Source organism: Megalobrama amblycephala, linkage group LG2, assembly GCF_018812025.1.
Source record: "Megalobrama amblycephala isolate DHTTF-2021 linkage group LG2, ASM1881202v1, whole genome shotgun sequence".
In the NCBI taxonomy this organism is placed as follows: Eukaryota; Metazoa; Chordata; class Actinopteri; order Cypriniformes; family Xenocyprididae; genus Megalobrama; species Megalobrama amblycephala.
The window spans coordinates 8,150,519-8,207,904 of record NC_063045.1 but is presented as its reverse complement, the minus strand read 5'-3'; the positions used below and the strand labels follow the sequence as shown (position 1 = coordinate 8,207,904).

The 57,386-nt window shown below is 40.2% G+C and overlaps 12 gene segments (V, D, J or C); all 12 read right to left on the bottom strand.

Moving 5' to 3' along the window:
• Window positions 1-27,535: 27,535 nt before the first annotated feature.
• LOC125262816 lies at window positions 27,536-28,077 on the bottom strand. The segment is given in 2 exon segments: window positions 27,536-27,869; window positions 27,946-28,077. Coding segments are annotated over 2 exon segments (363 nt in total).
• A 1,007-nt stretch (window positions 28,078-29,084) lies between these two features.
• Window positions 29,085-29,742, bottom strand: LOC125262815. The segment is given in 2 exon segments: window positions 29,085-29,533; window positions 29,625-29,742. Coding segments are annotated over 2 exon segments (375 nt in total).
• Window positions 29,672-31,318, bottom strand: LOC125262624. The segment is given in 3 exon segments: window positions 29,672-29,675; window positions 30,841-31,147; window positions 31,245-31,318. Coding segments are annotated over 3 exon segments (351 nt in total).
• Window positions 31,319-32,995: 1,677 nt separating this feature from the next.
• On the bottom strand, window positions 32,996-33,782 carry LOC125262623. The segment is given in 2 exon segments: window positions 32,996-33,330; window positions 33,458-33,782. Coding segments are annotated over 2 exon segments (402 nt in total).
• A 490-nt stretch (window positions 33,783-34,272) lies between these two features.
• LOC125262814 lies at window positions 34,273-34,863 on the bottom strand. The segment is given in 2 exon segments: window positions 34,273-34,656; window positions 34,745-34,863. Coding segments are annotated over 2 exon segments (369 nt in total).
• A 403-nt stretch (window positions 34,864-35,266) lies between these two features.
• Window positions 35,267-35,852, bottom strand: LOC125262813. The segment is given in 2 exon segments: window positions 35,267-35,665; window positions 35,804-35,852. Coding segments are annotated over 2 exon segments (366 nt in total).
• A 272-nt stretch (window positions 35,853-36,124) lies between these two features.
• Window positions 36,125-36,862, bottom strand: LOC125263435. The segment is given in 2 exon segments: window positions 36,125-36,605; window positions 36,687-36,862. Coding segments are annotated over 2 exon segments (381 nt in total).
• A 5,175-nt stretch (window positions 36,863-42,037) lies between these two features.
• Window positions 42,038-42,695, bottom strand: LOC125263443. The segment is given in 2 exon segments: window positions 42,038-42,351; window positions 42,433-42,695. Coding segments are annotated over 2 exon segments (366 nt in total).
• A 3,269-nt stretch (window positions 42,696-45,964) lies between these two features.
• On the bottom strand, window positions 45,965-46,511 carry LOC125263437. The segment is given in 2 exon segments: window positions 45,965-46,311; window positions 46,390-46,511. Coding segments are annotated over 2 exon segments (375 nt in total).
• Window positions 46,512-48,399: 1,888 nt separating this feature from the next.
• On the bottom strand, window positions 48,400-48,946 carry LOC125263439. The segment is given in 2 exon segments: window positions 48,400-48,746; window positions 48,844-48,946. Coding segments are annotated over 2 exon segments (372 nt in total).
• A 2,676-nt stretch (window positions 48,947-51,622) lies between these two features.
• LOC125263432 lies at window positions 51,623-52,397 on the bottom strand. The segment is given in 2 exon segments: window positions 51,623-51,970; window positions 52,056-52,397. Coding segments are annotated over 2 exon segments (387 nt in total).
• Window positions 52,398-53,963: 1,566 nt separating this feature from the next.
• LOC125262622 lies at window positions 53,964-54,519 on the bottom strand. The segment is given in 2 exon segments: window positions 53,964-54,271; window positions 54,360-54,519. Coding segments are annotated over 2 exon segments (366 nt in total).
• Window positions 54,520-57,386: the final 2,867 nt, after the last annotated feature.

Genomic DNA, 57,386 nt, shown 5'->3' with positions numbered 1-57,386 from the left:
TTACCGTGGTTACGATGGCAGTTGGCAGCAAAAATATCAGCTCCTGATATCAGCATAATTTTGCCAGAGAATGTATGATTTTTATGACTCAAACTGTAATTAATTAACTGGATACTTAATTGTGAACAATAGAGGCAGAAGATTTTAAAGGTAAGACCTCTAAAAAGATTTATTTTTCTGTCATCACCTAAAACTGGATATAAACTCAACATATCAAGCTAACTGCTAGCCAAGCTAACATTCCGTGGCAGTTAATTCAGTTGAGAACAACATGGGCCTACCTAAAGCAGAGGCATTTTTCAAAAATGAAGAGGAGTTGGAGGTAATATATCCAACAGAAGTTAAATCTGCCAAAGATAAGAAAAAGATGAAAGAAATTATCCTGAGAGAGAACCCAGAGATACTGCTGTCTGACTACACTGGACCAGAAGACAACAGAGTCCGGTGTAACCTGCTCTTCTTCACTGAACACCCATCAGTCTGGCACACCATCCTCTGCTCTGCCATGACATGCAGAAGAAAAGGAGGCATCAGCAAAGGCAGACAACTCACTCTAGAAGGAGAAAATGACACAAAGCTGACTGGAACCTTTATCATAATGGTACAGTCATGGCCCAGGGACCAGAAACCAGCCTTAATGAATTCCAGAGGAACTTTAAAAACCTTAAACTGGAAGTTCAGAAGATTAAGAAAGACCCTGAAGTAAAGAGAAACACAGAGGATGGACTCTGCAACACAATAAGTACCAACATAAACCCCAGTTCAAGAACTCCTATAACAGACAGACACATCAGCACTCCTGCATCTCCCAAGATAAAGGCCTTGAAAGACAACATCGCTGAGCTGGAGCAGGACTTCTTCCTGTTTAAAGAGGAAACTACCAACAACCTCCACCAGCTCCTGAACCTGAACAGCCACCACAGCATTCAACAACTTCAACAGCTCTGCTCCGCTGTCAGACAACTGGAGGAGGACAATCAAGAGCTGCGCCAGGAGCTGAGGAGGGTGAGAGAGGAACTGGTTATAAGAGAACAACACAGCCACACCCTGGAGAGACTGCTGGAGGAGACCAGGAACCAGCTACACACAAAACAACATCAGCAGTGTGTCAGCACACAAACACACAGCACCTCCTCTCCTGAAAGAGTGCCTAACTCAACTCAACATCAGAAGAGAGTCAGCACACAACCTCAGAGCTCCTTCACTCCTGCAACTCGTCAGTCTCCTCAAGCCCCTCAGAGCCTCAAGAGGAAAGAGAACAGCAACACCACACAGAGTCACCCACCACGAACAACAACAACATCATCACCCATGAGCACCAGCAGAGAACAGAAGAGTAAAGACAACATCGTCATGCTCTGTGACTCCAACGGCCACCATCTTGACCCCAGACTACTGTTTCCGGGGAGATCTGTGAAAAAGTTCTGGTGTCCCACCTCACACTCTGCTTTAAGACTGCTGCAAGAGGGTGTTCTGGGTGTACCGTCACACATCATTCTTCACACCGGAACAAACGACCTCAGTGCTAGAAGGGTGGACGTCACTAAAGCCCTGTCCAACGTGGTGAAAACAGCCAGCAGGATCTACCCCAGAGCCAAGGTCATCATCTCAACCCTTCTACCTCGCAGAGACGTGCCACACAGGATCATCAGCACAATCAATGCAGAGATAGCTAGAGTCTGCACTCCAATGCCGAATGTCCACATAGTCAACCATCCGCACATCACCCACAAGCATCTGTACGACCATATCCACATCCATCAAGAGGGCATGAGACTGTTTGCAAAAACCATCAAGGCGTCAGCCCTGAAAAGCCCCCAGAAAACACATCCTAACCGCGAAGAGAGGGTCAGTCAGACAGACAGCTACGCCGCTGTAGTGGCCGGACGAGGTAGAACAGACACCAGTGACCTGGTCCAGATAAAACACATGCTAAAAATGATATGTGACAACCTGTTAGCTTAAGGAATCACAGTATGTCTGTAGTCAAGTATGATCATTATTTCTTAATGATTTCATTATTTCTTTTTATTCGTTTATTTTTAAATGTAACATTTGTAAAATTAATTCACTCACTATATTTCTATATACCTTTTATATTACTTTTTTTTAATTGATTAATCTATATTTTAAAACATGATTTGGTCATAAATTCATACATTGTTCTGGTAAATACAATATTTTTCAATGTCATCATTTAAAATAACATGTTATAATATTCAAGGGATGTTCTCTTCAGCTTTTGGAGAGAAAATGACTAACCCTGATTTTGTCAATACTGTATATAGTTCAGATATAATTATTTTACTTGAGACATGGAGTCGTTTAGACTCCAAAACCCGCACTCCTTTAAACTACAGAGAGCTACGAATACCCTCAATCAAAAAGCCTAATGTTAAAAATGGAAGAGATTCAGGAGGAATCATAGTTTGGTTCAAAGACCATCTGTGGCATTATATTCAACCTGTGAAAAAAGGGAAAACACATATTTGGATAAAACTTAAAAAAGAGCTTTTGTGTTTAGACGAGGACCTGTACCTGTGTGCCACATATATCCCCCCATATGAGTCACCTTATTATAATGATGACATCTTCTCAACCCTACAGTCAGAGATCATTTACTTTCAGTCTCTAGGATCAGTTCTGTTAATGGGGGATCTGAATGCTAGAACGGGGAAGGAAGTGGACTACATCAGCTCTGATGGAGACAAATATATAAACGGTCCACTTAATCATCAACAAAAACGATATACTAAAACACGTCAGAATTATGACAACACAATAAACAGACATGGAAAACAAGTCCTGCAACTCTGCAAAAGCCTGGGTCTTTATATAGCTAACGGCAGAACAAAGGGTGATTCTCTGGGTCGATTTACCTACTGCTCACATTTAGGCAGCAGCACGGTAGATTACGCCATCACAGATATAGACCAAAATAAAATCAATTATTTCACAGTGATGCCACAGCTACCGTTATCAGACCACAGTCACACGGTCCTCAGTCTGAACAGGTCAGTGAATCTTCTGCCATCTTCAGATCAGAAGGTTAAACTGTATCCACTCCCCCCCAAATTTATATGGAGTAAAGACAGTCCTGCCCAGTATGAAGCTGCGCTCCAAAGCACTAATGTTCAGAACATGATAGACTCATTTCTGTTGACTTCTTTTAGTGAAGAGAAGACGACAACCAATTTAGCAACTGAACAGTTAACAAAAATCTTCTCTACAGTGGCCAAAAAAGCCCTGAGAAAAAGAAAGAATTATAGAAGCAAAAAAGAAATGGCTAATGCTGGTTGGTTTGATAAAGAATGCCAAAAAGTAAGAAAAGAATTACGTTCATTATCAAACAAAAAACACAGAGACCCAGCAAACCAACTAATACGAGCCACATATCAAGAAACCCTTAAAATGTACAAGTCATTATTAATACAGAAAAAAGCTGATCACACGAAAATAAAACTAAACAAGATTGAGGAGGCAGTAGATCAAAATTGTTTTTGGGAATTATGGAACAATTTAGACAAATCCAAAAAAGCCAAACACCTTCCCATCTATGACCCTAAAATCTGGACCGAACATTTTGGAAATCTTTATTCACCAAACCAACCAACCCTTAGCCAAAAACATCTGACCTCCCAACTACATAACCTGGAACGCACTATAAAAGACCAGCTAAATAATTTAGACCAGCCCATAGCATTAAATGAACTGACAGACAAGATGAAATCCCTAAAAAACAAAAAATCCTGTGGCGTGGATGGAATATCTAATGAGATGCTGAAACACAGCAGCCCCAAACTGAAAGATGCCATTCTAAAATTGTTCAACCTGTTATTAAAATCAGGAAAATTTCCTGAAATATGGAAAGAAAATTTGATAACTCCAATTTTTAAACAAGGTGAGAAGTACGACCCAAATAATTACAGAGGCATCACAGTGAGCAGTAACCTCGGAAAACTATTCTGTTCCATTATTAATGACAGATTAGTTCAGTTCATTCAAGAACACAAAATTTTAAAGAATTGTCAAATTGGATTTATGCCCAATCAGAGAACATCAAATCACATTTACACACTTCACACACTAATTCAAAAATATGTTCATCAAAAAAAACAAGGAAAAATATTCGGCTGCTTCATTGATTTTAAAAAAGCCTTTGATTCTTTATGGCATGATGGGCTTTTTCTAAAACTTATCCAAAGTGGAATAGGAGGAAGGACATATGATATCATAAAGGACATTTACAACGGGAACAAATGCTGTGTCAAGATCAATGACAAACGAACTGATTATTTCAGTCAAAATAAAGGGGTCCGTCAAGGCTGCAGCCTCAGCCCGACTCTCTTTAATATATATATCAATGAGTTGGCATCAGCACTTGAGAAGTCCTCCTGTCCTGGTCTGACCCTCGAGGGCAGAGAAATCAAATGCCTCCTGTACGCCGACGACCTTCTGCTGCTGTCACCTCATGAAGAGGGACTGCATGAAAGCCTCTCAATTCTAGAGCAGTACAGTAGCGACTGGGCCTTACCAATTAACATGGACAAATCCAAAATCATGATCTTCCAAAAAAAACCTCGCCTTACTGACAAAAAATATAATTTTACAATCGGGGGAACACTTCTCAATCATGTCACATATTATAATTATTTGGGTCTCACAATCTCAGCTTCTGGACAATTTGAAATGGCAATGAAAGATCTGACCGATAAGGCACGCAGGGCTTATTACAATATAAGAAAATCATTGTTCAAATTCAACCCACCCATAAAACTGTGGATGAAAATTTTTGATGCCATCATCAAGCCCATTCTTTTGTACGGCTGTGAAATCTGGGGCCCCAAATTTAAATTAAACTATGAATCGTGGGACAAAAATCCTGTTGAAATTTTCCACCTCGAATTCTGCAAAAATATCCTGGGTCTCCACAGAAATGCCCCTAGTCTGGGTTGCAGGGCAGAACTGGGCAGATTCCCTCTCTTATCTGAAATCCAGAAGAGAGCAGCGAAGTTCTGGTTTCATCTGTCAGACTCACAAGCAGATGCCTACCATCACTGTGCTCTTTCATACAGGGCAGGACACCCAGAGAATGACCCCTTGCACTATTTAGTAGAAACACACCAACTAAATTCAAAAATTCAATTCAAACTCTCAAAAATTAAAGAAATAGGTCAAAGAACCCAGGAAAAATACACCCATGATTGGCAGATCAAAGCAGCACAAATAAACAAATTAAAATACTTTCACAAAATAAAGACAGAGTATCAATTGGCACCTTACTTAATAAAAATTAAAGAATATCGTCAGAGAAAGCTCCTGGCGAAGTATCGTCTGAGCGACCACAGCCTGTACATAGAGACGGGCCGACACAAACAGAGCTGGAGAGCCAAAGAACTCAGACTCTGTTCACACTGCTCCGATGGAGTCGTGGAAGATGAACTACATTTCCTTACACAGTGCAGCAAATATAATAATATTAGAGAAACATATTTCACCCAAATTGGTCAAATTCTACCTGAATTCCAACAAGCAAGCCACATTGAGAAACTTTGTTATATTTTAGGAGAGAAAGAGAAGTGTGTCCACCTAGCAGCAGAGTATGTGTCCTCCTGTCATATTATGAGGGACAAAGAATAAACCCTCTCCTTTCATTTTTTTTTTTTCTTTTTCTTTTCAATCTCATTACTGCTCTCTGTATTTATTTACCATGTTTTTTTTTTGTTTTTTTGTTTTTTAACCACTTGTTAAATTATATGATAACATATACGATATAGCCATGCATGTATATATATTTCTTTTTTCTCTTCTTCCTTTTATTTTATTTAATTATCAATCTATACCTGTATAACCTATTACATGTTTATTGCTTTGGCAACATTGTATCATAACACAGTCATGCCAATAAAGCCCAATTGAATTGAATTGAATTGAATTGAATTGAGAGAGAGAGAGAGAGAGAGAGAGAGAGAAAGAGAGAGAGAGAGAGAGAAAGAGAGAAAGAGAGAAAGAGAGAGAGACTTTTGACTTTAGAATGTCCTTTATTTATACATTACAAAATAGCTTTTTTTTTTTTTTTTTTTTTTTCTTTTTTATGGGAAAAAACCACATAAGTTTATACATTCCCAAGCTATAAAAACATGAATAAATAAATAAATAAACAATAAAAGACCTTAAACACTCAATTACAAACCTTCTCAAAAAATGTTAATTTTAAATCCTTCAAAACCATCAGGTTCACATAAAAACCCATCAACTCCCCAAAAATGATAAAAAAACATCACATTATTAGTAAGTTTGTAAAAAGCATATTCCAACGTTAGTCTTTTTTTAATAAAACAATTAACCATGAAAACAGGATCTGTTTCACCCCCCTTTGCTTCCACTTTATTTTTCCTTGTAACCCAAATTGCAAGCTTGATTAAACCATACAAAAAATTTAAAATAATCACTTTCATCCTTTTATCAACGGAGTACTTTGGGCCATAAATGAACAGATTAAAACTAAAACAACCCACCAGTCTTATACTCCAACATTTTGCCAATCCTAAAATATTTTTTAAACGAGAACATTGCATAAAAACATGTAAAACACTCTCAGACTCACCACAGAAAGGACATCCCTCCCCAACTAAAGGATCTAACCGTGCTATGTGTCTGTTCGTAGCTAATATCCCATATACAATTCTCCATTGAAGATCTCCTATTCTCTTCTCAATGGGTCTTTTGTACAGGGACCTCCAGCTTCCTCTCGGGGAAGAGTCTGACTCCAACACTGAAGTCCATTTTGTTCCTTTGAAGTCTTTAAAAATTTTATAGTTGCAGTTTTTAACACACACTCTGTAAAGGGTTTTCCTGGTTAACGTTCTAAAACAACTCAACTCGGGGATTTTCATATTCACTGTGTTTCCAGGGGTTTCCTCCCAATCCTCATCCTTTAGGGAGATTTTAAAATCAGGGAAACCATACGCCTCTTTACAGGTTTTTGGAGCAGTAACATTTAAAAAGTCTCTTGCGGCTCTTGGGAGTGCCAACTCTAGTTCGTTAAACAACCGTTGGGTGGTCCTTACGGATCTGAAGCCCACCATATCAGCCAGTTCCTTTGCCTCCATCCATTCACATCCTCTTCTAAGATCGGATACCTTTGATAACCCAGCACTAATCAGTGCGACTCTAATGGCATCAGAGGACAAACAAACAGTGTGTAAAAGATCATTAAAAAATAAGGGCTCTTTCAGGATCCAGGCATCAGGACTCCCCCATTCTCTGGAAAAATTAAAAGTCTGCCACAGCTCCAATATATTACTATAAAAGGGTGTAAGTCCTCCGAGTGAAGTTCCATTAAAATTCATTAAAAACAGTTGTCTGTCCAAGCCCATTCTTCTGGTCTTGAGAAGCAGGGCACACGCAACGTCCATCCACACGTGAGGCTGATGATAGAGGAGGCGCTGGACCGCCATCAATCGAAAGGTTGCCAGCCTCGCCTTTATGTCGATGAGTCCCTGTCCACCTTCATGCACCGGCAGGTAGAGCATCGCTGGCTTTAGCCAATGTTGTCCAGACCAGAAGAAGTCCACCAGCATCTTTTGAATCTCTCTGATTAAAACCATCGGTGGGTCGAGGACCATGAACTTATGCCAGAGTGTTGAGGCGATCAAATTGTTGGCGATCAGAACTCTTCCCCTATACGAAAGCTGGGGTAGCAACCATTTCCATTTAGACAACTTAGCGCGGACCCTATCTACTAATCCCTCCCAATTTTTCTTTTCAAAGTCATCATTACCTAAAAATACCCCTAAATATTTAAAACCTATTTTATTCCATTTAACATTTTTTGGAAGTTTAGGTAAGTTAAAAATATCATTACTTTTGGATCCAAACCATAAGGCTTCTGTTTTTTCCCAGTTAAGTTTGGCAGAAGAAAGTTTGCCATACATTTCTAAGCTTTCTTCTAAACATTGCACATCTTCTGTATTTTTAATTACAACAGCAACATCATCAGCATAAGCAGAGAGAACAAAAGCTTCTTTTCTTAAACCTCCTGATATAACTATGCCCTTTAATTTTTTCCTTATCATGCAAAGTAAAGGTTCTATTGCTAAACTGTAAAGCTGTCCTGACATCGGACATCCCTGTCTAATGCCTTTCTCCATTTTTACAGGAACGCTTAACCCTCCTCCAACTTTTATCAAACATGAAGCGTCATGGTATAACACCTTTATCCAAGATAAAAACTTTTCACCAAAACCATAGCATTTTAGAACATAAAAGAGATAGTGGTGATCTACACGATCAAAAGCTTTCTCTTGATCAAGAGAAACAATCCCAAAGTCCACATTGTACAGTTTTGTATACCTTAAAATATCTCTCATTAAAAACAGGTTATCATAAATAGATTTCTTGGGAATACAATAAGCTTGGTCTTCAAAAATTAACTTGTCTAACACTTTTTTAAGTCTGTTAACAAAGCACTTAGACAGTATTTTGTAATCTGTAGTGAGTACAGACACAGGCCTCCAATTTTTTAACATAAGCAAATCTCCTTTTTTGGGGATTAGAGAGAGAACGGCCCGCTGACAACTTTTAGGGAGCATATTCAGATTAAAACTTTCCTTTAAAACACAAACCAAATCTTGCCCAATAACTTCCCAAAAGGACTTATAAAACTCTGCCGGCAGACCATCAATGCCTGGAGCTTTCCCTTTATTAAGCTGATGAACTGCTTCCGTCACTTCTCCGAAACACAGGTCACTTTCAAGAGTTTGTGCAGTTTGTTCATCCAATACTGGCAGACCATTAAAAAAGTCACTTGATGGATAGAAGTCAGTCTCTTCTTTTGCATATAAATTAGTGTAAAAGTCCACAGCAAGCCTTCTCATCTCCTGAGGATCTGAGGTAACTGTCCCGTTTGCTTTTCGAATGCCATGCATAACATTGGATTGGGAGTATTTTTTCTCCAAGTTAAAGAAGAAGGTTGTTGGAGCATCCATATCCTGCACTGATATAAACCGTGCTCTGACCAAAGCTGCTTTAACCCTCTCCTGAAATATATCTCTTAATTCCTGTTTTTTTGTCTTTAAGCGTTCTTGTAAACAAGGATCATTTTGGTTCATCAGGCTATTTTGAATTTCACATATCTCTTTTTCTAAAACATATACAGTATATTTAAGCTCGTTTCTTGTATGTGATAAAAATTGCTGACTAAAAAGTTTAATCTGAGCTTTCCCCACTTCCCACCACTGCAGGAGATTGTTAAAATCACTTTTTTGAGTTACCCAATAACTCCAAAATTGTTTAAAATTTTCGCAGAAGTCGTGATCTAAAAGAAGTTTGGTGTCAAACCTCCAAAAATAAAAACGAGGGGTTGTATGTGACAATAACACATGTAAAGTGATCATATGGTGGTCTGAGATAACGTTTGGGATTATTTGTGTGTCCACTTGCTCTATTATACATAGTTTTCTTCATATAAAATCTATCGAGACGAGCAGCACTAATTCTATTGTTAGTAACTCTAATCCAGGTGTACTGTTTCACTCCTTCATTCTTTCCTCTCCAAATATCAAAGAGTTCTGATTGTTTTATAACATTTTTTAGGGATAGAGCAGATGATGGATGAGGTTCTTCACCATTCCTGTCAGTGATAAAATCTACAGTACAGTTCCAATCCCCACCCATAATTAAAAAATCATCTTGATCTAAATCATAAAGAACTTTCTTAAGTTTCTGAAACAGTTGAATTCGATCACTTCCTACTGTGGGAGCATAAATATTAATAAAAACAAAAACCTTACTGTTTATTTCTACTTTTAAAACAAGGAGCCTTCCTTTTTCTACTTCCCGTTTTGATAAAATATTGATCTTTGTTTTCACTGAGAAAAGTATTGCCACCCCTGCACTTACATTAGTGCCATGGCTTAAAACACACTCACCATCCCACCTCAAACCCCAATCTGTTTCATTTGCTTCATCACTGTGTGTTTCTTGAAGAAACATCACATTAATCTCTTTAGGTCCAATACACTCTTTTAACAAAGCTAATTTATTTCCATCCCTGGCCCCATTTATGTTCAAAGATCCTACTCTCAGGATATCCATAGAAATAAAAGAGGGAAGGAGATCAAATAAAATCAGAAAAGTAAAGAGAAACCCGAAAGAGTTGTAGACACCCATGTGATCCTTATTTTAATTTACTTCTCTTATTTCGAACTTTCTTTGAACTTTGCCTAATTGCCGTTATGTGTTTCTTTAACCTAAATCTCTTTTGTTGGGACAGAACTTCATTGCTGCACTCACTGCGAATTTTTATCACTGAATCAACAAACTTGTTTAAATCAGGGAAAAACTCTACAAGTTCAACACTTTTGCCTTTGGTTTCATCCAAGAAGTTGTTAATCTGTTCAACAGTATACAACTCTCCTTCATAAGCCTTATCCATATCCACATCAAAACAGGATTCATCATCTCTAATGCTTCCTTCAGTGACTTCAGACTGTCCATCCACCTCATCATCACTACTCTCCACACACCTCTTACTCAAAGCCTCTTCAGCTTTAGCACCATCAGTAACTCTGCTGAACACTTACAGCACTGACACTAGGCATTTGACTATCATTAACAACATTAACCGCTTCACTTACCTCAGTGTTAATCACTTTGGCCGTCTCTGCCTGTACACTGCCTTCCGTCGCTACAATTTGTTGCTCATCTGTCCGCGGGCCCTGGTTCCCTTTCGATACTCCACTCGTACTGCGTATGGGGAAAGGTCTCCCTTTTTCCCCGCTGCTGAAGCCTTTTTCAATAACGCAGTGTAACTGCACCGTCATTGGTTCACTCATAGACAAGTTGTTGAACCAATGACGGCGCGGCATAGCTGCGCGGCCTATGGCGACAAAGCGCGCGAATATTCCCGCCGAAATGGGCGGGGTTAAGGGCTATATAAGCAGGCGTTTCGCCATAGGATTTCAGTGTTTTCTCCTTCAGCGACGACCTCATCATCTCCTCGCTGATCTCCGCCTGAAGCCGAGAAGCTCGCCGCCTTCCTGACTGCTCTCGCCGCCGTCTGAAGAGGCTCCCGCAGCGGACTCGCCTGGACTCGCCGGACTGAGGACAGCGCCGGCGCCCTCTCCGACTGCAGCGTCAGCGCCGTCGCCGAGTCGCCGCCTCCCGCTTCCCGCTCCCGGCCGCTTCCTGTGTGTCCCCTGCCGCCATCCGGCGCGCCGTCTTGAGAGCTTCACCGCGGCTTAACGCCGCTCTAAAAGAGCGTATTTCAGCGGTTTTCACCGCTTCTAGAGCTTCCGCGGCCCTCGCCGCTCTAAAAGAGCCACCCAAGTGCCGTTTTCACGGCAACGGCGTCTTCTCAGATGCCCCGCCACTCGTGTGGCACGTGCAGGGCCCCCCTGCACGACGGTGATGGTCACAGCGAGTGCGTCGCTTGCCTGGGCAAGCCCCATGCAGACGGCGCGCTCGCTGGGGACTCATGCCCGCACTGCGAGTGCATGAGTCTCAGTTCCCTGCGCTCGCGGGTCGCCTTCTTCACAGGAGGGTGATCTCGCCGCTCGCGCCCTCCCGTCTCCTTCCTCCCGCGAGCCGGCTAGGAAGAGACAGCGGGGCAGAGCGACTCAGCGCCAGGAGATAGGCGAGCTCACGCCGGCCCAGCTCCCGCGTGCCTCGCCCTCTCCTCCGAGGGAACCCTCTCCCGTCCTGTTCTCTCGGCCTGAGCAGCGTCCCTCTGCGGAAGCGAGTGACCTCGTCTCATTCGGTGGAACAGACGACGAGCAGGACGACTCCATGTCTCTTGCGGCTTCCGAAGCAGAAGTGTGGGCTGGCGAATCGGACGATCCCGCCCCCCCGCCTCCCTTGGAGCCCATTGAACATGGCCAGGGCATGGATGCCGAGCTCTTCCGCATCCTATCCAGAGCCGTAGAAGAGCTGGACCTCGACTGGGCCCCACCTGAGGAGCCGTCGCGCAGTCGCCTCGACGAGTGGTTCCTGCCTGGCCGCCGCCAAGCCCCTCGCCAGCGAGCAGCGCCCTTTTTTCCCGAGGTCCACGAGGAGCTGACGAAGTCGTGGCGCGCCCCGTACTCCGCCCGCCTTCATACCACGCACCGCTCCGCCCTCACTGCCGTCGACGGCGCCGAGGAAAAGGGATACGAGCACCTGCCACCCCTTGACGAAGCAGTGGCTGCTCACCTCTGCCCTCCCGCGGCTGTGGGATGGAAAACTAAGAGGTCACTCCCTTCCAAGCCCTGCCGGACTACTTCCACCTTAGCTGGTCGAGCTTACACTTCGGCAGGACAGGCCGCTTCTGCGCTACACTCCATGGCCATATTCCAAGTCTTCCAGGCCAAACTCCTCCGCTCTCTGGACGAGTCTGGGATTGACGCGCCGGCTTTCAAGGACCTTCGCAGCGCCACTGACCTTGCCCTGCGAGCCACGAAGGCTACGGCTCAGGCCATCGGCCGTTCCATGGCCAGCCTGGTAGTGTTGGAGCGCCACCTGTGGCTTAACTTGACGGAGATCAAGGACAATGACAAGACGGCCTTCTTAGACGCCCCGGTCTCTCCCTCTGGTCTCTTCGGCCCTGCAGTGGATGGCTTCACTGAGCGCTTCACAGCGGCACAGAAATCGTCTCAGGCCATGAGACATTTCCTGCCCAAAGCGCTCCAGCTCTGCTTCCAGCCGCCCCAGGACTGCGTCCGGCTCAGCAGCACAAGCCCGCTCCACCTGCAGCACCGAAACAGTCAGCGCCACCTAAGGAGCAACGCCAGCGCTCGCGCTCTGCCAAGCGCCATCCCTTCCCGAGACGCCAGGGACCCCGGCCCAGGATTGTGCTGGACCCGGTGCCTCCGAAGTCATCCTGATCTGCCAGGAAGGAAGAGGATGGGGAATCGTCCCGTCGCGACCGGACCACCCCAAAAGCTCCCACGAACATTTTCCCCTCCGCCTCGTTTAAATCCGGGCGTGGGAAACATGTTTCAAGTGACAGCTGGGCCCACAACTGTTGCGCCCACTCCAAACGCCGTTTTCACGGCGAACAAATTTTTATATCATCTAAAAAGAGAGCAAATTTCCTCTTCCGCTACTCTCGGTGTACAACCCCCTCAGCGGCGGTCTGTCACACGATATCATTCAACCCCTTGCCACTCGGGCCGAGGCTTGGCAGGCCATCCCCGATGTGTCAGAATTGGGTCATGGGGATCGTAACTCAGGGTTACTCGCTCCAGTTTGCACGCCGGCCCCCTCGCTTCGGCGGGGTGCTTCAAACTTTGGTCAATCCGGACGACGCCCATGTCCTCCGAGCCGAAGTCATGACGTTGCTAAGAAAAGGGGCTGTGGAAATAGTTCCCCCCGCGGAAAGCGAGTCAGGCTTCTACAGCCGCTATTTTCTGGTCCCCAAGAAAGATGGTGGTCTCAGACCCATCCTGGATCTCAGACTTTTGAATCATTCCCTCATGAGACGGAAGTTCAAAATGCTGACGCTGAAACAGATCCTCGCGCACATCTGCCCCGAGGACTGGTTCTGCTCGCTGGACCTGAAGGATGCGTATTTTCACATCCAGATAGCCCCTCGTCACAGACGATTCTTGAGATTCGCATACGAGGGAGTGGCATACCAATATACGGTCCTGCCCTTCGGGCTGTCTCTGGCTCCTCGCACTTTCACCAAGTGCATGGACGCGGCACTTTCCCCTCTCAGACAGGCGGGAATCCGAGTCCTGAATTATCTCGACGACTGGCTCATTCTAGCCCGTTCGCGAGTCGAGCTTGGAACACCACAGATCCGTGCTCCTCAGCCATTTACAATGCCTGGGTCTCAGGGTCAACGCAACCAAGAGCTTGCTGTGCCCCACTCAACGAATATCGTTTCTGGGAGCAGTTTTCGACTCAGTCCATATGACGGCAGTAGTCTCGCCAGAGCGCGCTCTGACGATTCAGCAGCTCACAGCCTCAGTCAAGAACAGAGCCTGCCTCCCTCTGAAGTTTTTTCAGAGGCTGCTAGGGCTAATGGCTTCCGCCTCTCCGGTACTACAGCTCGGCCTTCTTCGGATGCGGCCTCTTCAGTACTGGTTGAAGTTCCGGGTTCCTCCCAGCGCTTGGCGGCACGGCCGCCTTCGCCTCAAGGTCAATCAGGCCTGTCTTCTAGCCCTGAAACCTTGGACGAACCCTGTATGGTTCAAGCGCGGAGTGCCCTTACAGGCGGTCTCACGAAGGACGGTGCTAGCAACAGACGCCTCCAACTCGGGTTGGGGCGCTGTGTGCGACGGCAGACCGGCCTTCGGCTCATGGAGCCAAGAGGAAAGCCATCTGCACATCAACTGTCTAGAGATGCTAGCAGTGATGAAGGCCCTTCAGTTCTTTCAGGCTCATTTGACAGGGCGTCACGTTCTAGTCCAATCGGACAGTATGACAGTGGTGTCATATTTAAACCGCCAGGGCGGTCTCTCGTCCAGCCGCTTATGCGCTCTGGCGAAACGTCTACTGGAATGGGCTCTTCCGAAGGCTTCAGTCGCTCAGAGCGACTCATGTTCCCTGGCAGGAACAATCTGGGTGCAGACATGCTGTCACGGAGCAACGTCCCCTCCGACGAGTGGACGCTCCATCCCCAGGTTGTCCTCAGGATTTGGGAGCTCTTCGGGAAGGCAAAGATAGACCTCTTCGCCTCAGAAGACAACTCTCATTGCCCAACATTTTTCTCGAAGGAGGTCGACGCTCTGGCCCATTCATGGCCCAGCACGCTCCTTTACGCTTTTCCTCCGATCGCCCTGATCCCTCAGGTCATCAGGCGCATCAGAGAAGACCAGCACAGAGTCCTTCTAGTGGCCCCGCTCTGGAGGAACCAGATTTGGTCCTCGGAGCTGTTCAAGCTCTCTCTGAGAGCCCCGTGGCCGATCCCCCTGAGACGGGACCTCCTCTCTCAGGCGAACAGGGCAATCTGGCACCCACAGCCGGAGCTCTGGGCTCTGCACCTCTGGTCCCTCGATGGGAGCCTACTAACCTCCCCAGGGACGTCCTAAATACCATTTCTCAGGCTAGAGCGCCGTCCACGAGACGCCTCTACGACCAGAAATGGTCGGTCTTTGCTGACTGGTGTTCGTCACGCAACATAGACCCAATGGAGAGTGACGTATCTTCTATACTGTCTTTCCTCCAAGAACGCTTGGAAATGGGGCGCACCCCTTCCACGCTCAAGGTTTACGTAGCAGCCATTGCAGCGTTCCATGCTCCTATTGCTGGCCAATCAGTGGGACGAAACGGACTTGTCATCCGTTTCCTGAGGGGCGCTAGGCGATTGAATCCTCCTCGCCCCCTCACCGTTCCCTCCTGGGACCTGTCTTTGGTCCTCAGGGCCTTAAAAGGAGCCCCATTTGAACCAATGGGCTCAGTCCGACCTCAGGCCATTGACGCTAAAAACTGCCTTGCTGTTAGCACTGGCCTCGGTTAAGCGTGTTGGCGATTTGCAGGCCCTCTCTGTGAGCCCTGCATGCCTCGAATTCGGGCCTGGAGACTCTAAGGTCGTTCTGAAACCCAGGCATGGCTACGTCCCTAAAGTGCTCTCAACTCCGTTTAGAGCTCAGGTCATCTCGCTCTCTGCTCTGCCCCCTTCGACGGAAGAGCAAGGGCTGGAGTTACTCTGCCCTGTCAGGGCATTGAGGACCTACATAGAGCGATCGCAGTCTTTCAGACAGTCAGATCAGCTCTTTGTCTGTTTTGGAGGCCGCACCAAAGGGATCTCCGGTCTCAAAACAGCGCATTTCTCGTTGGATAGTGGACGCTATTACGCTGTGCTACTCCTCACTGGGAGCCAAATGCCCCATAGGAGTCAGAGCCCACTCCACTAGAGGGATGGCCTCCTCATGGGCTTGGTCCAACGGAGTTTCCATCCAAGACATCTGTAAGGCGGCCGGCTGGTCTTCGCCGTCCACCTTTGTCAGGTTTTACCATCTCGATGTCCCGACCTTACAGGCTCGAGTCCTTTCAGTGTGATTAGCGGCCTCAGATGAGCTCCGCCTTCACGCTATCATGGAAATAAATTTCCTCTAAGTGTAACGCAAGGGTTCGGTAAGGGCTTGCCCTCTCGCTTGTCTTTTTGGCCCCCTCTCAGGTGTCCAAACTTCAAGCTATATCGTTCCCAGCCGTGGCACGGCGTGGTTGAATTCGTTCCCCATACGCAGTACGAGTGGAGTATCGAAAGGGAACGTACTCGGTTACTAACGTAACCTCGGTTCCCTGAGATACGGAACGAGTACTGCGATACTTGCCGTGCCACGAGGCTGCGGCTTCAGGGTCGTCGCTTCAGTCGAATGACACTGAAATCCTATGGCGAAACGCCTGGCTTATATAGCCCTTAACCCCGCCCATTTCGGCGGGAATATTCGCGCGCTTTGTCGCCATAGGCCGCGCAGCTATGCCGCGCCGTCATTGGTTCAACAACTTGTCTATGAGTGAACCAATGACGGTGCAGTTACACTGCGTTATTGAAAAAGGCTTCAGCAGCGGGGAAAAAGGGAGACCTTTCCCCATACGCAGTACTCGTTCCGTATCTCAGGGAACCGAGGTTACGTTAGTAACCGAGTACGTTCTCCTCGGCGCGTTGTTTATGTGGACAGACGAAGCGTTTGTGGCCGATATCTCCGCACTCAAACAGCGTAAACTGTCTGTGCTCGCGTACAGCATGTATGAACTGTCTCCGTGAGACACACGGAAAGAGACATCGAGTGTTTTGTCCGGCAAAGTTAGAAACATATACAGTTGTCTCCTAAAAGACAACACGTGTTTTAGCGATGCGTTCTTGCATCCGAGCGGAATCATTTTCACCCCTCCAGCAATTTTCCCGAATCTAGACAACTCCTTTACAATTGAATCACTAGAAATAAAAGGCGGTACATTTGAAACCGTGACTTTTGTAGCCGGGGCAGATAAGGGTGTGACGGCCACGTACGTTTCCTTAACCCAAATTCCGTTTTCAATCATAGTTTTTACTAAGTGTTCGTTTTTTAGAAACACTACAACAGCTTTATTCATCCTAGAGGCCGAGTTTATGTTTTCGTGGCCGATTTGGTCCGCGATGGCGAGGAGAACATCTTCTATGGTTGCGCCTGATTCCGGCGCACACCTGAACCCATTCCTGAGAGAGAGAGGCGACGCTCCCCGCTCCGGGGCAGACGTCATTACAGCCTCACGCTCCCCACTCACTCAATCACACTGACTAACACTAAAACAAAAGGGAAAAAAAGAAAAAGAAAAATAATGCCCAAAGAATTGGGGGGAAAAAGGAAAAGAAAAAGACAAACAACGGTTAAATCAGAAAAAATCTTGAAAAACCGTGCGCTCCCCCACATGCAACCCAAACGCCACACTCTCGCTACCCAGCATGCAACACACCTGAGAGAGAGAGAGAAAGAAAGAAAGAAAGAAAGAAAGAAAGAAAGAAAAAGAAAGAGAGAAAGAAAGAGAGAAAGAAAGAGAGAAAGAAAAACAACAACACGACAGGCTGCACACAATCCCTGTCTGTGTTGCGGCGGCCGTTCCCCTGCGTGCTTCAGCACTTTTAAAAGAGTAAAGTCCCTGAAAGAGCTTACACAAGTAGATTCCCGTCTTTTTAAAGATGACATCCTACTTGTGTTTCTGGATGCGGTCGTTCCTGTCCTCAGTGACGGCCACGATCACTGTTTCACATGTCTGGGCGCGTGTTGAAACGATGTTCGTGGGTGTTTCATGTTTTCATATGAGAACATGATCACGTCGACACGCCGGTCGTGACTCTTCTTTCTCCGGGAAGCTTGAGTCCCCTCTGTTGTTGGCCAGCTGCCGCTTGTGTGTAAGCACAGCCGCGGGTCTGCCCGACACTCTGGGAGACCGTGGAGATCTGCGAGAGCAAACCTCTCGCTCCTCTGCGTGTCGTGTGCCGTCGAGCTGCCGGGCTGCAGCGCGGGTTGTCACGGCAACCCAGCGCTCGCTCGGCGCTCTAGATGCGTGGTTCCCTTGCATAATCTCCATTGTAGCGCCCTCTCTGGTGCACCAGAAGAGGTCTACTTTGCTGATATGGCTTGGGTGACATGAGGTTGAGGGGTTCCTTCGGGGAACCAACCCCCTAGGGCCCCTCCCTCTCTAGCGCATTGCAAGCTGTGCAGTTTCTGGATTGGATTGCTGGTCCTTCTCATAGGGGAACCTAGCATTTCATTCAGAGCTCCAGCTGAGGGACAAACGTCGATTGCAGCATCGGAGAGAGTGCTGTTATGCTCTGGAGATGAGGGTGACGCTGCCCACTGTAATGGTGTGTGCTTATGCTGACTCAGATTTGGAGTTTACAGCCATGCTTTCCTGGGTCTTCCAGATGTGCATGGAAAACTTGGCAGTATGGGGGTATGTTGGTGCCATAAATATGGAATGCCAAAAGTGCCAAAATCTGCATAAGTTTTTCCTCTCTCACTACCCTCTTGGATGGAGTGGCTGTACACAGACCACACCCACCCTGCATATGAGGCCAAGGCACTCTTTTTGCATGAGGGTAGTTCTGTGCTGGGGTTGAGCTGCGCTTGTTGACTAACCGTGATCAAAGTCACGGCGCAGGCCCTCAGCCAGACGATGTCCACCTCAGTGGTCCAGAAGTGCCCCCTGGCTTACCTTGTGAGGTGCGAGAGGTTGTCAAGCTAAATGCTTTCTCAATGCTCCCATCTTACAAGGTGGTCTTTTCGGTGACACTGTCGAGGACTGAGCCCAGCGGTTCTCAGTTAGTAGCGGATCAGGGAGCTTCCCATGACAAACCTTTGAGTTCCTCTTGGGCCGCCCCTCAGTCTGCTCGTCGCCAAGGGTGTCGTCCCCTGCAAGAAACTCCGGCCCAGAGGGCTCTGCTGTGTCCATTGCGGGGAGATGACGCCTCCCGTCTCTGCAGCTGTTTAAGTGGTTGGTGAGAATCACCCCTGAGACGGGCGACCCAGAGATGGGTGGGGCTGCTCTTCCACCCCTGGAGGAGGGCCGGTTGGTAAATCCTTTTATTGGGTTTGTTTCTGTTCCGCCACTGACCCAAGAGGCAGCGGTACCCAAAATTTAAAAGAGCAGTTCCTCCATTTCCAGGTCTGAAGAGGGTTGGAGAGCAGTGGGAGGAGAAAAACCTCACCACTCTCATCCCCCCTCTTCTGTCGCCAGCGGACAGCAGCGAGCAGCGGGCAGCCAAAGCCTCGACTGCTCCCTCTGTCCATCCGTGGAACCAGGTAAGTGTTGCCTAGCACACTGTGACGCCGCTTCGGGCCGCCTCACAAAGAGAGCCCCCCGAGCCGCGTCCCTGTGTTCCACCTCGCTGCCCCGCTGCGGGTACGCCGGTGGTCCCGCTTGTACGGTCTCTGCGAGCCTGGTTAGCGCTCCCTGGTCCGTCTCGCTGGCTCATTCGGACCATCAGGCTCGGCTATGCGATTCAGTTCGCCCGGCATCCCCCCCAAGTTCAGGGACGTCCTCTTCACTACAGTGAAAGATGTCGTTGCCCCTGTCTTGCATGCGGAGATCGCAGTCCTACTAGCGGAGGACGCGATAGAGCCGGCCCCTCCAGCCGATATGAGGTCAGGGTTCTACAGTCCCTACTTCATTGTACCCAAAAAGAGCGGTGGGTTACGACCGATCTTGGACCTGCGAGTTTTGAATCGGAGCCTGTACAAGCTACCGTTCAAAATGCTTACGCAGAAGCGCATTTTTGAGTGCATCCGTCCCCGAGATTGGTTTGCAGCGATCGACCTGAAGGACGCGTACTTCCATGTCTCGTTTCTTCTGCGACACAGGCCATTCACACCTTGCGTTCGAAGGTCGAGCATATCAGTACAGAGTCCTACCCTTCAGGCTGGCCCTGTCTCCCCAGGTCTTTACGAAAGTCGTAGAGGGAGCCCTTGTTCCCATGAGAGAACAGGGTGTTCGCATTCTCAACTACCTCGACGACTGGCTCATTCTAGCACAGTCCCGGGGTCAGTTGTGCGAACACAAGGATTTGGTGCTCAGACACCTCAGCCAGTTGGGTCTTCAGGTCAACTGGGAAAAGAGCAAACTCTCCCCTGTGCAGAGGATCTCTTTTCTCGGTATGGAGCTGGATTCGGTCGAACAGATAGCACGCCTCACAGAGGAACGTGCTCAGTCGGTGTTGAAGTGCCTGAATACGTTCAATGGCAGGACAGCGGTCCCACTGAAATTCTTTCAGAGGCTCCTGGGGCATATGGCGGCCGCGGCGGCAGTAACCCCGCTCGGTCTGCTTCATATGAGACTGCTTCAACACTGGCTTCACGGCCGAGTCCCGAGATGGGCGTGGCAATGCGGCACGTTCCGGGTGCCAATCACTCAGGAGTGCCGCCAAGCCTTCAGTCCGTGGTCGGACCCTTTGTTTCTCCGGGCAGGAGTGCCCCTAGAACAAGTGTCCCGGCATGCTGTGGTATTCACAGATGCTTCTGCCACCGGCTGGGGTGCCATGTACAACGGGCATGCAGTGTCAGGGGTTTGGACGGGACCCCATCTGCATTGGCACAGAAACTGCCTCGAGTTGCTAGCAGTACGTCTTGCTCTGAGCCGCCTCAAAGGGCTGCTACGGGGCAAGCATGTACTGGTCCGTACGGACAACACTGCGACCGTTGCGTACATCAACCGTCAAGGTGGTCTACGCTCCCGTCGCATGTCGCAACTTGCCTGCCATCTCCTCCTCTGGAGTCAGAAGCGTCTGAGGTCGCTTCGTGCCATTCTTGTCCCTGGTGTGCTCAGCCATGTGGCCGACGAGCTATCACGAGCTGAGCTGCCAGGAGAGTGGCGACTCCACCCCCAGGTGGTCTAGCTGATCTGGAGAGAGTTCGGAGAGGCTCAGGTAGACCTGTTTGCCTCACCGGAAACCTCCCACTGCCAGTTGTTTACCCCCTGTCCGAGGGAACACTCGGGACAGACGCACTGGCACTCAGCTGGCCCCGGGGCCTTCGCAAATATGCGTTTCCCCCAGTGAGCCTACTTGCACAGACCCTGTGCAAAGTCAGGGAGGACGAGGAGCAGGTCCTCTTAGTTGCGCCCTATTGGCCCAACCAGACCTGGTTCCCAGAACTTTCACTCCTTGCGACAGCCCTCCCTGGCCCATTCCTCTGAGGAAGGACCTTCTCAGAGACGGGGCACTCTTTGGCACCCGCGTCCAGACCTCTGGAAACTCCATGTCTGGTCCCTGGACGGGACGCGGAGGTTCTAGGTGACTTACCCCCTGAGGTACTTAACACCATCACTTCGGCACGTGCACTGTCTATGAGACGTGCTTACGCCTGTCCGACGTACGTCGAACGTGACCGACTGAATGGGAACGTCTCGGTTACAAAGGTAACCCTCGTTCCCTGAAGGAGGGAACGGAGATGTACGTCCCGTCGCCACAGTCGCTGTACCCCGCTGATGCTGCCGCCTATCCGGTTCGGCTCCTCAGCGAAAACCTGAAGATGCAACGCACCTGCTGCTCATTATATACCCGCGCTGCGAGGCGAGCAGCTGATGCATATGATTGCATGCCAATGTGCATTGGCTCGTTTTAGTTACACTCGAAGTAGATTGGCCTCTCTAGCGAGATTCCTATTCGTCGGTCTGTCCGACGTACGTCTCCGTTCCCTCCTTCAGGGAACGAGGGTTACCTTTGTAACCGAGACGTTATTATATCTGTTAGTTAGTGCCTTTTGTTCCATACAAAGGAAGTCAATGCATACAATGTTGATTTGGTTAGAATCACATCTGCTATTCCAGCTTAGATAGCATCACAAGTATTTAGAAATAAAATGACTGAAAGCAATTCACTGAATGAGTCATACTCTGTCTAATTGTTAATAGAAGGAAAAAAACTACAAATTTTAATTTTAATTAAACTCACTCACATTGATATCACTTATATGTGGGCTTTAGATGAAAACTAAAAAGTATCAACCTATATCTGTGGAATAAAGATAAATTACATCAATGTAGAGCATCTATCAGTCTATTGAATGCTAAAAGCATTCAATTTGGCTAGAAAATAGCAAAATGTCAAAATTACTTGTTGAGGTTAAATCACTACATTGATGCTATGTTTATTAAATTATAATTTTATTGGGCATGTTTGATTATTGTTGAGCTGAATTTGTGTTTATATACAGTTGAATTGGAGAGTGAACATGGAGAGTAAAATGTGAAGAGGTGTTTTTACCACATTTTCTTCAAGTGATTTAAAGTATCTAAATTTCTTGGCTCAGTTTTGATAAAATTGTTGTCATAAGTTACACACTCCGAGAGTCTGTCCATATTGTCTATATAGATTGTGGCTGTAGTCAGTTAGAAATAGATTTCCAAGAGATTAGACTAAACCAAAGGGGAAAAAACCCACTATATTGTAAGGCGAGAGTTTAGAGCAGTGGTTCTCAGACCTGTCCTGGAGAACCACCAGCTCTTCACATTTTGTATGTTTCCCTCATCTATCACACCTGATTCAACTCATGAGCTCATTAGTAGAGACTGTAAGACCTGAAATGGGTGTGTCAGATATAGGGATACATAGGAAATGTGCAGGGCTGTTGGTAGGCGACTCCAAGACAGGTTTGAGAACCACTGGTCTAGAGGTTCAACATTTGTTTAGAAAGGGGACAAAGGTTCAAACCTCAACCCTACATACTGTATTGTCAAATAGCAAAATTGTTATTACCTTGTATTTCTTTTGTATGAAGCATGTTTGACATTTTGTTCCACAGGATGTGAGTAGATGATGACAGAATTCGCTGTTTAAAGCAAATGATCGGAGCAACTTGACTGGATTTATTAGACAGTGTTTTAAACCTTTGAAAACATTCTACCCTTTAATTACTGACCCACATGCTAGTGGGTCAGTGCTTGGCATGGTAAAGGGTATGACAATGTTGTATGTTTGGTCTTGGTGGAATAGATCTGCTACGATTTTATTTGATTATTGCTGCTGCTGTTGCAGAGCAAGTACAGGACTTGCTACTGCCAATACATACAAGACACGCTACTGTGAGCAAGTAAGAGATGCTGCTTCTGTACAATAGCGTATACATGAATTACCCATAGCTGATCTATACAGGTGGAGCTGGGGAAGGTGGAGGGTTTCTGGAAGCGCGCTGGAACTGTTATTGCAAATGCTTCTCATGTATTTGAAGATTGAGCATGCAAGCTCATTGGCTACTAATACAGGAAGCAATCACCTGTGTCCTAAGATAATTATGTAATTACAAGCAGGTTGACTTAAGGACCTAGTAGCCTGCACATCTAGAGTTTCATTACAGAACTTTGTATTTGTTTTCTCGTGATCATGACTTAATATTTTCTCATGATCTCGAGATAACAAAAGTTGTTTTCTCCTTATCACGACTTAATCTCTGCTCTAAGTTACACAAATGTGCCAACAGGTGGAAGTATAGCACCAAATATAACTTATGGGGTGCAGTACAGTATATCCACCTTACTGTGCTATTTTATATTGACCCAGATTGTATGAGTTTCGGACAGAGAGAGTGCAGACCTTACTTCTTCGTGATCACTTTATTTTGAGCAGTATTGTGTGCGTTAAGCAATTAACTTAACTAATGTTAAATGCTTGAATATAATTATTTTGCTTGAAAGTGTAACTCATTGTTACATTCTGACAGCTAGATGCATGACTCATGAAGCGTTCGGTGTGAAACTTATTGCTTATTAAAACTAATTTTGATGTCGCTGTATAGTATTTTGTTTGCACCTTATCAATAAGACGCCATTTAAATCATTGCAGTTTCAGTGTTAGTTACCTCACTGTGTCACTCAATGTATATTGAAAAGAAATATGATTTATAAATCTATGTAAAGATGTGTGTTACAGTACAGAGGGGTCAGAGACACAGATACGGTTAATGGTGTTTGAGACAACCAGAGCAGTAAGCAGATGACGTTGCCAGACAGGACGGATAATATCAAGATACTATATTATACTTGACTTGATCTTCACACCAGATACGATGAATGCAGGAATACGTGTAGCAGTGGAACTTCCCAGACAGAGTATATATCAAGACAGAGTTAATTGACTTGAAGTCACCAGATTTGAAGTAGACGAGGAGGTTTGGAGCAGATACAATTTCAATTCAATTTCAAATGAGCTTTATTAGCATGACTGTGAATCACAGTGTTGCCAAAGCATTAACATATTCTACATAAATAATAAAATAAACAAACAAACAAAACATATATTTATACATCATGTTACATGCAGCAATGCAAACAAATCCATCTTAGTAAATTAATAAATTAAGCAGGTCTCTAGAGAGTTATCCATCTCTAATTTTGTGAATGGCTAACACAAATTTTGCAGCTAGTGCAGCTGTTTTATCATCTTCACCAAGTATGAAGGGGATTTTCTCAGTATCACTCAGTTCAATGAATGATGGAATTAGTGTTCCAAGTATGGAAAGAAATGTTTCTCTTGCATTGCGATATTTAGGACAGATGAGTATGAAGTGTTTCTCATCCTCTATTTGCTGTAGATCACAGTGTCTACAGATCCTCTGTTCTCTCGCTGTCCATGTTTGTCTATGTCTTCCTCTCTCTATTTCTAGATCATGGTCACTTAATCTGTATTTGGAGAGGATTTGTCTTTCTTTAAATTGTTTGATTAATAAATAATTTGCCAATTTAGTGGTTCTATTTAGGGTCGAGTAACATTGGAGTTTATTTTGGATCTCAAAATGTGCTTTTAGTGATTCATCATAAGTATCTTTTAGATTTTTGTCAATTTCTTTAATAATAGTTTTGGGGTTGTAGCTGTGGTCCACTGGGAATTGAGTTTCATGGACAAGTTGAAGAGCGAGTGTGTTTAGAGGATGAGATTCTGCTGAGGTTTCATTGGCGAGGAGGGCTTTATATTGGACTGAATCAGGATCAGACTGATGGAGGTGATGCCAGAACTGAACACATCTCTTCTGGATCTCAATGTTCAGTGGGTACAAACCTAATTCAGCCCTACAGGCGTCGTTGGATGTGCTTCTGTGAACCCCTAAAATGTTTTTGCTAATTTCCAATTGTAGTTTTTCTACTGAAGTTTTATCCCAATTTCTAAAATTTTGTACTGGTCCCCAAATTTCACATCCATATAAAAGAATTGGTTTTATTATTGAATTATATAATTTTATCCAAGTTTTAATGGGTAATTTTAAGTGACCTCATCGTGACTTTATAGCATAAAAAGCCCTCCGAGCCTTTTCGCTCAGTGTTTTGACAGCCAGACCAAAGCTTCCCGAAGCGCTGATGTCGATGCCCAGATAACTGTAGCTGGTGCTATGCTGTAGGACCTGGCCTTTATAAGTGAACTGGTGTTTGTTTGCCTGAGATCTGGCCTTTTTCTGAAACACCATTACTCTGGTTTTGTCCAGATTGACTGTCAGGGCCCACTCATGACAGTACTGTTCCAGCAGGGACAGGCTTTGCTGGAGACCCTCAGGTGTGCGGGACAGCAGGACCAGATCATCTGCGTACAGCAGACATCTGACCTCTGTGTGGTGTAGAGTGAGGCCGGGGACAGTAGAACGTTCTAGCATTGATGCCAGATCATTTATGTAGATGTTGAATAGAGTCGGACTCAGACTGCATCCCTGCCTCACTCCACGTCCCTGCTGGAAAAACGCTGTTCTGTGGTTATTGATTTTCACCGCACATTTACTGTTGGTGTACAGGGATTGTATAGTGTCAAAAGTTTTCCCACCAATGCCAATTTGTAGGAGTTTGTACAGTAAACCGTCATGCCAAATTGAGTCGAATGCTTTTTTAAAATCTACAAAACATGCAAATATTTTTCTTTGTTTGTCCTTGATGTTTTTGTTAATTAGTGTGTGAAGAGAATAGATGTGGTCGGATGTGCGTTGTTTTGGTAAAAATCCAATTTGTGCTTTATTTAAAATGTTGTGTGTGGAGATGTGTGTGACAATCCGGCTGTTTATGATGCTGCAGAACAGTTACACTCACGGAGGACTGGAGAACACGGAGGATCTAGGAAACACAATAGAGACAGGTATGTAGTCCATAAAGTAAGCATTCAGGTTAACGAGACCGGACAATGACTGAGTGAATGTGAGCGTCTTTAGTAGTGTCGCTGATTGGGCTGGTGATGAGTGTCAGGTGCGTGTGATTAATACTCTGGTGAAGGAGTGCGCTGTGATTGGCTGGGTGCAGAGCCTGGCGTGTCTGTGACAATGTGTAGCGGCCTATCATTTAATTCAGTAGTTCACGAGTTAGTTTCCTCATAAAATCTTTAAGCTAATAAGGTTAAGCGTATTTGGCTTGCTGTCTGTTGTGGAGGGCCTTGAGGAAGCAGCTTCAACTCGAGCTTGGATATACCCCCCAGGGACTACTAGTGCCTGGAAGAGGAGTACGATAGATGAGATGCCTAATTTATGTGGTGGAGTTGGGGAGGTGGAGGGATATTGAAACAACTGATGCCAGAGCAGGGTGAGTAGCTGTTTATATGCTCTGGATGTAATTGAAAGATAAGGTTTCCCTCATCTTGAGATTATGTTTGAGTTTCACTAATTGAAAGATTAGATGGGTTCACTCCTCCCAAAATTACGTTGTGAACTTCACTTTGTAACCTATTGTATTTTCTACTTTTCTTTGTAGGAAACCACAAACATACTATACATAAACTCAAACAGCATCCCAAGATTGTTTTATCTTATATCAACTGGATTAATTTTTTTTTTTTTTTTTTTTTTTTTTTTTTAATCTGGAATATTGCACCTCTTTTTAAATGGAAGAGCTAGGAGGAGGAAGACGGTTTAACGCACATGATATCACAGCCTATTCTACATGCCGAATAAAAATAACAAACAAATGATGTAATATAATTTTATTTCAAACAAAAATAAAATGGGTTTAATCCAAGCAGCACTAAAAGATTTTAGAATAGTTATAGAATAATCTAGCATCCTTCTGAATGCACTCCGCCTGCGCTTGAGATGTTGAATGCTTTGTTGATTATTTAAACGTTAATTACACAAATATAATGTTTAGCGTACATGGATTGAACAGTGATTGATTAGCTTATATTTATTTATTTATTGTAGACTTAAGTATTAAGTGAAGTAAACATTTTGCTGAAATATCCACATGATATAAGAGTGCATAATTTATCTGTCAATCTGGTGCCCGTGAAAGTTGTTCAGTACTATAGCAACAGTAGACTCTGGTGCAGTGTGTTTCAGAATCAGTCACTGTAAAAATAACTTTTATGTCGAGATGACGAGAAAATTAAGTTTTGATCTTGAGAAAACAACTTTTATCTCGAGATCACGAGAAAACAATATAGAGAGAGAAAAAAAAAAAAAAAAGCCATGGCCGGACTGTTTTGGGCTTCCGTAAGTCAGTATGATTCACAATAAAGAATCATTTTAATAGCAGCATGTTTTTTTTTTTTTTTTTAATTGTATTTAAATGTATGCATATTCAAAACATTTTAGATCGGCCTTATCACTTATATCACTTTATATCATCTTCCCCTTGAGCTCAACCATGTCCACCTCATGATGAGTTTTTGAACAGCTGTCTGTATTAGTGTTTCCACAGTGTCTGTCTTGCACAGTAATACACCGCAGTGTCTTCAGTCTTCAGATGATTCATGTGCAGATAGAAATTAGAGCTGTCCTTAGATGCTGTGAACCTGCCCTGAACTGACTGAGCTGAGCTCTTATAAGAATCTGAATGATAATAAATAATCCATTCAAGTCCTTTTCCAGGTGCCTGACGGATCCAGTGCATGTAAGCGCTACTAAGAGTGAATCCACTGCAGGCACAGGTCAGTTTGTGGGAACCACCTGGAGTCACAACTACTGACTGTTCAGACTGTGTGAGCACAACCTGAGAGTCAATACCTGTGGATAAACATAAAATGTACAAATAATCAGAATTATGTATTTACACTAAAAAAAATTGTCCTAATATACTTACAAGACACTGCGGCCAGCAACAGCAAGAGATATGAAGTGAACATGATTTATGTCAAGGCTGAACTGGTGATGAGTCCTCCACTCAACAGTGTAGTTGTTTAAATATGGAACGGACATCAGATCATTTGCATTGAAACCCTGAATTAGCAAAACTAGATCTTGAGGCCATTGAGGTTAATTTCAGGGACAATAGTTCCACATATTAATACGGATATAATATTGTCCTTCTGCGACACAAATAAATGTGAGTATTTTTCAAAGAAGCCATGAGTATATAACCTCATCTGAGTTCCAACAGATGTGACGTTGTGTTACATTCATGTGAAAGTCGTAGCAAAGTTGTAGAGCTTCAGTGTGCTGTAGTTGAATGCATACAGGCAAACACAGATCAGCCCTTTTCCACCACTGGGTCATTGTTCTCACATTTAGTGGCACAAATAGTGGATCAGACTTCTAATTCTGTTGCTTTTATATGAAAATAAATATGATGAACAAGACACCCAAAGTATCCTGACTCAGACTCAGTCAGTGACAGCAACAGACTGAAAAATGAACAGTTTTAACATTTACATTTACAACAGTACACATGAATAAGTCTGATTGTCAACAGGTTTTCAAAAGCTCTTCTTACATTCTGTGAGAGCAAACATGAAGATAAAACCCAGTTTAGACACAATATCCATTGCCATGTCATGAAAAGAGGAACCTGATGCAGGAAAGTCACAAACAAGTTTATATAGCTTTTCCAAAAGCTTATTTATTTATTTATTTATTCGTGATTTTTACACTGTTTAGTCTGAAAACCTGTTCAAAAGATCTTCATTTAAAGATATTAAGAATGTGAATGTAACATGTAATTTATCAGTTGTTAAAAATCACACATCAGAATGCCTTAGAACTGCATTTTAATTAGTTATTTCTAGTATGAATTCAAAATTTTGTTCTCAAAATATATATCCTTACATTTTTGTGAAAAGAAAAGATTCTATATGAGAGATTTTCAGATTGTATTATTTAGTTTACACCAGTTACTAAAACACTCAGAGCGAAACAACAAAAACAAGACAAACACGATGACTTTGTCTGCATGAATTCAATATGCCTATAATGTTTGTTGTTCATTAAGAAAGACCTCCATTAAGAAGATGTTACAGATTTAAAACCATATTTTAATAAAGTAAAAATCATTGAAGTAGTTTGTTGAATTTGAGGGAAAAGTGCTCTTGGGCCATCAGAGATCACATGAATAGTTTTTGTTCAGCCCTGCAGTCTTTTGTGTAACTGTGACTCTCTTGCACAGTAATAAACAGCTGTGTCTTCAGTCTTCAGGCTTTTCACCTCTAAATACAGCATGTTTTTGCTGGTGTCTTTGGTGATTGAGAACTGGCCTTGAAGAGACTGAGCAAAAATAGTGCTAGTGCCAGTGTCAATACGGCCGATCCACTCCAGTCCTCTCCCTGGTTTCTGACGGATCCAGTGCATGTAGTTGCTGCTCATTGAGAATCCAGACACACTGCAGGACAGAGTGACTGATTCTCCTAGTCTTTTCACCACAGAATCTGAGGAGGTCAAAGACTGACCGCTAACACCTGAAAAACAGAGAAAATTAATGTTAGATGATTTACAGTAATAGAACAGTGAGATGACGGTAATAATTCAGAACAACTGGAAGTTTCTTACGTAAAATAATCATCAGCAGAACAACATACTGTAGCATTTCCATTGTCTCAACTGCCAGTAAACAACAAGTTACACAGAACAAAAAGTGTACACAGCAGCTGATTTAGATGGTTAGTCGTTGAACAGTTTATAAAACAATCCTCTGGGAGTGAGGGTGATCCGCCCTACAGAATAGTTTGCATATTAAGAGATTTTTTTGAGGGTTTAGCGTAGTCAGAGCCATATGTGGACAGAGCTCCGAAATACAGCGTAACAGCGCTGAGGGTGATAAAAAAAATACAACATAGAAAATTGTTTAGAACTGTAAGATTATGTTGTGCCCTTTAATCATAATTTGTTGTTATATTACAAGAAACAAAGTTGAAATACAGATGACAACAGATAACACTGTATAAAATACCACTTTGCAGTGTGCTTATGTTCACGCTTGAGCTTGAAGTATTTTGAGTCACATATGAAAAATCTTCATATAAACATATTAGACCATCCATATTCCCCCAAATGTTAACAATTTAACTGAGTTGTCTTGCAAAAAAATATTATATTAAAGAATGTTGCTGATTTGTTTAGGGTTTATGATTTCTCAGCACGCATATCTTAATGGCATTTTGCTTTAGTGACTTTTTATTCATTTTTATAGCTGTTGTTTATTTTATTTATTTATTTATTGTATGACTGCATTGTCTTAAAATTTCAGACTGCACATCTGAAGATACAGCTGATTCTGGCTATTATCTCTTGAGGTCTTAAATTTGTGCAGAATGGGAGAAGTGGAGGTATTTTTGTGGCTTTTTGTCTAGAAAATAATTACATGCCACCAGCTCAAATATAAAGAAAAAGAGGAACTCTCGGTACTACTGATTCTCTTCAGCTTCATTGGCCACTTTCCTATGTTTTGTAAGTTTTGTTACAATAGGATGCATGTTTTAAATATATGTTTCCAAATATAATGCATAATCTGAGTTAAAGAAGGAACACATTAATTGCAATACTTGCAATATACTTTAGGAAAATTAAACTTCATTGACATGCTCCTTCGTCAACTCATCAGATTATGCATATTGCATATTTTTAAAACATGCATCCTATTGTAACAAAACTTACAAAATATAGGAAAGTGGCCAATGAAGCTGAAGAGAATCTAAGAGAGCAACTCTTTAATTCCCAGGGATATAAATGTTCTGTTTTTGATTGGCGCTGCAGTCTTTTGTCTAACTGTGACTCTCTTGCATAGTAATAAACAGCTGTGTCTTCAGTCTTCAGGCTTTTTATCTCCAAGTACACCATGTTTTTGCTGGTGTCTTTTGTGATTGAGAACTGGCCTTGTAGAGACTGAGCAAAAATAGTTCCAGTGCCACTGTCAATTCGGCCGATCCACTCCAGTCCTCTCCCTGGTTTCTGACGGATCCAGTGCAGCCAGCTAAGGGAGAGTCCAGAAACCACACAAGATAGTGTGACTGATTCTCCAGGTTTCTTTACTTCAGAGCCAGAAGAGGTCAGTGATTGACCATGTGCATCTGGAACTAAGACAAAATGTTCACAGAATTAAAACAGCATTGGTTTTAAATATTCATATTTAGAAAGTTGCTTAATGAGATCGATAAGCAGATTTAAACTTACATGAAACCAGTACAAATATAATAATATAACTCAGATTCATCTTCCTCTAAGACCAATGCAGTTCCATGAAAAAAATATGTTTCTGGTGTGTGAAGAAGTGTGAAAAATCAAAGCATTTATTGAACAGAGAACAGACGATGTTTCAGACTTCATTTGATTAAGGGAGGGTCTTAAAACTAAACAAAATCTGCTGCACTGCCCTCACTGTTAATCAGTGATGACCCTGTTTTACAGATGAAGATGGGAAAAACTTTGTGTGTATATATGTATATATATAATAATGAATAAGTTATATAATAAGTTATATAATAACTTATTCAAGTCTTAAACAATACAAAATATGGCTGTATCAACATGACTACATTTTTTTTTCTAGTCCACATTTACTTAGCGTAATTTATACAGCCTTTCAATCGCTTATGCATTATTATTTTGTTGATATGTAAAAGACATTTTGGTAACACTTTATTTTCAGGCTATGGGATAATTTTCATTTTTGGGTGAACTATCCCTTTAATTATTACTTGAATTATCACTCACTCAGTCATTTAACCATGTATTATTGTCTTTAAAAGGCTTTTGTCTTTCAAACACATTAAAATGTACAAATTCACATCATTTCATATTAACATGCAATGCAGGGATTCCCCAACTTTTTTTGTCAGCGGAACCTCCTGAGATTTTAAGTTAATAATTATAAAATTAAGCTCACAGTTCTCTGATGTCAGTGAATGGTCACATGACATGGAGGTAAACAATTTTTTTAAATCTTTTTTTTAGTAAGTGTTTTATTTTGATTGCTTTTTAATTTAAAATTCTTTATTTTAAATGTTATTTTATTTATTTATTTTTTTTTTTAGCTTTTAATTAAACTCACAAACACCAGTTTGGGAAACCCTGACTTAATGTTTAACACACTTCATGCTGTTGATAATGAATAGAATATATTTTCTTTTTCTTTGTATTTTTATACCAATATGGTACAAGATTATTCTATGTAAATCAATGTGATAAATGAGTTTAGTCAAAAGTAATCTAAAAGTAGTCAGATTACATTACCTTAAATGTGTAATGTAATGGATTATGTTACTAACTACAATTTTTGTAATGTAATTTGGAATCAGTAACTGATTACAATTTGAAGAAGAAGAGAAGAGTCCGTGGCAAAGGAGAGAGGAGCGACCAATACTGGCCTTTAACCTAAAGGCAGGAACACACCAACGGTCGGCCGTCGGGGCAGTTTTTCTTCGTCGGCCGACTAAGTTTTCTCAGTGTGTTCTGCACCATTGGCTGAAGTTGGTCCTCGTCTGCCTTTTTTCGGCCGATTCGACATGTTAAATCGGCGTTGGAGCTCATCGGTCCGTCGGGCCATTGGATCATTCTGATTGGCTGTTCAGAAACTGCCACCTGCTGGTTCGGAAAGGCATTTCATCTCACGCAGGCAGAACTGACGTGCTACTTGGCCGTCGGCTGTTTAGCGTCGGTTTGGTGTATCAGGGCAACTTTGGACACAGATGCTGCCAACGTGAGCAAACCCCGCAGTCTGCTTTCGTTGCCACTAGTTCGTCGGCATCGGCTTGGTGTGTTCTGGCCTTAAAATGACATGTATATTAAAGGGGTAGTTTGCCCAAAAATAAAAGTTCATTATTTGCTCACACCTGTTTCATTCCAGACCTGTATGACTTTCTTTATTCTGCAGGACACAAAATTGAAGGATTGGTTCACTTTAATGATCTGCAGATCTGTTTTTGTCACTTTCTCACATTGAGCTGAGTCACTGTGTCTGTCTTTGCACAGTAATACACAGCTGTGTCTTCAGTCTGCAGGCTGCTGATGTCTAAGTACAGCTCATTCCGGTCCGTGTCTCTGGAAATCGTGAAGCGACTCTTGAAGGAATTTCCAGAGTCTATCGATCCACTGCCCCATATGATCCCGATCCACTCCATGGCTTTTCCAGGAGGCTGCCTGATCCAAGCTGTGCCATAGTCTTTGAGGGCATATCCAGAGATCTGACAGGACAACTTCACCGATTGACCAGGAGCTTTAATCTGTGCAGGAGACGAGGTCAGAGAGATGCCAGAAACATCTGAAAAAGACAAAAACATACTGTGAGAGTCAGTCTCAATTCATCTGTTTCTATATAAATATTAGAATAATTACAGTCAGCAACAGAAAGATTCACTTTTCTGAAGTGACTGAATGAATCCACTCACATGGTAAAAAAGCACATAAAATAAGTAGAATTTGACTCATGATTGATTTCAGAGTCAGACAGGACATCCACACAGCTTTTGTCCTAGTGTTAGTGACTGATCCTGTACTCGAGGAAACTGACACTCTTATTCTCTCATGTGGATGGTGAACATTTGCATATTATTAACTGAGTTAAATCAGGTTAAATCAGGATACTGTTGTGAAGCTTCAGGTTCTGTGACCTAAAATGCTTTCATAAAGTGTTTGCATCTTTAGCATTGGATCACTTTCAGGAATTCACAAAGAGATCAGAGAGTTAAGAACAGCATTATGCAGACAATAACAATACACTCTTGATATAGTTTACATCCATCTAGTTTTATGATTTATGGCTTAAATTATTTGTTTGGATTAAAACTGGACAAAATAAACTAAAGGGATGGTTTTTATTTTGGGGTGAACTGTCATTTTAAGTGTCATATTTCAAGTATGTATGTATCAAGTATGTATGTACTCTGTATGTATGTATCTCTTCTCTAGCTTGCTTACTAATCTCAAATAAACCTGCCATGGTATATTAAAATATTGTTGAATCCTTGACGAATTGCTTTGTTCCTCTCTTATAAGTCACTTTGGATAAAAGCGTCTGCTAATAAATGAAAATGTGTAAATGCAACACATGAGTGATAATATAATCATGAATGAAATGTTTTATTTACATATATAAAGGGTGTTGTTGATAGTAGTTCAAGACATACATAAGAAAAATATTTTTCTACAGAATTGTTTTGAACTAACAATTTTACTATAATTGCTCAGATGATGCTCTGGTAGATTATATATATAAATAAATACAGACACGTCTGTTTGTTGTTTTCAGATTTTGTGCAGTACTGTAGTTGTATTTGTCACTGTGGCTCTCTTGCACAATAATATACAGCAGTGTCTTCATTCTTCATATTATTCATCTGCAGATACATCTGTTTCTTGCTGTTGTCTCTGGAGATGGTGAACCGTCCCTGAACAGACTGAGAGTAGTATATAGAGCCACTGCCAGATGAGATGTATGCCAGCCACTCCAGACCTCCTCCTGCTGCCTGTCTGATCCAAGACAACTCCGGGTCACCGCTAAATCCAGAGGCTGTACAGGTAAGTCTGTGAGATCCTCCAGGTTTAATGACTGCTGACTCAGACTCAGTCAGTGTCTGACACCAACAGACTGAAAAATGAACAGTTCAACATTAACATTTACAACAGTACACATGAATAAGTCTGACTGTCAACAGGTTTTCAAAAGCTCTTCTTACATTCTGTGAGAGCAAACATGACGATAAAACCCAGTTTAGACACAATATCCATTGCCATGTTATGAAAAGAGGAACCTGATGCAGGAAAGTCACAAAGTTTTGTGTCTGTAGATGAATAGAGTGGGGGCTTTTAAAAGGGACAAGAAGTAGGTTTGCATAGACTGCCCTCTAAAGGCACATTTACATTTTCTGTGTCCTTAATAACCTCCATGTCTGCCTTTCAGTGTATTGTTTGTTACTTTTCATATACTAGCTCAGACTTGTAGTAGATAATTACAGAGCAAAGTTAAGTGGATACATTTTAGTTGATCCAAATCCTTATCCAATCCCATAATCAAGAAAACTTTAGACATTCCAGAAAAACATACAATATAAGGAAAAAAAAATATATATATTTTTTTTAAAGTGTTTTTGGTGTGAACACTGATCATAGAGATGAGATGAGTGAATACATGAGTTTTACACATGCTTTAAAGTTGACATTCATTAATGAGGGATGGATTGTTTTTTTCAGTTACCTATGTGAATTATTTTTCAATCACGTGTGGCACAAACAGTTTCTCTAAAGCACATAAGTTTATGTACAGCTCAGCAGCCTCTTGTGTTACTGTGTTTTTCGGGCACAGTAATAAACAGCAGTGTCCTCAGCCTGTAGATTTGTCATGTGCAGATACACCTGCATTTTACTGTTGTCTCTGGAGATGGTGAATCGTCCTTCAACAGTTTTAGAGTAATATTTGCTACTGCCACTTGGAGCAGAAATAAATGAGATCCACTCGAGCCCTTTCCCTTCAGCCTGTCTTATCCATGCAATACGTGCATTATCAACTTCTATCCGAGAGAAAGTACAGGTCACTTTATGTTTGTTTCCAGGTTTAAGGACGACTGACTCAGACTCAGTCAGTGTCTGTCCTTTGCACACTGTTAAAATAAAAGATATTATCATGAGACACTTGAGTTTTAGCAATAAAGTGAAAAATAGACATGACTTGACAGCAAAGAGATGAAAATGAATAAAATATAAATACACTGAATTGTTTAAAAATAAATCTTACTTACTGTCCATAGAGACGAGTATGCTTATGAAACAAGTAATTCTGAGGACCATTTCTGCAGTAGTTTTTGTTAAAAATCTCAATGACAAAACACTGAAAAGGAGACAAATATGAAGAGTTTATAAGGCAGAAAGTACATTTTAATTTGCATAGCCCATCCTCCAGCAGATTTCATCAATAAAAGGAGGGTCATTGAGTCTGAATCAAACAACAGCTTATTATTTTCAGATTAATTTATCAGGTGCTTATGTACAGTACACTCACTTCAGGTTATGAATCTCACTCAATGATCATTCCTCCCAACTCTGAATCTATTATCTTTTTGACCTTCCTTATTACCAGCCCAGAAATTCATACTTTCATTTGGGACGTTGTTTATACAGAAGTATTAAAATGTTTTCTAAACAAGTAATGTGTTGAATTGTGGGGAAATTTGCAGTAATTGCTTCAGTGATTTCATGCATGAATAGTTTTTGTTCAGCCCTGCAGTCTTTTGTGTAACTGTGACTCTCTTGCACAGTAATAAACAGCCGTGTCTTCAGTCTTCAGGCTTTTCACCTCTAAATACAGCATGTTTTTGCTGGTGTCTGTGGTGATGGAAAACTGTCCCTGTAGAGACTGAGCATAATATACAGTTGAGCCAGATATACTCCCAATCCACTCCAGTCCTCTCCCTGGTTTCTGACGGATCCAAGCCATCCAGTAGCCGCTCATTGAGAATCCAGACGCACTGCAGGACAGAGTGACTGATTCTCCTGGTCTTTTCACCACAGAATCTGAGGAGGTCAAAGACTGACCACTAACAGCTGAAAAACAGAGAAAAAATATGTTAGATTTAGAAAAAAATAATTGACAACAATAATCTGGAGAAGTGAAATAATTCTCACTTGAAATAATCATCAGGAGAACTCCATAAAGTAACATTTCCATTATCACCATAAACTGTCAAATGAAGAGAATAAGAAGATATTTATCTACACTCCAGCAGAACATAAACACTGACTGAGGATTCAGTTTATAACACAGTCCTGTGAGTGTCTGAGTGACTCTGATCCTCCCTACTGAATCATTTGCATATATAGAGGTTCACAGATGTAAGGATTTTTAATCTAGTTGTGTTTTAATTTGAATATTTGTTTAGTAGGCCTGTTCACTTACTCTTTAATCATTCATTATTGAGCCGATGTCACACGGATTCTCAAAACAGCTGGTCACAGATCTCATGAACACAAAATCACCAGTCTGATCATAATCAGAGGATGCAGGGGGAACTAATACCTTTGGCTGCAACTGCTTTCTCACAACAAAGTCACGTTCATACAAACTGCTAAGTCATTGATAGACAGAAATCAAAAGGTCTCAGATGAAGTGTTTGCTGCTCCGTTCATCTATGAGCCTTCAGTTTGACTCATTCTGCACATTAATGTGCTGTAACACCAGATTCAACTTAATAAACTGAAATAATTTCAGAAGAACAAAGAATGAATCAAATATAACATTTTATTTGCAAGGAACTGTAACAATGCTTCATGAGAATTACATAATTAAACAACAATAAGAAGCCAATAATGATAAATACATAACATCAATTGCCCAGGTGAAAAGGAAATGGAGCGCAGCGTTAGTTCAGTCAGGCGTAGTGCTGCGAATAGCTGATGCGGTCAGCTTTCAAATCGCTCCAATCACTACCATTCTCCTATTAGACATGGGACATATATACAGGTATGTGGCATTACTGCTTGGTAAGTATATGCTCAAACTGCTCACAACCCTCCCTCCCTCCCCATTATAAGCATGATCATATTACTGTGCACCTTCTGGTTGTCGTCTTCTTTTGTTTCAGATCACTAAGGCTTTCAAGTCCTGGCTGGCATGGACCTCTCAGCTGAGAGACACTCATCCTCATAACCAAGCTAGAGTATAGACGTCCCACTGCCACATCTACATGATTACCACTGTTTGCTTTTGAAGACATTACTAAGTGTCTTAATTGTCTATGTATTTCCAAGCTGATGGTTCCGGGGGGTTAATGTTAAAGCTCTTGTATGTTCAATTAATTTTGGAGCAAGAACCCCCATAAGGAACCATACCGCCAAAGATAAGTTGTGTTTCAATAAACTCAAGTAATTTGCCAAAGTGATCCTGTCTGAAATATATTTAAATTGTGCTTTTTTGGACACACTTAAAGGTTGGGTATATATTTTTCCACCTACACTGTTTGGAAGTTAGTCGGGCCGATACCAACAAACCAATCAGCATTAGGGCGCGTATGACGGTCAGTGAGACAGAATGAGCAAGAGGGAGATTTGGAAATGAAAAAAAAAAAATGCAGAAGAGAAATGAAGAGAGACAATACAAAAAAGCTCAAAAGAATATCACTGGAGTGAAGGTTTATGACTGGGTAAGCGCTTTAGGACCTGCGTTAGAAAAGTTTTCCAGCGCTGGAGAGAGCTAAGTGGGAAGGCCTGAAAACAGACACAGAGGCTGCTTTAAATCCGCTTTTCATGTGAGTAAAACTGGGTTTGAGTGTCATGATTGTCTGGAGCTGCTGTGCTGTTGGCGATTAACAACAAACTCGTTTGTATTTACTCTTGTGTGCTGTATGTTCATTTTTTGTGCTTCCTTGTCATTCGTTCATCAACTGCGCATTCATCAACTGCAACTTTTTTGTGAAGCATTTTGTTGTGCATCAGTTGTGATAAACAGACATCCAATCTTGCGTTGCGTGTGTAACAGTGAGATATCAATAGATAGTGAGAGATTTGCAGTTAAACTACTGCACACTGACGACCGCTAGAGAATGCTGTGTTTAGCGTCATTGGTAGTGCACTTGCCTCACATGAAGCAGAGGGGCCAGGGTTCGAAACTGACTTGGAGCAGGGTACTTAGAGTTGTAGAGTAGTTTTGGAGGTGGAGCAACGAAGAGAGTTGTGGGTTTGTTTGGGTTGATTTCAAATATCAACAATGTCCAACAGCATTGTTGAAAAAATGGATACCCCACCTTTAATTTATTAAAATGATATACTAAATGCCTATTAAATGTATTATTTTGAAACAACTTTAAGTATAAGTGAATTTCAAGATGTACTTAAATACAAATACATTGAAATTGTGTTAAAATGGACCCACTTTAAGTACATTAGTGCAATTTAAGTGTATTTCTTTAAATACATTTAAAATGTACACTTAATACTTCTTGAATTACAGTTAGAGTGTATTTGAAGCAGCATTTTAATGTGCTTCATGTACATTTCCAATACAATTTCAGATCATTACAAATGCATTGGCATTACACTACTTAGTTTATTATAAAGCTGTTTTTTTCAGTATATATATATATATATTTAGAATTTATTTTAAGTAATAATAATTTATTAGAAAAATTCAATTCAGTTTGTCTTTTATAGCAACTGATCTGAAAAACAACAAAAAAAAAGGCAGGCAAATGATGATTAATGATTTGTTTTCCTTTTAAGAATGAACCTGGTGGGTAATATAATCAAAACCCTTCACAGCCCTTAGCAGTTTTATATGTATGCTCTTATAAGCATCCCCTTTTATAATTTAATCTTTGTACTTATCTGTAATTAGAAATGTATATTAGAAAACAAACAGAAAGGCAAAATTATCAAGCTTGAACAAATATAAACACAAATCAATGAACACTACTATAGTTGACTGGTCAGCTCAAACAAAGTAAGTTTGTTCATAACGTTTTTTTTTTTTTAAAGATCATTTACCGCATTACAATGAAGCCAAATTGTTCAGGAAATCAGAAATAAATACATAACTTAAATTTGCAAATAAAAAGAATGTTAAATGTAATGTTGTACATGTTATAATGACATTTTTTTTCTAGCATTCGATCTCAAACTGATTCATTTAAAGAAGTTATTACTCCACCACCTGCGTGACTTCATTCACCAACGTGGTTGAATGACAGGTTTGCGACAATAGGTTTTGGGAAACAGTCATGACTAGCTAGTCGATTTGTTCAACAATGCATCGTACTATGGTAGTTCAGCAGTGAGTTACACCGTTGTTCCGGAAACGCACCCCAGGTTTCGCCACGTGTGTTACACATTGTTTAAATTTAAACAAGTAAATATATAGGGATTTTTTTAAGCATCTTTGGAAAATTGATGTATGATGCATTCAAAATAATATGATATTGAAATCCTTGTGGGAATTTCAGAAGTACCCTATTACAATTAACATATCATGTAATGGCCTTTTAAGTAGCATAACCTTTTACAAGTACAAACAAGTAAATCTGAACAACATATTAATTTTAAGTATGCTTAGTATGCTTATGACAATGCTTAATAATACTTGACAAATGTTTATAATACATTATAAGTTGGTACATTGTAAATGTTAAAAAAAAATGTTTTACAAAATATCTTTCTTTTGAAAATATTAAAATTCTAAATATATAAATATTTCTTGAAAGTGTAATTAAGCATATATTTATTACCATAGAACTTCTAGTATATTTTTTAGAAATATATTTTTTATTTCTTTATTTATTTTTTAGCAATGAATGAACAACAGCTTCTCAATGATGAAAGTCTGGCTGTGGCAGCTGGTGTCTGGAGGACCAGTGGCCATTCGAGGGCCTGTCTAAAGGTCATTGAGGAGAACAGAAGTGAGACATGCTGGTATTTTAGGTGTGACTGACAGTGATGGGATTGCAGTAGTCATTGTGTTGTTGCTGAGCACTGACAGAGCAGGTGGCTTTGCATATGAATATTTTCAGCAGGGCAGTGAGTTTTTATTCACCAGTTTAAAAGTTTTCATTGGTTAAAGCAAGAACACTTTTGGTCCTGAAGTTATAAAGACAATGATGGTATCACATTAGAAATTAAAAGTTTAATGAATAAAAATAATAAAAATTAGAACTAGAACTAGAATTAGAACTAAGGCCGGTTTCACACCGCAAGTGTGAGCGTGAACTGCGGCTGCAGAGACGCACGAGAATTCACACTGGAAGTGTTTGTACAGTGTCACAGCAGTGGCTGTGAGCATTTCAAGATGGTCCCAATTTATATTAAGTGGCCTTAACTACTATGTACTTACATTTAAATTAATCATTTGATACAATGCACTTATTGTGTACATACATGCTTTTACATTGTACTTATATATTTTTTAAATACCTGCATGTAATTACATCTGTAATTAATTTCTGTTATTACATTTATAATTACACTGTTGACCCATCCCTTACACTTTACCCCTATCCTAAACCTACCCATACCATCAAAGCTTTTCCTAACCTTACCCGTATCCCACTTCAATAGCAGAAAAAGAGTTTTGCAACTCAATACGAACACAATAAGTACATTGTACTTATTTTTTGATGTAAGTACATAGTAGTTAAGGCCACTTAATATAAAGTGGGACCAAGACGACTATACATTTGTTTTTATAAGTTGGTCATTTATAAACTTGATAGTCTTTAAAGTTTGTTAACATGCAAGGTGTACAACACTCTCGTATAAACTTAAAATAAATAAATAAATAAAAGCCTTGTGTTATTCATTGCTGCACACGAATGCGGTAAGCTTTGTGTTTTACATCATCTGACGCGTGCACATGTTTACAACACAGCAAACTCTGCAAAAAAAGCCAACAAACTCGGGTTTGATTTGGGTATGCTAGATCCTAGCTGTCTGTGCAATAACTAAAATAATGTTTATGTATCATATTTTCTGGCCAGTTTTTTTTTTATAATACACCATACTTTAACCCAAACTGAATAATTAAAAACAATTTTAAATGAGTAAATCTTCTATAAATATTTTTTAATATTAATTTTATTTCCTGACATACTCCAATTCTTGTTAAAACACAGACATGCTTATTCTGTGCATTTTGAGCACTTTTTGTGTGAAATCATATTTATTTTGTCCATTAAAGGTGTACTTTCACTTTAATTGAGCGTTAGCAGCACTATATATATATATATATATATATATATATATATATATATATATATATATATATATATATATATATATATATATATATATATGAAAATCTATGGTCACTCCTTTGAATGGTCATGAGTAAGAAGAGTTGATTCCATATACAAACTAGGAGGTATTAGAAAAGTTATGGGAAATGAGTATAATACTTCATTATCATGATAACAAGAGCAATATGATTCATAGTCCATTGGCTGGTCTTTTCTCATTAGTTCTCAGTTATTGTAAAGCTTCTTCAACAGATGGAGTCACTGTGACTCTCGAGCACAGTAATAAACAGCAGTGTCCTCTTCTCTCAGACTCTTGGCTTCAAGATACTGTGTACTTTGAGACACATCCTCACTCAGTGTGAAGTGGTTTTCCATTGTATCTGCATAATCAACACTACCAGTGTTTACTCTCCCAATCCACTCCAGAGCTTTCCCTGGCTTCTGTCTGATCCAGTGCATGTAGTAGTCTGTCATCGTAAAACCAGATATTTTACAGGAGATCTTAACTGTTTCTCCAGGTCTCTTCATCACAGCAGGAGACTGATCTAATCGGATTTCATCACCACTGATACCTGTGGAATAAAAGACATAAATCAATGAAGAGCTTGTATTAATTAAAGTTCTGTTTGACTGAAAAAAAATGTCAAAATTACCTTTTTGAGATACAATCACCATACAGATGAAATGCCAAATATTCATGTTCATGTTATGAAAGGAGGAACCTGCTGCAACAGTCAAAACAGATGTATGGAGATAAACAGATTTGGACTTTTTTTTAAAGGGAACTAGGAGAAGTAGGTTTGCATAGACTGCCCTCTAAAGGTACATTTACATTTTCTGTGCCCTTATTAACCTCTGTAACCATGTCTGCCTCTCTGACTTTCAGGCTATTGTTTTTTATTTCTTATTTTCTTGCTCAGAGGGGCTGGTTACCAATTAAGTTTAGATATTTTAAGTAATCCAATTTTTTATTCAAATCCAAATCCTGCAAAATATACACAGTTGTCATGTGCAGATACATCTGCATTTTACTGTTGTCTCTGGAGATGGTGAATCATCCTTCAACAGTTTTAGAGTAATATCTGTCACTGCCGCTTAAAGCAGAAACATATGAGATCCACTCACGCCCTTTCCCTTCAGCCTGTCTTTGTAATGGGTAGTATTCATAGTATTCATCACACAGACTGCATTAATATTCAGGCATGAAAACGGGTCAGGGGTGAAAAAGGTGAGAAGGATATTACCCCTCTAGGGTGGTCCGGGGGCATGCTCCCCCAGAAGAAAAATTTAAATATTCCATATTTTAAAGCATCAATCTGATGCATTTTGAAATGCTTTTTTTGCCAACCTGGGCAGAGCTGGAGAAACTTAACTTCAGCCATGAGTCAAAAATTATTATGGCCTCCTTACTAAGTATTATGAAGGGGGATCGAGCGGGAATCTTTATTGGTGTCGATTTTCAGTCTCTTTTTAATGATAGGCTTTACACATCTGTCAATCATCCCCACTTGCTATTTGGGGGAAGAACCTAGCGCTATGATTGGTCGAACTCTTCTTCTTTTGGTGTTGCTTGATTTGAGAACTGCGCGTGCACAGAGGCGTCACCAGGTTTTTGCGTAGTTTAGAGTGACAAATCGTACCAGTGTAGCGATTTCGTACAGTTATTAATTAATTTATGAGTTAGATATATGAATATAATAAAATCTGATTTCGAGATGGAGTACTTTCTTCACAGTATCATTAAACAAATAGAACAATGCATTTGACAGCCATGTGATATACATACAGTAGGTGAATGAGATGTGGAAATAGCTTTAAAATGAATCTAAACTTGACATATAAGAAAAGCATGTAGAAGAAGTTATGGTTTACAGACAAAATTCCATCATTAAAATGAACACTAGCACAAATACAGTCATTTAAACTAAGTCTAAACACTAGGAAGCATACATGCACTTGATAGACGTGACGGGTACACTTTGGCACATGTCATATTTTAAGAGGAGCTGCACATACAATCTCTAAGCATGTTTGTGTGTTTTTGTGTGTCTGTGTGTGTGTGTGGAATTTGTCTGGTCAGTCTCTGGGCCCACAAAAGGGGGGTGATCCTTTTGAAGTCTCCAGAGCTAGGAAGTTGGAGTTTTCTGTTTAACCTCACGGGTCCACAAAAATGCCAAAAGTCACAGTCGGCCGGTCACAGTTTATTGACCAAGAACGGATCCATCCAGACGTTACACCTTTGAAGTCAAAATGCGTATCCGCTACGCAAATTGTGTACAGGTTGGCAGGTCTGCTTATTGATAGAACGGTGGACCACTTTACCTTCTGCCTTGTCAGTCCCCTCACCTCAAAATCTACCTCCTCAAAAACGGTAGCTTTAACTAATATTTTTCCACCGTAGCTTTAGCTAGCTGGCTAACGTTGCGTTCTGTCCTGCTGTGTTCAATGACTCAATTCATCAAGCTGTAGCTAACGTTAGCTAAGTCTATGTCAACAGAGCTCCTGGTTAACTTAACTTAGATATACCAGAAAATATTAAAATTATTGAAACCATCACTCTCCAAATTCAGTCAGGTAAATCGCCGAGGCCAGGCGTGCTTTCAGCTTCTGATGGTGGTCTGCACTGGTGATGCAAGGCCCTTCGCGTTAATATTTCCAAGCACTCGTGCTCCCTTCTGGCACGCACACCTGTTCGCAATTCACTGAATCGCAGTTCGCAGTTCACTGAATCTCGTGCTCCCTTCTGGCACGCGCACCTGTTCGCAATATGAACCCCCCCCCCCCCAAACATTTTTCTCATCGAATCTATACGATTCACGTAGGTCACCTATTTTGGTTTCAAAACGGCGAATTTCGCAGAAAGGTGAGGGATTTTCATGTATGAATATTGAGAGTTAATACGGTCATAGTTCTGTTCAATATACAAAGTAATTTTAGTTTAACATTATTAATTGTTTTAAAGTAATTTTAGTTTATTAATTGTTTTATTTTGTCATGTTTATAATAGAGCCGTTAGACTGAGTTTAGAGTAGATCCGTTAATCTGAGATCGTTTACTCATGTCACGCTCTCTCACACGGTATCGTGAGAGTTTCTTCATGCGGGCAAACGTTATCAGGTGAGATCACGAGAGTTGGCTCATACGAGTAAATGCCATCACTGAGAAAACATAATTTCTTGTGATTATTCTCGGTTTATTCTCAGGTAATGGATCATTAAAGTTATTAAAATGCATTTAGAAAACAAGTATGAATGTTAAGAACGTGTATGTAATAGTACAAAAAGAGTAAAAGTTTTACTGAGTGTGCTAGTGCGTGTTTATGCGCGGAGCACATGGTAGTCGGCCTACTAATGTAGTTTTCGCCATGTGGAAAAGCTAAAAGACGTTTATATATTTTGTATTATGTTTCATACTGTTTATTTTTGTAACTGTTTACGAGTTTTGTAAGAGTATACGTTACTGTATTCATGTTTTATTCGCTGATGGTGAAAAGAATGAGAAATGTTGAGAGTAGTTAATATAAGTTAATATATTCGCAACAGAAAGGACATTATATATATTACTGTGACCTGTTTGTGAATATGAGTTATGTGTGCTTAACATGAAAATTATACGAGTAAACGCCATCACTGAGAAAACATCACTCATCATCTCTTGTGATTATTCTCCGTTTATTCTCAGGCGTAATATCTTATCCATGAAATTTCTGCATTACCAACTTAAATCTCAGAGAAAGAGTACAGGTCAGTTTGTCAGACTAAAAAAAATAAAATCCAACTCCAAACATCATTTTATCTTAAGCAATATGTGTCACTATACAATGATTCACTCTAAAACCTTTAGTTAATGGGAAATGTAAATATACATTTTCTTCAAAATTTGTTTGTCTCTTCAAGTTAATAAAACACATTAAATACATTCTAAAACCCATAGGAAAATCCTGAGGGAAATCATGAAAAATTCTAATTCTCTTTATGACTAGCTGCAAACTCTTCAGCTGAATTCAATAAATTCATTTATTTCTACATTTATTTAATGGACAATTATCCCGTTCATGGCCACCTTTATACACATTGATTTTTGAAGCTGTGTATGAGGAAATGTTGCAGGAAATGTTACCATTAAACAATTAATATTTTGAATCTTGAAGATGTTTGCAGCAAATTTGCTTCAGTGATTTCATGCATGAACAGTTTTTGTTCAGCCCTGCAGTCTTTTGTGTAACTGTGAGTGTCTTGCACAGTAATAAACAGCTGTGTCTTCAGTCTTCAGGCTTTTCACCTCTAAATACAGCATGTTTTTGCTGGTGTCTTTTGTGATGGAGAACTGGCCTTGAAGAGACTGAGCATAATATGCAGTTGTGCCAGTGTCTATATATCCAATCCACTCCAGTCCTCTCCCTGGTTTCTGACGGATCCAGTGCATCCAGTAGCTGCTCATTGAGAATCCAGACACACTGCAGGACAGAGTGACTGATTCTCCTGGTCTTTTGACCACAGAATCTGAGGAGGTCAAAGACTGACCACTAACACCTGAAAGATAAAGAAAATTAACATTAGTTTAGTTAGAACAGTGCACCTTTAACTGAGAAGAATTTGAGAGTTTCTCACATGAAATAATCAACAGCAGAACTCCATACAGTAGCATTTCCATTATCACCCCAAAACTGTAAAATGATATTAATGATATTCAGTTGCACTGCAGCTGCAGGACACAAACACTGACGGAGAATTTGGTTTTATAGCAAGTACTTTTAGAGTTTGTGTTACACTGACCCTCCCTAAATCATGTGATTTGCATACAAAGGCAAAACTGTGGTAAAACTGAACTGAGAAAATGGATTCAAATATTCCTGACTGAATTCTGATTGATTTTGATACAATATTATTTCATTTTCTTTGAATCTGATTCATTTTCAGGAAGCTTGCTGACATTCGGGTCAAAGACGAGACGTCACCATTTTGGTGTCCACATCAAATTTACAAAAGTCATTTTATGTACATAAAAAATGTTAAATGCAAGCAGTGTGTCTACTTTCATATTTCAAATAACTTTTGAGAAAATAAAATGTCAACATATGGGGAAATAATGTTCCAAAATGTAAATTTGTCATTCAGCGTTATGTCCGGACTTTGATTTTACCATTACATCTTTAAATAAATATATAAAATACCAATTTAAAAATATATGTCTGTGTTCTCTGCATTTTCAAATAAGTGTTGGCTGTCACATATTAAAATGACTGTCTTATTGTTTTTTTTAATGTATTTAAATAACCAGGGGATTCAGTTTGTCAGAGGTCATTCAGTGTAACAGGATCAAGAAGCCATTCTGAAATCAAATAAAAAAAACAGATAGTCATTCAACAGTCTGTGACATAAAACACTTATATTGTTAGATTTTAAAAATAAATAAATTAAATTAAAAAAGCAGATGTTGTGAATAATTGTGATTAACTTTACTGGTCAAGCTCACTGTTTGATATAGGTGACCAGTGTATGGCCTGCAATATAATCTGAAGTAGAAGTTTTGTCATTCAGTGTAACACAAAGTCTGTGTTGCACCACAGTATCATCCATTACACTAAATGACAGTATCACTGTATAAATAATTTATATACATATATACATTATTATTATAAATAATTAATATTTATATTAATTAGAAGTTTCTTACGTAAAATAATCATCAGCCGAACAACATACTGTAGCATTTCCATTGTCTCAACTGCCAGTAAACAACAAGTTACACAGAAAAAAAAAGTTTACACATCAGCTGATTTAGATGGTTAGTCGTTGGACGGTTTATAAAACAATCCTCTGGGAGTGAGGGTGATCCGCCCTACAGAATAGTTTGCATATTAAGAGATTTTTTGAGGGTTTAGAGTAGTCAGAGCCATATGTGGACAGAGCTCCGAAATACAGCGTAACAGCGCTGAGGGTGATAAAAAATACAACATAAAAAAATGTAATCATAACTTGTTGTTATATTACAAGAAACAAAGTTGAAATACAGATGACAACAGATAACAACCACTTTGCAGAGTGCTTATGTGTTCACGCTTGAGCTTGAACTAAGAGTTTTTTTTTTTAAATCACACATATGGAATATCTTCATATTAGATATTAACAATTTAACTGAGTTGTCTTGAGCAAACAATATCAAATGATGTTGCTGATTTTTTTAGGGTTTATGATTTCCCAGCATGCTTAATGGCATTTTGCTTTGGTGACTTTATTCATTTTTATAGCTGTTTTTGACTGCAGTGTCTTCGATTTTCAGACATCACATCTGAAGATACAGCTGATTCTTGCTATTATCTCTTGAGGTCTTAAACTTGTGCAGAATGGGAGAAGTGGAGGTATTTTATATTTTGGGACTGTAAAGTCATTTCATTTTTATACTTGCATTACTTGAAATATACTTTATCAACATGCTCCTTCGTTAACTCATCAGATTATGTATTATATTTGGATGTTCTTCTAGTTTGCATATTTTTAAAACATGCATCCTATTGTAACAAAACTTACAAAATATAGGAAAGTGGCCAATGAAGCTGAAGAGTATCCACAAAGAGAGCAACTCTTTAATTCTCTCTCTTTAATGTTCATGTCTGACTGCACTTCTGTTTTTGTTCAGCGCTGCAGTTTTTTGTGTAACTGTGACTCTCTTGCACAGTAATAAACAGCTGTGTCTTCAGTCTTCAGGCTTTTTATTTCCAAGTACACCATGTTTTTGCTGGTGTCTTTTGTGATGGAGAACTGGCCTTGTAGAGACTGAGCAAAAATAGTTCCAGTGCCACTGTCAATTCGGCCGATCCACTCCAGTCCTCTCCCTGGTTTCTGACGGATCCAGTGCAGCCAGCTAAGGGAGAGTCCAGAAACCACACAAGATAGTGTGACTGATTCTCCTGGTTTCTTTACTTCAGAGCCAGAAGAGGTCAGTGATTGACCATGTGCATCTGGAACTAAGAAAAAATGTTCACATAATTAAAACAGCATTGGTTTTAAATATTCATATTTAGAAAGTTTATTACTGAGATTGGTAAGCAGATTGAAACTTACATGAAACCAATACAAATATAATAATATAACTCAGATTCATCTTCCTCTAAGACCAATGCAGTTCCATGCAAAAACTGTGTTTCTGGTGTGTGAAGAAGTGTGAAAAATTAAAGCATTTATTGGACAGAGAACAGACGATGTTTCAGACTTCATTTGATTAAGGGAGGGTCTTAAAAAATAAACAAAATCTGCTGCACTGCCCTCACTGTTAATCAGTGATGACCCTGTTTTACAGATGAAGATGGGAAAAACTTTATGTGTGTATATGTGTATATATATATATACACATATACACAGATGTATACAGATGTATATAATAAATGCTTTGTCAGGTAACATAAAAATGTGTTACAATCAAAAAAATAACTTTTAATTCAAGTCTTAAACAATATAAAATATGGACTTAAAATATGACTTTATTTCTGTCAGTGTGTGTAGTCCACATTTACTTATAGTAATTTATAAAGTCTTTCATTGCTTATGAATTATTACTTTGTTGATAATGTAGAGGAATTTTTATTTTTTATCATTTATTTTCTTGATTTATAAAATTGTGCATTAATATTTGTTTTCTCTCTGTCTTATGTGACATTTAAAAACAGCTTGTTCAGTGGAAAAGTACTACTTATGCTGTTGTATTAAGAAGCACTTCTGAAAGGAAGTGAGGCGAAGGTGCAAATGTGTTTGGCTTGGAGCTCAATAGGGCATCTGCTAAGTTTTAGACCCCTTTCTTTTTTTATTCTTCTGATCCATATATGGTTATGATTGGTTTGGGGTAACAAAGAACAATAAGATGGGTATGAGACAGCCACACTGGGTGAGGGTGTTCTTCTCTAGAACTCTGTATCTGCATTGAACAACCTTCTTGCAAGAATAAAATCAATGAAGACATTTTCTGAGTGTTTGTTTCATTACATTCTCACCACTAAAGGAATAAAGAATTTTTCCACGATAATATGTAAAAGACATTTTGGTAACACTATTTTCAGGCTATACTGTTTTTAACCACATGTAGCACAAACATGACTGATTATGTTTTGTCCTGAGGTCGATGGCTTTTAAACCTTGTGCTACTATTATATTATATTTTTGCAATGAGCGTCTTTAACAGTTAATAAACCTCACAGGATGAAGCTGCCTGTATCAACAGTACAAACAAATGTACAAAACATGATTATTCACGAGGTTGAGCTGAAATATTGAACACCACATGAAACGCAGACATGAAGTCTGTTATGCCAGTCGTAAGAGTGAGGGGAAGTTCAATTTGCATGTTGAATATGGCATGAAATGTGTAAAAAGTAAAAAGTGTAAAAAATGTAATAATAGCTTAAATTGTAGTAGACTTATTTTTTATTCATTCACTATAGCTTATTTTCATATGACATGAGAGTTTTCAACCTTTTCTCTTCCCTCAGTTTAGGATTTATGCCAGTATTTTTGGAAAGGTTTGAACATTTTTTTTTTTTTTTAACCTTGCATACCTTTTAAACTTAAATTTATTTCATATTGGTGTGATGCAAGATTGATTTTAGCACTGATAGCTGCCGACTGAGATACCAGACACACTGCAGGAGAGAATAACGGATTCTCCAGGGTTTTTCACTACAGAATTCAAAGACTGACCACTAACAGCTGAAAGACATGGGAAATTAATGTGATAATAATGAAACATAATTGATGAAATAGAACAATGAGATGACTGTATGTAATTCAGAAGAATTAAAAGTTTCTCTATGGAGCAACATTTCCATTAAGAAGCTATTTAGCTGCACAGCATCTGAACACAAGTACTGACTCAATTCAATTTATAGCACAGTCCCTTGAGTATTTGAATTACATGAATTATCCTCCCTACAAAATTATTTGGTTTGTTAACATTACAAAATAACCATTTTGTCTGATTATATTGTGATATTGTAAATGTTAGAACATAGGCTAATTTGTAACGTTTCTGGTTATTGTTCTGGGGAATCATAAAAGCAACAGCGGTATCGGTCAGCACCATGGGCAGATGAGCAAGTGAAGTACAGATGATGGTTTGGGTCAGTGGCGTGCAGTGGGGTTCTGAAATGAGGAGGCAAAGTCTTCACTGTTTTTGATTTTAATGTTATTTATTTTAATGTAAATTGCAGTTACACTTAATGTTGACACATTTTTCAGGTAAAGAAACATCACTTACAATATCATGGAAAAAAAATGTTTATAATTTATTTAAAGAAAGTATATTTCTCATCAAGTTAGTGTTTTTAAGCATTGTTGTACATACCAAAATAACTAAAAGAATGCAGTAACAAATTTCATATGTCATATATTTTATTTGTGAACTGGTGACTGCTGTTCAGTTGTTTCTTTTTAGTAGTCAACTTATTGTCAGATCAGCAGTCATCAAAGCTCAGTAAACACTGCAGGTGTCATGATGGTCACAATGGTTATTTTTGAGCGTCACTACAGCAATTAAAGCAAGAGTACTATACATTACAGTAAGCTGGATGAAAGAAAAATAATTAAAGTTAGAAACAAATAAATACAAATCTGAGTGAAGATCAAAAATTGCAATCTCCATCAACAGTAAACTCTGTCCTTTCAATGGTCATATAAATGGTGAGTGGATTTCAGATACAAACAAGAAAGTATCTGAATTTAAGAACCAGAAAGAATTAAAATCATGATGATCTTATTATAACAATGACTACTAATATTTAAAAATAATAATGATTATGATTAAAAAGTAATTAGTCATAGCCTTATAACTTCTTTCTGTGGTTATTGTAGGGCCTCTTCAACAGATGGAGTCACTGTGTCTGTCGAGCACAGTAATAAACAGCAGTGTCCTCTTCTCTCAGACTCTTGGCTTCAAGATACTGTGTACTTTGAGACACGTCCTCACTCATAGTGAAGTGATTTTTCACAGAGTCTGCGTAGATAAGATAATCAGAGCTAGAACTACTGCCAGAGTTTACTCCCCCAATCCACTCCAGAGCTTTCCCTGGCTTCTGCCTGATCCAGTGCATCCAGTAGTCTGTCATCGTAAAACCAGATATTTTACAGGAGATCTTCACTGTTTCTCCAGGTCTCTTTATCACAGCAGGAGACTGATCTAATCGGATTTCATCACCACTGATACCTGTGGAAAAATAGACATAAATCATATTAACAGTGAGCTTCTATCATAGTGCTGTTTTCTAGAATAACACAAATATCAAATTTACCTTGTTGAGAAACAATCACCACAAATATGAAATGCCAGATGCTCATTGACACCATTGTCAAAACGTTTGCTAAATGTAAATTCTGCTCCTGTTGTTTCAGTGGACAGTGAACAGTGATCTGGATTTGTGTGTTATATAGAGGTAAATCATCACATTTGCATAATCTGCTTTCTCAGGCCTTGTACGTGATTATTATTAATGAGAGGAGGAGGAGTTACTAAGTCCAGAATTGTTTATTGTGACTCCAATTTAGCTGTTTTCTTCATGTAATTTAAATGATGTCAGTATGCTAATAGTTTAGCATAACTTATAATTACTGTTAAGTCTTCAGAAACGGGTCATGTTTAATTTAAGTTAGTGACTCCCTCTTGTGGAGCTCTGCTGCTATAGTAGACTATATTATATAATATATTAGCATTGATACATTTCTACAATACACTTTTATACACATTTTTTTTTATTATTAATATAAATTACATTAATATGTAAATTATATTCATTGTTTAACCAAAAAAATATCAATAAATATTGTTTGTGTTCACAGACTCAAAATAATAATCTAAGATGATAAAATGTTCAGGCCACTTTACATGTGTGTGTGTGTGTGTGTGTGTGTGTGTGTGTGTGTGTGTGTGTGTGTGTGTGTAATGTGTCTGAATATGATCATGAGTGTGAAGAAGGCATTGATTGTGTTGATCTTTGTGTTGATGATCTCAGAGCTTGGGTAGTAACTGATTACATGTAATCTGGATTAAGTAATCAGATTACAAAAAATAATACTTGTAATAAGATTCTATTACATTTTAAAATACTCAAATACTACTTTTTTATTGATTACATGATTACATTATTCCCATTATTCCCAGTAAATTATTTATAATTCATTGATTCTCTCCACTGTTTTTTTTTTCTTTTAATTTTTTCATTAAAATATATATATTTTTTTCTTTTAATGAGACCCACACAGCATTTTACCACTAGATTTACAGAAATCATTTCACTTTTAAAAAGGGTTTTGTCAACATTGCAGCATTGCATATTTAATCCACTCCTGATGTAACACATTATAAGGATAGTTCACCCAAAAAAAAAAAAAAAAAAAAAAAAAAAAAAAAACATGATTTGCTCTTTAAAAATTACGATACTTACAAATTATAATCCATAACCGGTGATTTGTTTTGCTCTATCCTCTGCACCTCCACGTCCATCATTACGTTGTACATCAGGTCAAAGGATACTCTTCTGCCCGATTCTGCATATGGTCATCTCCTGGAAGCTAGTTATTTGAAGTTTTCAATATAGATATTTTTCTTACATCGATTTGCTCCAGAAGGCCTTTATTAACCCCCTGGAGTCGTATGGATTACTGTTTTTATGGATGGATGCATTATTTTTGGCTTCAAAACGTGTCCCCCCATTTACAAACATTATCAACCTTAGAGGACTAAGGATATTTTTTTTTAAATATATTTCTGATTGACACCTAGGGGCTTGATGGTGAGTAAATCATGGGATGACAAATTAAGATATTTTTAGTGAAATCCATTTTTTTTTTTTTTTTTTATCCCTATAATACACAGTACACAATACAGCACAACAATGCTCACTATACAGAGGATCCCTTTCAGAAAACTATGGTTACAGTCGCAACTCGAATCTATTTTTTAGCCTATAAATTCTTGTTGGCATTAGTTAATACATACATGAATCAATGAAATTATTTTTCTACCGTATTGTTTTGAACTAACACAATTATACTAAAATTGCTCAGATAATATTTGTGATTTGTAAGAAAAGTAATTAATGTACAAAAATGTAAATTGTTACACTGTAAAGCTTTGGTGGATTAAATAAGACAAATGTCTGTTTGTTGCATTCAGATTTTGTGCAGTACTGTAGTTGTATTTGTCACTGTGGCTTTCTTGCACAATAATATACAGCAGTGTCTTCATTCTTCATATTATTCATCTGCAGATACATCTGTTTCTTGCTGTTGTCTCTGGAGATGGTGAACCGTCCCTGAACAGACTGAGAGTAGTATATAGTACTGCCAGATGAGATGTATGCCAGCCACTCCAGACCTCCTCCTGCTGCCTGTCTGATCCAAGACAAGTCCTGGTCACTGCTAAATCCAGAGGCTGTACAGGTAAGTCTGTGAGATCCTCCAGGTTTAATGACTGCTGACTCAGACTCAGTCAGTGTCTGACACCAACAGACTGAAAAATGAACAGTTCAACATTAACATTTACAACAGTACACATGAATAAGTCTGATTGTCAACAGGTTTTCAAAAGCCCTTCTTACATTCTGTGAGAGCAAACATGAAGATAAAACCCAGTTTAGACACAATATCCATTGCCATGTTATGAAAAGAGGAACCTGATGCAGGAAAGTCAAACAAGTTTTGTGTCTGTAGATGAATAGAGTGGGGGCTTTTAAAAGAGACAAGAAGTATAGGTTTGCATAGACTGCCCTCTAAAGGCACATTTACATTTTCTGTGTCCTTATTAAAGGTGGGGTATCCGTTTTTTCACACTGTTTGGAAGTTAGTCAGGCTGATATCAACAACAAACATCTATCCAATTAGCATTAGGGGGTGTATGATGGTCGAGGAGAGAGAACAAGCAAGCTCAAAAGAATATCACTGGAATGAAGGTTTATGACTGGGCAAATGCTTTAGGACCCGCGTTAGTGAAGTTCCTAAACATAATTTAGGGAGGAGTGAGCCCATCTAATCTTCCAATCAACAGAGTATATAAGCAGCTGCTTACCTCTCTTCAGTCTCAGCTGTTTCAGCAATAAACGCAAGCTCCCGACAGAGTTCTTTAAATAATAATATTGCCGCAGCAGAAGCCTGCTCATAGCTCCACATGGGGGACATAGTGGGGCGACGCGTTCCAGCCCAGCTCCCACAGGAGCCTCATTAAATATGACTGCCGCAGCAGTGTTCATTCATGACTCCAGGCCAATTAATCACAACCTCCTTGTGTTCCGGCGTAGGAAACACTAGTGCCACTCGACACCTCAACTCTATTCTTCATATCGCTTTAATCGTTCTCTCCTTTTGGGGGGGTAACAAGCATTAAGCATCTGGGTATCCCATATACTTTAAATCCTTAAGCATTTTCAACCATGCTTAATCCAACTTGCTGTCCCAAATTTATTCTGCACTTTTTGGGGGGTGTATCAGAGCTCGAGTTGAAAATGCTTCATCGAGCCCCTCCTCAGTGGACAGCAAGCCAAATTAGCTAACCTAATATCCTAAAGATTATATGGGCAAACGAACTCGTTAAATATTAGAAAAGCTTTCTAGCGCTGGAGAGAGCTAAGCAGGAAGGCCTGAAATCAGGCTGCTTTGAACCTGCTTTTCATTAGTTCATTCATCAACTGCGCTTTATTTTTCGTGAAGAATTTTGTTGCACGTCAGTTGTGATACAGAGACATCCACTCTCGCATTGTGTGTGTAACAGTGGCCAGATAGTGAGAGTTTTGCAGTTAAACTGCTGCACACTGATGACTGTTAGAGAATGAGGTGTTTGACGTCATTGTCAGTGCACTCGCATCGCATGCCAGCAATGATCAGGCTGGGGTTCAAGACCTACTCAGAGCAGGGTGGTTAGCATTGGAGTGTGATTTTGGAGGTGGAGCAATGAAGAGAGGGGTGGGTTTGTTTAGGGTTGATTTCAAATATCAACAGTGTTCAACAACGTAGTTGAATAAATGGATTCCCTACCTTTAACCTCTGTAACCATGTCTGCCTTTCAGTGTATTGTTTGTTACTTTTTATTTACTAGCTCAGACTTGTAGTAGATAATTACATAACAAAGTTAAGTGGATACATTTTTAATGATCTAAATCCTTATCCAATCCCAGAATCATGAAAACTTTACACATTTCAGAAAAATGTACAATAATAAAGGAAAAATAGAATTTATTTAATCATAATTAAGTGTATTTGGTGTGAACACTGATCATAGAGTGAATAGAGTGATGAGTGAATACATGAGTTTTACACATGCTTTAAAGTTGGCATTCATTAATGAGGGATGGATTGTTTTTTTCAGTTACCTATGTGAATTATTTTTGAATCACGTGTGGCACAAACAGTTTCTCTAAAGCACATAAGTTTATGTACTGCTCAGCAGCCTCTTGTGTTACTGTGTTTTTCGGGCGCAGTAATAAACAGCAGTGTCCTCAGCCTGTAGATTTGTCATGTGCAGATACACCTGCATTTTACTGTTGTCTCTGGAGATGGTGAATCGTCCTTCAACGGTTTTAGAGTAATATTTGCTACTGCCACTTGGAGCAGAAATATGTGAGATCCACTCGAGCCCTTTCCCTTCAGCCTGTCTGATCCATGAAATAACTGCACTGCCAATGCTACATCCTGAAAAAGTACAGGTCAGTTTATGTTCGTTCCCAGGTTTGAGGACGACTGACTCAGACTCAGTCAGTGTCTGTCCTTTGCACACTGTTAAAATAAAAGATATTATCATTTATGAGACACTTGAGTTTTAGCAATAAAGTGAAAAGTAGACATGACTTGACAGCAAAGAGATGAAAATTAATTAAAAAAACAAAAACAAACTATATATATAAATATATGTTAAAAATCTCAATGACAAAACACTGAAAAGGAGACAAATATGAAGAAGAAAAAATCAACCCTATATCTGGATTCATCTTGCTCATTGTAGATGATATTTGCCACCAAAGTGCATTAATTTACTTGAAAGATATAAAGATTAGTGTTTATCTTACTGTGGAAATGTATAGTAGGCCAACATTTTAAAAAAAGATTTGGCATGATTGACTATTCTTGAGTCTGAATCAAACAACAGCTTATTATTTTCAGATTCATTTATCAGGTGCTTATGTACAGTACACTCACTTCAGGTTATGCATCTCACTCAATGATCATTCCTCCAAACTCTGAATCTATTATCATGTAATTACATCTGTAATTAATTTCTGTTATTACATTTATAATTACACTGTTGACCCATCCCTTACACTTTACCCCTACCCTTAAACCTACCCATACCACCAAAGCTTTTCCTAATCTTACCCATATCCCACCTCAATAGCAGCAAAAGTGTTTTGCCACTCAATATGAACCCAATAAGTACATTGTACTTATTTTTTGATGTAAGTACATACTAGTTAAGGCCACTTAATATAAAATATTTGAATTATTTCAAAAACCATATCTTAAGTTTTTTTTTTTTTTTTTTTTTTACAGTATTTCACAATTGCTAAAACACTAAACCCCATTCTCTGAACCCAATGCTCAGTGGCCTAAACCCATTTGTCGAATCAGTCACTTTGTAG